The sequence below is a fragment of the Hetaerina americana genome, unplaced genomic scaffold, assembly GCF_022747635.1.
Source record: "Hetaerina americana unplaced genomic scaffold, ioHetAmer1.1.p SCAF_12, whole genome shotgun sequence".
NCBI classification, from domain to species: domain Eukaryota; kingdom Metazoa; phylum Arthropoda; class Insecta; order Odonata; family Calopterygidae; genus Hetaerina; species Hetaerina americana.
Genome location: NW_027286292.1, coordinates 8,576,416 through 8,631,209, shown reverse-complemented (window position 1 = coordinate 8,631,209; position 54,794 = coordinate 8,576,416). Strand labels below are relative to the sequence as shown.

The 54,794-nt window shown below is 38.0% G+C and overlaps 1 protein-coding gene across 1 annotated transcript; it reads left to right on the top strand.

The window, feature by feature from the left end:
- Positions 1–20,114: 20,114 nt before the first annotated feature.
- On the top strand, positions 20,115–36,426 carry TBC1d7 (TBC1 domain family member 7). The gene is made up of 6 exons (XM_071582645.1): positions 20,115–20,371; positions 20,712–20,896; positions 24,786–24,976; positions 26,692–26,787; positions 26,905–27,034; positions 33,503–36,426. Exons 1-6 carry the CDS (start codon positions 20,182–20,184, stop codon positions 33,650–33,652), a joined length of 942 nt encoding a protein of 313 aa, XP_071438746.1. The 5' UTR covers positions 20,115–20,181; the 3' UTR covers positions 33,653–36,426.
- The last annotated feature ends 18,368 nt before the right edge of the window (positions 36,427–54,794 follow it).

The following is a 54,794-nucleotide window of genomic DNA, read 5'->3' as shown; positions in this document are numbered from 1 at the left end:
AAGGGATGGCGTAATTACGCGGTGAATCCGTTTTGAATGACGCAGGCACATACCACCCGCATGGGCCGCCGCATCGGCAGTAATGACTACGGCGTTTTTTATGGATACTCTTACGGTCGTAGGTTTCGTATGTTTGTAGAGGATTGTCTAATTCGGTCAATCAAAGGACGAAGTTTTCAAGGCAATGCTCACATAAATTGAAATACCTCTTCCTGATTGAAGTAAAAACTTCGCATCATTCGCCTTCATAAAAACATAACCGTAAGGTGGGGATCATTTCGCGCAACTTTAACTCCCTCCGAGATAATTCGTCAGGTCTCAACAAAATGTGTCTCTCTGTGATCCGACTGTCGATTTTGCTTTGCAAGGATTTCTCGACTTGACGAATACGGAAGCATTTCCTCTCCCACTGCCTGCCCCGACACACGGCCTAGTCAGCTGCCTTGTAGTTGCAGTGACTCTTACTCAGATCTCTGTCCATCAAAATATCGAGGGAAAACTAATTTAGGTAGTTTTCCGTTTCTTGCCTTAATGGTGATTTTAACGTCGAACCGTCACTTTAATGGCCATTCCACCGAGATTAGAAGCCTTTGCAGCTGCCTCACCGAGAAACAGACGCTGCGTGGACTACCTTTCATTTGACTCCTACCCTTTGACCTATTTGGGTGCGTAATCCTACCTGGAGCAATTATCATGTCCCCACCAGTACCGTTCTTGGAGTATTCCGAACGCTCAAGCTCTTTCTTACGTCAAGGTCGTAATTCCATGAGAAAGGCTATTTCATAATTGTCGATGTCGATTTTAAACGACTCTATTCATTCGGGTAACGATGCAAAAATTTCGTTATTATGTACGCGTTAAAAATTCATTTTTCCCGCTCTTGTAATAAATGGGGTTGTTCATCTCTGGAAATAATTAGCATACTGTTGTAAAATATCATATATTGGTAGTGATTATGTCTATTACTTTCTTTTCATACATTTAAGCCTATAATATTCCATTTACTTCCAAAACAATAATCGTGAAATGCTATGAATAAGCTCCTGTGTATTGACAGATAACTCATTATTATATTGCAATAGGTAATATTTGCATCATTTTTAATTTGAATAAATTTTAAAAATAAATCTATATATTTCTATTAATCTTTGCCGTAGAAGGGCAGAAGTTTCAGATAATTATCAATATTCACGTAAATCATCATTAGAGATGGTTTAGGTCTGTGTTTCAACATATATATCCTCAAAATATATCCTCTGTGCTAGAATTGCTAATAGTTTGGCCCTGGAAAGTTGGGTCATTTCTTTACAGTTTTTCGCAAATATTTGTTTATTTTCATGCCGGTTGATCCGACTGGGAACCATTGTCAACAGGTGGTAGGTTGCTTTATGTAAATAAATTTGTTTCATCGTTTGCTCCCATATGGGAAGTTGATAAAGTAACGATGGGGTAAAGAGTCCTTCCTTTCATGAGACATCATACAATATAACTTAAAATACGTGATGCACATTGAAGTTCAATGCACCCCTCTTCCGTTCAGCAAAATTCAACTTACGCGTCATTTTGTAAGTACGGTTACAATAGAGTGGCCAGAAGTATTCCATTTACTTAATTACATTGACGGTATACCCTCTTATCAAATCTGACATGGGGTACGCAAAATTACCCTTTTTAATGTTGCGGTCATAAATAATTTCCTCGGTGTTCTGAATTAAATTAATAAACAATGAATATTCCCTTCACTGCAGCCAAAGTATGCCAATAAGGACAGGGCAGCAAGGTAAAGATCATGTGTGTTCAGAGATTTGAAAAAAGTTTCAAAACTCGCAAGTTGCATTAAATTTCATGAGTTAAATTATAATCGTTCGTTCTTTATATTTTATACTGTGATTTTCCTCAACCCCAACAATGAACGCCCTAAATATACCTAAAATATCTCGAAACCAAAGTTTTAATCTGGTCACCTCAGTTTTAATACACTAAATCCCAGTACAAATTGATGTTCCAGCATTTACCGTCATATAATGTTTTCCATCAATCCGTGATTTAAAATCCTTTATAATTTATTGTAACCAAGCGCTCGTCTTGTTGCTCTGTATTGCACTCGACAACACTTATATTTTTATATCACGGCGACGAATTTCTAATTTAAATTAATTTCTTCCGGGAAAAAATATTCGCTGGTCCAAACTGTTTAAAACAAGCCTTCACTCTTGAGGCAAGTTTAAGAGAAACTTTTGCGGCATTTCACATGGAATTTTCCAGTAATTATCTTGTTTGAGAGTAAAGGAACAGACTAGCCTACCACTGCGAGATCTTAGAGATTGCATTATTTTTTACCAGCTAGCTTGGATTGGATACCTTTCGATGGGGTGAATGTCCTTCCTTTGATCGCCTTAAGTTAAATTTCCGTGAATAGGTGTGCACATGAGGTAAGACGCGGAGCAATAAATACGAGCTAAATTACGGTTTAAAATAGCCTGTCCTTGAGGTGGCGTGGCCATCGGTCGAGAAGGGGTGGATGGAAGAGTTGTTGGTGATACACCGAGTAAGAGAGGAAAGGGGCAGGCCACACTGACCCTTGTTCCTTTGATTCCCGAAGGCGAAGATGGCCCATCTATGGCGCTCCTATTGCGGCATCTGTAATCAACTGGAAAAGCGATCGCACAAGACCTGTCTCGTGTACGCGATACATATCGTTCTTAGGTTCAATTAATTGTGAAGGAGTACAATATTCCTACCAACACGGTAGAACGATCACCATTGGGAGGTCGTGTTAGCCTTGGTGGTAAGAGCCTTCTTCTACTAACATTGATGGAGGATTGAAGTGGGGGGTTGGGGTGGGAGTGAAGACATCAAAGGCATCCCTAGCGTCACCGAAACTCTGTGAATTTTCTAGGGTAACGAACCTTCCTGGGGGACCAAGTCCGGCACGGAGTAGAGGCGGGCCCTGAGGGCAACTTTTGATGGGGGAGCTGTATCCCAACCACAATGTTGCACACGGGGGAGGGAAGAGAGGACAATGAAGCAAGCAAGAAAGTCAGTAAGACTTAGCAATTTTAAACATTTTATTGGAACTAAATAAAAGAAATGGGATATCATGGAAAATGTCTCGTGGACTTCCTCTTTCCCAGGATCCGCTACTAGCACAGGGAAAGGAATTAACCCACGTACCCCTGATACTGTACAGTACCCCTGTATGTGAATTTCACAGGAAGGAAGGACTTCGCAGGAAGTGAACCCTAAAAGCCTCTTATCCCTAAAACTGACCATTCTAGTTCAATTTTCTAGTTTCGAAAGCATGAATTCACTTTAAACATCGAGATTACTTATTCGACGATGATCAGGGATTGTAGAGAAATGAAGCGACTTGGGGCGTTAAATATTCGTCAGAACACCTGTATTGTAGTTATAACAGTTGCCTTACTTCTCGTTCAAACCTGGGCGGTGATGCGATTTAGGGGAGCTCTGGGATGATATTGAAATTGACTTCAGACCTTGAGATTACGTATGCCCAATATGAAATCATTAGAATACTAGTGTTTCTGTCACCTGATAATCATATTCATTGCGAAACTTCTAGTGCTTCAGAAATATGTGTGAGCTAACTTCGAGCTACCTTGACGGAGGACTCCTGAGTTAAAGGGTCCTTCATGTACACAAAAATTCCCTCGGTAAAGTTGGCTACCAGATATCCGAAATGCTAACATGTGAGTAAAATCGTTAAACATATTGACTTGGAGTTTGATGGATCATCTGCTGGCTGGTAGATGTAAGTCAACGACGGTGCGGGATTGTAAAATCGATCCTGGGAGTTTCACGAGAAATACCCTGCATCGTAACCACGACGTTTTTTAATTCAGTTCACACCTGTTAACAGTAGTGAACCGAAGAGCAAGATTGGCTGCCTCGCCCCCCTTTGAGGAATATTGTCACCTTTCATGTTGCAGGGTAGGATGTTGGGTTGTGTTTTGTTAGGAAAGACAAGAGGTAGTTTGTGTTCATTCAAAACCTAACTTAACTGGTAGATTACTTATGATAAAATAACAATAAAGTCGAAATTATTATTACTTATATACCCGACACTACTTTTGAATACCTGTTGCCCCCGAGCATAAAATTATCTACTGAAGGGAGAGTTGCGGTCTCTAAATGAGTGTGATTAATTTGAAATGTAATTGTTTTTTTTAACTTCTTTGTAGGAAAAATTATAATTCATTTTTTTATCCATTTCTGACTTTTTATTCCGCCTTTAAAGGTTTTCTAGATTCGCTATTTTATGAAGATAGTTGAGACCCTAACTATTCATGTAAAAATAAATTTCACCACCACGTCCTCGTTCCCGGATTGGAATGTATTTTGTGCAGTCGGTACCAATCCGCTGGCCAAATAACCCGTCAGAAATGACGAGAAAAATATCATTTCATTTCAAGTGTTGACGAGATTTTGGGAATGTAACTGTCGAATTTCACACAAATATAAATATATATATATATATATATATATATATATATATATATATATATATATATATATATATATATATATATTCACATGACTATAGTGGGAATCCATTTCCTGACAGAATTGATTTCAGTTCAATCAGATTTTACTTTCAATTCAGAAAATGATGACTAACTCGTATTGCTCCTAATTGCTCCTAAATCTTCTAAAAAAACGACTCAACTCTTACGTACACCCAAGGAATATTTTCCGTTTTTCAAATTAAAAATTGAAACACTGAAGATGCTGTTCTGACTTTTCTAAGTTAAAGCCCGCCTAAGTTCTCAGTATTAGAAAGGTAACGAAGGCCTACGCGTGAAAATATCTCTCGTGATTGATCGATAGCTGCATTTCAAAATTTTCATCCAACAACTTCACCCTCCTCGGGTGTATCCATAGTAGCTAAACGTGAGCTATACAGAAGCGCAAGGGAATGATTTTATTGCTACCAACTTCAAAATTATTTGTATCAAGATTGGCATTCACGTCGAGAATTGATTTAAAATATAAAGTTTGATGTTGCTATCTTTCCGTTAAGGCAAATCCTTGACATTGTGAAATGAAGACAAATAAATGACTTAATTGATTCATCGAAATAGGTAGTGGTCTAACTTAACGTTTAATGCATTAATGACAAAGCCTAGTGTGATTCTGTATTTCAGGCTTTACTGTATCTGAAGATTATTTAGGCCAAATTTAGACTTTATGAGTATGTTACGAGCTGTTTTTCTATTCTGTTATGCTGAAACAAATATGGTCCTTAAAAGTATTTGCAGAATTAAATAGATACTCTCTCGACAAAGTTTTTTCGAAACAACTGCTGTGAAAATTTAGATGGGCTCACTAATCAGTAAGTTAAAACAGTCGTAAATAATGTAACAGAACTCATAGGATACTCAGGTGCCGTAACATTCAGTATAATAGGAACAAATTGGTCTCAATTCTATACTAAAAGGTTAGTTCGGCTAATTAATATCCAACCAACCTGATCCCAGAGATAATTTGATAGGTGAGGGTTTAGCTCACCCAATACCAAGAATAACGGCGGGTGAAATTCACACAGAGTAAGTAGTCATTCTTCTCCCTGTACCACCTGTGGTTTTCCAGAAAAATCTGGTAGCCGAAAAATCACGCAGCTTCGATGAAGCCGAGGGTTCCCAGAGGAGTCCCCGAGTATTGAACCCGAGCTCTCAGGCCAGTTGTCCAGCGCTCTACCCACTGGGTTACCACGTCCCGATTAATTAATAGGCGCATAAATATTCGGGTATTTTAAGCCTAAATATATCTCTTCGCATTTCAAATGGAACCGCAATGAACTTGAAACCTACTAGTCCGCGAACGTAGAGAATTAGTCTTGCAAAAGATGGCGGATTATGGTACTAGCGATCCTTCTCTTTTCAAAATCCACGCTCCTGCCTAGCCCCACGGCGTACTCATCACACAAGTAAGCGCCCAAAGCCGAGTGTGCATCGTCAACCGAAAACCTTAAGCCGAGTGTGCATCGTCAACCGAAAACACTAACCAAGAGGGAGAGAGGTGGTAGAAGGAATATGAGTGCTCAAAAGAGTTCATGCACTAGATGTTGATACAACTTTCAAATCGTGTCCGAAATACTGATTTTCCTCCTCGTGCCTAATTCCTAGGATTATGCAAGACATAGAAATTGCTTCGAAATCTCTTCTCCAGCCTTCTAGTCGAGCCGTGTGGAGACAATCTATCAACAACACTAGACGCATTGACAGGATTCGCTAATTCTGATACAGTGGGGGATCTTTTTAAGTTCCTTAATGAATAACTAATTTTTATGTTGATATTGCATGCCCATGATTTATCAATCTCTGGGATAAAATTCCTACTGTAGTGCGACTCCTGCTATGGAAGTGATTCAAAATAAGAGGTCGTAAACATTTCAATCTTATTCTCACGCGTCATATGATAGAAATTATTAAAAAACTTTGTTTTATTTCTTTCATTCGACGCAAAAAAATGCATTCGTTCCCTTTTCGTATTTTTTAAAAATGTTTTTCATTTTATGAATAGCTGTTTAACTTGTTTTGTCACTTGTTCATCATTCCCTATTTTTTAATTCGTCACATCATCGGCGGCTCCCATCATAGTATTACCACTAATATATTTTTTCGATCAATAAGTGAATTGAACAATCCTTCTACTTTACCCTCTAATAATTTCCGAATTAGCTTAGTTTATTCGTGGCACTCGAAAGTTACGTACTGTTTCCCTTAAAATGGCAAAACAAACTACCTTTTAAGCCCTTAAGAGTTACGCATTTTACATATACCTCAGTTTGCACCCTCTAAAAGTAGAAAATAACGATGTATTTCACGGCTATCATATATTCGCTTACCAAGATGTAAAACATAATCTAGCCATTCCTCGGTTAAGGACACGAAGTCCGTCTGGTGGACATGTAAAATAAGAACATCTTAAAATTCAAAGACAATCATCTCTCAGTTATATTCTTAAGGGAAGTCTCCTGAAGCTTGAGTGAACGACTTACATGTGGGTGTCACATCACCCTACAGGAATTTTCTCTGATTTTCTATGTGATCCAGTGAAACATTAAGGAAAGTCACGAAACGTTTTCAACTAGGGTTTGGAGTTGTATCACCAATTCAATCGCTGAAGAACTCGAGGTTCTGTTGTAGCTCTCCCCCACATAAATACCTTTCTCTGAGGGTGGAGTGCTAGGCAATGGCGTCACATGCCAAGACTCAATTTTTCAAGAAATGATTTGTTTTTACTCGAGGAAAGGTTCTCTCAGGATGTATCGGAGTGGATAATGATAGGTAAATCACCATACATAATTATTTAGTCACTGGAGCCAGGGACTGTATTATTTGTTTATTCCACCACAATAATTGCATTACAATATTATATGATTCAGCATAAAATCGTAGTCTGTACTTACGGCACACTTGAGGACCAATTCCGAAAATTTCAACTGAATTTTACAGGAAACAGTTCGTTTTCTAAAACAATTTGATAAGAACGTCTCATTTTGTATATGCCCTTCACATCGTTCACTCAAATTCTAAGCGTGTAGCATATTTTTTGAGTGCACTGCTCAGGGAAAGAGGTGTGACAAAAAATATGGGATCATGAAGAAGTTTCATTTTGTAAGCAGAAATCTTTGCCATTCGAGGAAGGGAGGATTTAAGACCCCATTTTTTCCTGGTTATTGTGAAACGCGTGTCCTCGAAGCTAATAATACCAAATGGTCTCATTTCATTGCAACAATTCCTGATAGCGTTAGTTATATTGACTTAGGCGCGAACGTGGGTATGACAAGACTCCGCAGTAGGCTATATTGATATTAGGATCCAGCAGATTTGTGAACAAAACTTATCGTGGCGTCTTGCTTTAAAATTAATCCAAACGCGTAACTACACTTAAGAAAAAGAAAAGCCATCCAGTAAAAATCAAATGATTCTAATGAAAAAGGCTGAAAATGGATGCGTTTAAATTTTTCCTGGCGAGTTCTTGAACCAAAACCTATGTAACATACTTGTCACGGCGGTAGATTTTCATTCAATTGATGATAACCTAACGATGAATTTTCTTCATCTCTTCTGGTGTTGCTTTCTTCGCAAATTTTCAATCCCACCTTGCCAAATCAAACATAAAGTGGCGATGATACGCTTGGTTCGAGCTCAAAATGAACGGCTAGCAAATGGCATGGCTTAAATTTCTCCAGGCAAACATTTAAAGGGCAAAATTTTTGAGGAATGGGAAAAATATGATAAAAACATTAAAAGCGCAAATAGCACTAAATAGATGTCAGAGGTAGGTAGGTACACAGGCCAAACAAATATCTGTGTGGATAGGGAAAGATAAATCAGCAACTTGATAGGATAAAATATTTTTATCCACGTTGAATATTCTCCAAAAATGCTTCCCTTCCCCCCCCCACAACAATTCATCCCTGTCATCTCAGTACATCAATTTCCCACAATCGTGTATCCACGGATGGACACCCTTAGGACCAATAGGTCCATGAAGATATCGTCTCAAGAACTATCGTGTACCGGACTCACTGTATACATTTTTAGCGACCGCGAGTCCATTTTCGCACTTGAGGGAATTTCGATTTCTACCGCGCCGCGCTGCGTTGGACTGACGTTCCCTACCTCGGTGAGGCACGGAGGTGCTTTTGTCGTAAAAGAAGGAGCGGGCGTTGAATTGCCGAGTCTTCGGCGTGATTCACAAGATGATGATGGAACGAGTATCCTAAGGGACTCGAGAGAAAGAAAAGAAAGAAAAGCCGTGTGGGGGCTGACACATACCTCTCTGCGGGGCTTCATGGCTCCAAAATTTCCGTCAAAACTACCGCCTAAGTCCTAGAGTCTCCATGGAAGGTGAAAATGGATCTCGATGGATGCTCACTGGAGAGGAGGTCTTTCTCTCTCTCTCTCTGCTGGACACTGCGAATGGTCGAGAGACCAGCTGACGCGACTCGCGAGTGGCAAGGCGGGCGCCCGGAGTGCCGGTCATCGGCGGAAAGGCAGTCGGCCATGCGGCAATAATCTATTGTTGTTCGTTTCGGGGTGGGGTGGGGTTGAGGGTAGGAGGACGGGAGGCAGAAGAGAGAACATGGTTGGGTGCCACCCCACCCCCCGCCCGTCCTCCACCCCTCCGGTGGTTTGATACGGATGGCCAAGTGAACGGTATGGTTGCCCTCATGGGCGTGCGCACGGAAAGCAACGAGGAGGACGGGTGGTCCCGGCACTCCACCCATCCCCCTCTCCCCTTATTCTCCGCACTCAACTTTTGATCCCTTGATTTGCTTGTCCCCCACCTCTCCCCCTCCCGAGGGGGCACGGATTTCTTCGCACTCCCACGCGTAGCGAGTGACACGCCTCTGTCCATTTTGAGTGTGTTCGTTCGACCCGGCCGCGATGTGTCCCCTGGTGGGTTTTGTCGATTGTAGCCATTTCCGTGCTCCGCGTGTAAGGAGCAAGGCTTTCAGGGGTGCTGGCGACTCTCCATCACTCCTAGAGATAATCACGTATGCCAAAGCCAGGGCCGGATCCAGACTCTCAAATTGATGTGAGGTTCACGACCTTGTCGTGGTTTCAGAAAATGGTATTAGATTAACCAAATGTAAATCTAAACTTAAGTAATGCTAATCATAGTTTTTACTTATCTAGAGAAAAAAACTACGCATCTTGTGTTATTATTTGTAGCTTTATTGCTAATTGCTCCAGTATCGAGCTCCACTTGTCGTTCGAGTCATGAGGTTTTGGAATCGATAAATTTTAAAATGAGAAACTATAGCCTCGTAATTCGGCAGTATTGTTTTTAGACACGACCCAGGTTTCGACCTTCAACGCCTTCACTTGCGGATGAGGTTGAACGTCGAAACACGGGTCGTTTCCAAATAGAACACCGTGGAATCCTAAAGTTATAGTTTTTCATTATAAAATATCGAGCTCAATATCCTTATGGATGTGAACTTATCCTTTTGTAGTCCGGAGGGAGGCCAGTCATTGGTTATGAGTCCCCTATCTATATCTACCCCTTGTATCCAATACATTTTGTGAGTGAAATCTAGAGCTTTAATATCCATACCAATATAGATCTCCACGACACCTGGTGGGTTTAGTAATCGTAATTCAGCAGCCGAGAGTCCCGGGATCAAATCCAGGTGTCTCCTCTGGACACTTCCGCCTATATCGAGCTGTGTGATTTTCTTGGCCAAGAATTTTCTGATAAACCTTAGAAGCTATAGAAAACTGAACTGTCCGCCTACCATGAATTTTTGAATTTCACACACCAAAGGACTGAGTCTAATCTCTTCCTACAATGTCAAGCTAGCGTTCGGAGTTATGATTATAATTTTACTATAGATCATTATGTAAGAGTTCAAAGGATCGTCAGTGCAACTTGTTACACTTGTGGCATCATTACTTGTTTATATCTGGCTACTTACTTACACGAGGAGAGAATGCTTTGAGTCCTTTCCCTCCACTTCCTGCTCTTATCTTATATCATGAAGTTAAAAATTTTACGTTCAAATCATTGGGATAATAAATGTGCGTTCGTGCGTAGACAATGATGCTCAGGAACTGAGAATTCTTCAATTCAATCCTTGAGGAAAATCTGACTATCACGTGATCGTCCCCGTTGATCACATTTCGGGAAAAGCCAATGGGCAACCTGAGCGGGTAGACCTGACGACGCTATAATCGTATGTTCATCATGTAACATCAATATATTTTGCGTTAATTATTTATAAGCTGATAAACTACCTTCTTTTATATTTGGTCTCGCTACCAAGTGTTTAATTGAAAGTTAAAAAAAAATATTTTGTGTCGCAGACAAATTTATTTTTAAACTTTTTAAATTTTAATGAGCATTGGAGGGTTTCCCAATCCATGCATACGACTTACCCTAAGTACAGCTGCTGCTCTTGTAAGGAATATCCTGGAACCGACCGGGACTGACATTAATTCAACGAATTGTTATTTCGGATGGCACTATACCAATCCGTAAATCACTTAACTTAAGGGTGTGGTGTGTTACCCACGTTTTAATATTGGTGGATATGGTACTTGTTTTCTAAACCTTTTCGGGTACATCGGCGCTCCCTACATAGGAAAGGTCGAGGATAAAGAAAGAAGCTGATGTACGAGGGTGGTCTGAAAAGTTTCCGACCTCAGAAAATTCCAGAAAAAATGTCTTGTTAGGTTGGGTACTTTTCAGATCACCCTCGTTTCTGCACTTCGTGATGAGTAAGAATTACTAACATTAGCAGGGAGATTGGTGAACACGATAGCAAAACGGTTATAATCTCATCGAAATTGTGTCATTAGTGTTTAAGTGAAGGAAGATGCCCTCTCCGTATGCACTTCAAAATTGCACTTTGATTTGACCCGAATCAATACCAATTCCATTTGCCAACAAAGGATGATAACTTTTAGCAAGTATGTGGAGAGTCCAGTGAGTTCGTGCACTATGGCGGTTCGGGCGGCATCCATAAGTAATGATGCACAGCTTACGATTGGACTTAACGCAATATTCTACAAATCTCTATTCTGAGAAATTCTACCTTGGGAGTGCTGCAAGCTCCCAGAGATTTGCAGGTAGCACTCAAATGATAAATTTAACAAAATCAAAAAAGAACGCAATTTGTAGAATAGGATGAGGAGTAATACATATTTGATTACTGACCCAATGTCTCAACAGTTGTCGTGTCTGTTGCGAAGTAACGTCTTACAGAATTCCCGTACTGATGGATCATTTTTCCGTGGCATTACGATCCCTGTTACAGTTCCAAGTTGAACGCACCATGGGAGCAGTAAAGGAATTGTGATATCTAATAATACTAAATCAATTTAGATTGTGCTTTTCCACAAATTTTATTATAATGGTATAACGCGTTTCACCGACTTGCGGCATCATCAGGTACAAATTTTCCTCAGAAGCAGTGCAAGAATATATATGCTCAGGACAGAGTGGGGGTGGAAGGCCCTTGGAGGGGTGGAAGGGCCTGAGAGGGGTGGAAGGGCCTGAGAGGGGTGGAGGTGCGTTGAAGGGCTGGTTTTTTTCCATTTCCAGGCTAGTTTCTCGGAAAGGAGTGGGGAGGGGGATGGCAACAATTGCTCGTTACGAAGGGTCGTGTTGGGGTTTGCCAAGTGCCTTCATATCTCCATTTGCTCGAAAGCGTCCATTTTAAATCATTTCGGGAGTATATGTAATATTTCTGGGAAAAAATCACCTCTGTGGTCGAATTCTAGTAGGTGCTTAGCAGAAAGAAAGGTGGTATTCTTATTTTTGCGACACCTCGCGTGTTGCTTGGCTCGTAACTTGATATTTCTCCCTGTCTGACGATCAGTCGTGACCGATCAGCTTATCTACGAATTAACGATATACTGAAAAAGTGCACTACCTTGAAATTCAGTTTATTTCGTCAATTTAGTGGCATTATAAAGCAACAAGTAAAATCAAACAAACATTTCGTAACTTTCATTAGATTGATATAAGAACTTATTCTGAAGCAGTATTTTCGTCAGCGAATGCAAAATGTATTCTTTGGTGATCAGTTAAAAAAATTTTCCTCATAATTACAACCTGAAAAAATGCATTGATAATCCCTACGATAGATTTCTCTAGAACCCCCTCAACCTCTCTAAATAGGGGTAATGAAATGGCACAATCCTTGTCGCCTCAAAATCCTTGTAATAAAAGGAAAGGCTCCAAGGATGTGAATATTCAGGGACGAAAATTTGAGATTTTGATGAGATCGCAACAATATCTACCCTTTCTAGGCATGCCATTTCTTCTTAGTTTCCTAATACAATTTCTTAAAAATTGGTTTCAAACGCGACACGAATGTATTTGGTTAAGATATCCACGGCCTCTTAACCAAGGAAAAATAGGGGAAATGTGTCACGCGCAAATTATGCCCATACGCGTCAGCCACTCTTTGTGGGAACATCAAGGGGGATCTCTTGATATTCCCACAATTTTTCTATTACCAATGTTTTGGTAGCACCCAATTAAATATTCAGTATTTCTGATAGTGCTCTTAAGGCTGCCCGACAATATTTTTTCACAATAGAAGCAGCGGTGTTTATTCAGTAAGAGTGATGATTGGAGCTTGGGGTCCACCTTTCCCTTCCCACCGGGCCCATCACTATTAACCAGTAACATACTTCAGAACCTGTGAAAGAAGGAATTGCAAGGAACCACATGATATTTCTGGGATAGCCAAACAGGTTGCTCGAATGAGAGAGGTTATGAAAATAAGTTTTGTTTGAAAAATTGAAAATTTTCACAAGAAAAATTACCATTAATTTAACTGAATAATTTTCCATTAAATACCAACCGGCCATAAACTGAAGTAATTTCCTACCGAAGGGGTTTTAGATAAAAAATGCTCACGAATGGCAAAGAACGGAAAACCCGAACCAGTCTAAATGGATACTCACCGTTTGATGTATTCTTTCCGTCCTTCATGCATTCAGGTGCATCTCATTCTTTCAAGAAACGCTACGATGAATGATTTCCATCCTGTCTCTCCGGTTGGAACTTCCATTTTGCATGGATGTAATCATTAGATAATATTTCAATTCTGATTGATTACGGGTCCGATTATTCAGGCTTTAGCCGGTTTTGTCACGAGTGTAAACCACCTCTAGCAAATGTAACTACTCGTATGCATGTAAACACGCCACTTACATATAAAGTGTTTCCCCTGTCGATAAATTAACTAGTAAGTGCAATCTGCTGCATTTTCTTAAAGTATGTAATCGACTGATTCACGTTGCACCGGAAAGACCGGCATCGGTCAACATGTATCGTAGCAGGCTGTGTTCGCATGGCTGGTTTATTTCGTCGTTCCTATCCAACTTTTCGAAACCTATTCAAAGGACATTGCTTCCATTTAAAAGAGGAATTATCATTTTAACTGACGTTTAATGAATGAAATCAGAGATTAGCCATAGAATTGTAAGCAAAATGTATTAAAGTAAAATATAAGTTTGTAATTGACTAAAGTTATTGTATATGACTGTATTTTGCAGCAATATAGGCTGTATAACATTTTTGTTCAAATGGCTTAATGTGTGGATCCTATATACAATTAGGCCTATGGGTACTTACTATATTATTTACGTGTTGAAGACTTCTCGACTTGGGTGGGGAATTCGAACACCAACCTTTCAAAGACCTGCCAACCCTGTTGAAGTACCGAGGACTCTTCGATCGGACAATACCCTAGGAAAAAATCAGCTCTTATGCCACTTAATTTTCATGGTTAAAATTGTATTTTTTGCTGGAATTTTATAGCATGAACCATGATTAGCAGAGGAGGCTGTCGAAGGTCATTTCCATTTTCAAAAGTAGCATTGTGTTGACAGCGGAAGCCGAATTCTAGAAATCAGGGTTTTCAATAGTTCAGGGAACAAATGGTTTTCCCCGCCGTTAATAATTTCTACTGTAAACTAGTAATTATTGCCTGCGTAATGAAACATCATTTTTTTTATTTTAACTCTGTAAACTTATGAAATAAGAGTCATGCTTTGATAATGAATATCACAATTACAAGTTACGGTTACTTAGCACATAGAATCACATATTTGAAATGTTTTATATAATGTTCTTCCGTTCCAGAACTAAAAAGGGGTAGTAAAGTTATGCTGAGCCTGCAGAGAATATTATCAAAAACAACAGCCCTTAATTCTTGTGGTTTATTTCAGTTTTCTTCTAATGATCCATAAACTGTATTAAATTGCCAATCCAGAATTTTTTTAGCCAATGTTTTGAACAAGTTTACTCCATAAAGGTATTCGCCTACCTCTACGCAATACCCATTAGCCGCAGGAAGTGTGTCTGTTAGGATACGCCATAAAAATACCTGAAGTGAAAGAAACCCGTAAAATAGAGAATTATTTGATTTCATTTGCATTTTTTTCGATCTTTTTGTGCCATGGTCTTCAATTGAAAAAGGTAAAAATTAATCCATGAATCTTTCAACAGTATTTATCTCTTTAATTTTGCTAATTCCGTGAATTGCAAGGAATGAAGAATTCCATCGCGAATTAAGGTAAACATTATGATTAAAATAAATACGAACAGATGTTACCAACACACAGCTTAAAATAAGATACGCTTCATCATTTCCAATTGTACTCATAATTTTGCTCTGGGGAATTGTGTGTATCGCTCATTTCAATTCTTCTACATAATACCCTACCAGCCACAGGCAAGGCGTGCGTCAGGGTGTACATCCTGAATAGACATAAACAGTATGTACAGAGTTGTGGTCACGTGCGTACATGTAACACTGATATTTGCAAATCTTATTCTTGACTGTACTGGCAATAAACACTTGCTGTTCAGGAGAGCTTAAGATTTTTCTCATTCAATATTCCAGTATGAACCATTCCAAACTCAGTGATGGGGCACTTCGTCAAAAGACCAAAACATCGTGAATTAAAAGGGCGAGCTGTGCTATCCAAGTCTCCCGATTCGGAATCCATGCTGGTTTTTTTTCAACAAATGTTTGGGTCAATATGTCCCATAGCAAAAATGGCATTTATCTATTAAGAATTCATTAAATGGAAGTTGCAATACCTGTAGGTTGGAAGCTACTAGGTTCTTCCCTATCACCGCTCCTAAGAATTATCGCAATTATGGCCACTTTCCAACCTTTGAGTTCCTCGTGATAAGTTAATGACTTTTTAAAAATTGTTTCCAAATAAGGAACTAGTTCTGGCACTAGAGTCTTAAAGGCATTCGGAGGACAAGGATCAGGACAGGGATATTTATTCGGCCCAAGTGTTTCCCACTAGCGCACTAACACGATATACTAACTACGTTCATGGACCGCTGGTTTTGACAAGGCAGGTTGTTGGTAGTTTTCTCCTAACATTGCATCCATCCTGACTTGGATTAAATCGATTAAATGACACTTTGGAAGGGGCACATCAAGTTTTTTATGGTTGCTTTTTGTAGTCCGGATATAATTTCTTTGCGCTTTCCTGTTTACAGCGATATTTCCTTGAACACCTCTCACATGTGACCATAATGTTTTAGGATCTCCGTTCAATGATTTTCTTAAAATATGAAATCAGGCAGAGCTTTCAAAAGGCTGCCTTTTCCGGCCTCCTAGATTTTATTCGTACTTGGGTTTCTAATAACTTAGATAGCCCCCTACTTGGAAAATACTTAGAGGAAATTTTCAATTTTGCGTACGATCGCGGTCACACTGCTGCGGTGACTAGTTTGCTGGCTTCCCAACCGGAGGGTTTGGGCTTGCATCCCGGCAATGGCAGAGTTTTTCAGTAGCATCTCGATCACTAATTGTGGTACTATGTGGAGAGAACTTCAAGTGGATTTCGGATGGGACGTTAAACTGTGGATCCCTTGGCACCTTTCGTTAAGTGTAGGCTATTGCCAACGCCTGGTTTCTATCCACCTTTCTTCCTCCATTCCCTGAAAATCGTGCCTCAACCAAAGCACTCACTTCTCCGTAATGGTTCAAATGGTCATAGCTGTCGGTGCATAACCAGGTGCACTACTATTTGCTTGAGGAACAACCGTTTAATGCGTGCATCGTGTGTCTTTTCACGCCACTCGATCTATTTTATTACCTTTGGCATGTGAGAGATGGTATCTAAAATGTAACAAATGGACATACCAGGTATCTAAAAAGTAAAGTTTAATTCAATGCAATGCATGATATCATAAATTACTATATTTAAGAGAGAATCGACTCAAAAAGTGCCATCCTGCTCTCTTCAAAATAGTTTGTAGTAGTTGTGCAGCTGGAAAAATAGGCATCACAATAAGGAGTTAAAATTAGTGTTAACTTAAGGAGAACTTAGAGAGAACTATGGTGATTATAATCCGAGAAACTGTACATTTTTCAAAAAATTCACTAGCAGTATGAAAGTAAGACCTTATGGGGAAAAATTTGGGCTGAAAAGGGTTAATTCAACTGTCATGATATTAAATACCTTCCAGCAAAAATGCACCGTGCTCCATAGTTACTGCAATATGATGAAAGCTCTTTAAAAAAGTATTTAAATGCCCGCCCCTTTTATATCTCAGGATTTGAAGAGGGTAGTCGAATAATAATGGACTGTGCTTCCAGTTTTCGCTGTAATTAAAAGAGGACGAATCATAAGCGCTCTGAAGGAAGTGCTGTGTAGAAAAAGCCATGCACTTTGTAGCAATTGTTTCCGATAGCAACGACTATTATCTTGAATTATGTAGTCTTGTAGATATTTTCCTCTGTAATGAGAAATGCAACTGAAGTCATCCATTTTAATAGCCTATGGGTGTACTGTAGAATTTTTTTTGCAAAATGTACTCAACTCGAGGGCATTGTTTTTTCGGGCATTCGGTGACTCGTTTATTCGCACATACAACCTTCTTGCATTGTTGATCCAGGATGGAACACGAGGCATTGTTACCGACATGCGATTGCGATCAGTGAATAGGGGCGTTCAACGATATATATTCAACCTTAAGTTGACATGTGTTGTCCTTGAAATGTTTTCCACGCAACATTACAGTGGGAACCAGAAACGTCAAATGCGATACTTGTCACCGGAAATCGAACCAGTGACCGTGGGTGAAGGTGGCTTCACCACCGTAGCCCGCCCTAATGGGCAAATAATTGGGGACTGGCGGCTTTCCAATTTGTGCCTTTCTAATTACCTAAAGCTCTTGAAAATGTATTATTATCCCCATTGTGGTACGGTAGGATAGATCACGTAAATGAAATTAGAGATATTAAGTGTAGAAAAGATAGGTTTAAAATGTCATTTTTTCCATGTGGTCCGACCGCGCTAGGAGAGAAAAGTATTTTGGGTCAAAAGTAATCTGGTGTATAATCGTCTCCTGGCTGAAACCATAGCGGCGACTTGCAGGGTAATATGTAAAAAAATAAATGATCGGCAAGGAATTAGAATGACGTTGTCCGACCACGCTAGAGGGGAAAATATTTTGCGTCAAAAGCGGTTTGGTGTGTAATCGCCTCCTCCCACACACCCTAGCGGTGGCTTGCAGGGTATCAGGCATATACTGTATATACGTGTGCAGCTATGAATGAAATGTTTCCGGGGAACAATTCTTAAGTTTTACATCTTTTGGCCAGGCAAAAATTACAATATTTCAAAATTTAAAATTCTACAAATCAGCAGCTTGAAGGTGAGAAATAGGTACAAAGAGGACTTATTGCTCAGCGAGCCACCACGAAAACGCGTGGCAGGGGGGACAACAGCCATTATCTTAATTTCAGGGGGATGTGATTCGCTCATAACAACGAAAGCATTATATCAGGTTTTGTAGAACTACTGTTGCAGTATTTAACATTGTTCCAATCTTCGATTTCAAGGAAAATTGTAAGCGTATACATTGTATTAATGAAGAAATAAGGGTATCGGAATGGTGCAGTAGCCACCCAGAGGGCCCGGGTTCCAATCCCAGAGCCAGCCGATATTTTTCAGTGGTATCCCGATCCCTACTTGAAGTGGTTTATGGAGGGTACTTTGAGCGTGTACGCCGTCCGTCGGATGGGACGTTAAGCTGCGTACCCCTTAGCGTCTTTCGTTAAAGAGTAGGCTAACGCCGGGTTTCTCTCCACCCTCCATCCTTTCCTGTCCATCCCTAATGGCGCATGTGATCTCAGATGTCGACCTCCCCTAAAAATACTACTAATATGAAGAAATAAATGATATAGATATTACTAAATCCCAATTGTGCAACAATACCAGTCCGTTTAGAATATTGCTGGTGCCACTTGTAGAAAAATAATTGCACAATGCTCGCGTTGAGTACTTATCACGTGCAGTAATTCTTACAGGTATATTCACAAATTGATCTCAATAAACACAATATGTTGAGTTTTCAGAAACATGTATAGCCAATATTAGGTAACATGAATATTATTTAAAGGAAATACACACTAAAATTATACCCTCCGGACTACATTCCAAAAGAAAAACTTACATGGAAAAACTGATTCCATATGCGTAAGAGTCACATAATTTTACAGTAATTTCAATACCCCTATCTTGCATATGAATGTTACAATAATTTACATATCCTTTGACGGAAGAAATGTAAGCATAATGACATCAAAATGAGATATATACTAACGTAATTATCGTAAATCATAATAGACCATTACAAGGGTATTGCAAACTACACACAGCAATTAAAGAAATGACTGAAAAGGATTTGAAAGACTGAAAAGGAATAGGCGAGACCTTTAACCTTCGTTTAGAAAGCAATATTAATAAATCACAACCCAAAGTTTGACATAAGAACACAATTCTCTCTGTAGAAGAAGAATCAACATTGAACAAGCAATACGGCGACGATGGCAATAAGCAGTGTACACACAAATTCGGCATAACAGCAAGAAATTCAGCAACAGAAAAACTTACATGGAAATTGGATAGGTTTGGAGTAGGAAAGCAAAAATCACTCATCATATCCACCATTGAAAACATAGAAAAACTGTAAAAGCAGAAATTAAATAGTCAACGAACTCACCGAAATGCCTGAATTTGATTTACTTAGAAAAATATGGAACCTCCGACGTCCCGACAGACCACTTCAATCCTTCCCAGTCACTTTCATCAGCGAAATTTTCTCATATGGGATATTAATAAACAGCAATTATAATTAAAACGAGTTTCGTAAATACATTTGCAAAGCAATTTTAGAATTTGCGCGCGCAGAAAAACGAGTTGTTTTCGATTGAACCAGCGTGCTCTACTTCCCCTCAGTGTAGGGGAAGTATACACACTGAAATAACAAAAGAAAAATGAATACCTGGTTGCTATTCAACAGTAACGGACACCTAAGGGTCAAAGAACGAGTAATTTCGGTTACTAAGAATTACCTTGAAACCCTCCAGCTACTTGCGAAACTGCTCCCAGTGACTGTTGATTAAACAACTCTTTACGAGTCTTGTAACGGCCGTACACTCACAGCTCACTCAAAAGAACAGCTCTCTCAGAACGAATCTAAGAGTTGTTTTTCAGAACTGTTAGGTGGTGTAAGACTCACCCAAGAAGACTCATAAATCACATTCAATTTCTATAATGGCTCATTTGAAATGAACTGCTCACGAGTCACAGATCTATATTTAAGTAGGGAAGACATGGCATAATCTTTGAATTTAATGTTTAGCCAGGTATGGCAACTGATGAGAGGAACTTTAGGTCCTCCTATTATGAAAAGGTTGGCTTTAGAAGTGTCGAGGAAAGAAAGTCTCTTGAAATATTGCTGAAGGATATACCACTCGATAGAGCGAAGCTGACACAGTTTTGTTTACGTTTTACCGTTCCTGGTTTATATAGAAGTTTATTATGGAAAGTTTTGCTGGGTATGTTTTCCGTTTTAGCCACTTTCGATATGTACATTTCCATTTCGTCTGTCGGTCATTTGATCGGCGCTAATGAGTAAAGAGAGTATTTTTACCAATGTTGCAAGAGAGCATCAGCTGTTAAATTAGTGGAACTTGTAAAAGTTCTGCTTGTAGTCGACCCCATTTCATTTATTACGCGTATTTATTTTTGATATTTTATCTAATGTCATAGCGTATTTCCTATTCACAATTCTAGAATTTAACGATAGAGTTTCGTGGCGATTTGGATGGAAGTAACTTGATTTTAATAAAATTTCTGTGTGAATAGATGTTCTAGGCTAATCAAAATTCCTTTCAGGTGTTTTGCCAGTTCATGTACAGAGCCACAAATTTGTAATGTTGCAACGGAAGGAACAATACCGAGATCTGTATCAATCCCTAAACGTCATGCGAATAACATCGAAGAATACTCCTAATTCTCAGCTGTTCTTATTGATGTGGCTATTAGAAATTGGACAACTCAAGATTGATTGGCAGTCGCAGGTAATGTTTTTAGTTCATCGCACACTGCAAAGACACTGCATCGATATAAATATTTGTTTAAATACCGTGCTAGTAATAATTTTTAGTCTCCCACTATACCTTAGTATTGCAAGTTCATTCCGGTTAAACAGTAATGGATACTCAGGGAATTAATAAGTTTATTCGACCCAGCGTAAAAATGTGAATACTCTTCTGGGGTAACAGCTGTTCGCAATATTTATTTCGCTGGAGTTAAAAGAATTTTCAGAAAACAACTTATTGGTTTAGTCACTTAAGCTATCTATTATGATGATATTCAGCTCGTGTTTATATCCAATTGCCCCGACTTAATTAGGCCATTTGATTAAGAATATTCAAACTATCCAGGTAGGCATTGAATGGACCTACGGACTCGGCACTGCTACATTTTTAAGTTTTGCATAAGCAACTCTAACATCATAACACGACATTGCATTCATTCTATAATGCGCCATGCTATCAATCTTCTTTCATTCAACCTTTAATGTCTAATCTTTTCCTTCCCTTCTATTAGTCTTCATCATTATTGCCATTAAGTTTGCCCTGCATATAATGTGCCTACTCTCTTTGAATTTCTCTCCAGAAACTTCCCTCTTTCCATACCATGCCAAGTAATAATTAATATATTTTCTTTTTTTGTCCAATTTTCTTCTTCCATTTTTCTCCATGCATACACCTCAAAAGACTCCCATCTACGATTATCCTATAGTTTTAATAACCAAGTTTCCAAACCATACAAAACTAATATAGTTACCAATGAGTTTTCACTCATCTTTTCTTTTTTCCATACTTAAGGCCCACTTTGTAAAAGCTTCTGTACTTTCGGCAATTCTTCTTTTTATACACTTTCTACTATCTTCATCTATTACACTGCATATTTAATCTCGTTTATGTCTTCTATTACGTTTCATATAGCCTTCATATTCCTTGAAAACCTCATTGCCTTCATTTCCTTATGTCATGTATATATATCATGCCTATTTTCCTCAAAAATGCTACCAAAATATGTGAATACATCACATGATCTAGTTAATTCCCTCCTACTATGTTTGACTTAGTTTTCCTTAATTTCAAGGAACTCATTACTTTTGTTTTCTTGTGGTTACTTCTGATCCTCTTTATGTTGTTCCTGTAAAGCACACAAGAAAAACTGCAATTCCTTGTCTGTCGGACTCATGACTGCTTGATCATCTGCAAGACAGACTGATTTGATCATCCTGTTGCTCCCTTTAATTTGCAGCTCAGCTTCATTGTGTTTTATGATATCATCAGAACTCTAAGTGGCCACCCTACTAAGATGCCTTTTTAGCCACTTCACTGAGCAACAGACTGCCTTTCATCCACCTTCTACTTCCAATCAGTCTGGTATGGGTGACCCTACCAGCAGTAGTTGTCATAACTTACGCCACTGCAGCTTAATAGGAAAACAGAATAAGCAAGTCCTGCCACCTCATCAAGGTTATAGTCTACATGGAGGGAGATATAGATTGGCAGTGAAAGAAATATTTCGCCTGCCTGTAATATCAGCAAATAATACTGGTAGTTTAGGTTCAGCAGTAACAACCATTCTTGAATATTTTCTGAGACTACACATTTTAGTTAAAGTGTTTGAACAAAGTTTTCTGCATTGAAATTTTACAATTGGGTTTTGAGGTGAATTAGCCCTTTACCATCCCTTGACAGTCTATAGTTTTGAAACTATTGTCATATATTGTGTTATCCACATGAATTGGGACAAGGACTCTGTGAACATGCTATTCGTAAATGAAAACAGTATTTTTTTGCTATGAAAGTTTTTGCAGTGGTGTCCTGCTTTATTAAAGTATATTTAAAATTATTAAATTTCCCCAATTTTTTGCTTCATGGGCCTTTTGCAAAAAATGTTCTACGAGTGTATTTCAAAATGCAAAATTTGTATAAAATAGTCCTTCATAATTTACCCTCAACATATACCTCATACAGGGTTTGCTTACTGATATAATAACAAAGGAATGTCAAATGTTGAAGTAAACTAAAATTATAGTACATTACCATATATATCCTGAAGGGTAAACTATATGTGTGTGACAAGAGACACTAGAGTCGGCCTTCTCTGGTATTCTCTGACATGACCCAATTGTGGGCCCTACGTATATTCATAGGTCGGGTTCTTAACATGACATTGCATTTAAACTATGGTGAATCGGCCAATGTCAATTTGTGAGAAGAAGTGTCATGCTGCATAATCATCATTGTCATGGTGAAAAATTTCTTTCAAACATATTTTGCCATCTGGTTACAAATAGACCCACTATATACCATAAATATCAAACAATTGGGTGGACTAACAGTAATCATGTAAATGAAGCACTAATAATATGCTGTTGAGCATGCTAATAGTGAATAATTATTTGGTAATTCAACATTTTATGTTGGTTTTGAAGGACCAAGAGTGAACACCCTACATTTTGTAGTATGTCCTAACAAGACACAATCTGACTCCCTCTACTTCAGTAAACCCTTCTTCCATTCCACATATCACCCTTCATGTCATGTGTCATATGTGGGTCATTCAATAAGTCCTTAGGAAAAAATGGGGGAAACAAAATATTTTGAGTAATTTTTTCAATAAATCTCCTTTTAGCTAAATACTCTTTTCCTAGTGTTTAACATTTTTAAGCCATCCAAATGTAGGATTTTGGAATGTCCTCAAAATGGGCATCAGTATTGGCAAAGACCTTATTCTACATTTAGCTTTTCCCACCGAGCCATTTTACCAAGTTTGGAAATGAAAAAGAGTCATTGGGGGTCAAATCTGGTATTTAAGGTGGATGCTGGAATCATTGGAACTTTAATTCCATAATATACCCCAATATTTTGCCCTCCTATTTTAATATTTAACTTAACCTACCCGTTTTCAAAAACCTTTGTTTGGTTTACGTTGATTATCATCCCATACACATTAAACTGATTTTCTAATTTGCTCAACAAATACTGTAAATCCTTTGCTGACTGGCTAATTTAAGCTTGATATATGCTGAAGCTTAATATGCCAATCTAACTGATCTTATGGATTTTTCTCCTACTTGTCCTCTGAAACTCAATCTTGCCCTTTGTATGCCTCCCTTATGATTACATCTGCATGTATATTGGAAAGAAAAGGTGATGATGGGCTTCCCCATCTTACTCCAATACATAGTACTGCCCATTCCAATTCTCCATTAGTCACACAGTTGAGCAGTCTGGGACATGTACAGGTTGTGAATTTGCCTCCTATCCCTTCAAGCCATTCCTATCTTCTGCATACATTCATCAATTATACCCAGTTTACTCCAGCCATTCCTCTATTTAACAAACAAATAAATCTTGACTGTAAATTGTTCATTTCTATAGTGATCTCATTACCTATTTGGCATGATGCATACTTTCTTGAACCCAAAGTGAGCATCCTCTAAGTAAACCTATGTTTTCATCTCCAAACTTTTATTGATAATCATATGTACTTATGTATAAACTAATACTATTAGCAACCTTCCAACATCGTTTAGAATGCATAGCCATTGTGTAGATATTCTTGTCACACTCTTTGAAGCTGACATCTCCTTAATTTTGTCCCTGTTTTTGAGGGTAGTGCAAATTGGTGATGAAGACCAATTGTGTGTGTGTACTAGATCAGCCACACTCACACCTTGTTCTCCCTTTGCAAAGGTATTTCCTTTCATATCTACTTTAATTTTTATTCTCTTATGACTGTCTTCTATTTGTGTTGATTGAATTTTAAAAAGGAAAGTTTCATAATGCACAAGTTTTATAAATATATTTTTAATCATGTAGTTATGCAGTATATTTCATTCAAAGATTAATTGTGTTTTTTGTGATTTTCTATTAATAGGTAGAAGAGCCCTTAAATCAACATTTGATGGCAATAACAGAATCCATATTGCATTTGTTCCCTGATGCTATAGATGCTTATTGGATTTCAAAAGGCTTTTACCGTTGTGTAAACAAGTTTCAGAAGGGACTTCCCAGTCTGGTTAATTGCACAATGGCAATTCTTGAAAAAGAAGATGGAACTCTTTACAGGTAACATTTTATATCTTTATCTGTTGCTCAAATTCCTCCAGTAAATCTTTTCGATTATTAGAGCCAAAGTTCTCAGATGCAAGACCAACTTCTTCTGCAGAAGAAGGATATAAGAAGAAAGCTCATTGCCTCTGCTGACAAAGGTTCAACCGTTCTGGTTCTAAATACAATGGACTACATCAGGGAGGTTAACGCAGAGCTTTCCAATACCTCGTCATAGCGGCAATACCCAAAGATCCAAATCCCACATTTCAGGAGGAACTCATTCAATTTCTGTCATCCGACAGGCTCAATGAAGGTCTATCTCCTAAAGACATCTCCCTCCTTTCCCCACTCCACCTTTGCACCTCTCATTTCTAAATCCTCCCAAAGAACCATAAACCTGACAATCCTGGTTGTCCGATTTTATCCTCCCACTACTCCCCAGTGAAAAGAAACTGCATTTGGGAGCACTAACTTCAGCCGATAGTCCACTCCCCACCTTCATTCATTAAAGATTCATACCATTTCCAGGAAAGGATTAAATAAACTCAGAGAACCTACAAAAAGAAACTGCATAATGTTGATGGAATAAAGCTTTGAATCATCAATTAATGTTTTAACTGAATTTAGGAGCTTGTTTGTTTTAAATTAGATTCAGACAGTTAACTGAGGTGATTATGGAAGTGGGAACAAAACTGGGAAAAATTCTCATACAATATGCTTCATTTATTTATTTGTTTAATGATTTTCTTTGGGTGAGAATGAGACTTTATAGTCAGTTGTACCACCTACCCTCTAAACAATACATAAATCACAATTACTAACACCCATGCTCCAGATGGTGGAAGAAAACTCACCTAGGCAGGAATTGAACTGTTGGCCTCTGGGTCGGTAGGCGAGAAAGTTACCACACCGCCACTGGGTCCAACAAGATATTTAATATGTAGAGAACTAGAATTAACTTAAAGGAGCAAGATACAACCAGTATGCTGCAGATAGGCTAAAGTTTGAAAATAATTAGTCATCATTCATGTGAATAAAAGGGTCAGTATTTGAATAGACCTTTAAAAACTTGCAGCCGAACTCATGCTCAAGTGGTGCAGGGAAAAAGAGCATATAATAGGGGACATGAAAGGTATAGCGTATAGTATGATGAGGTAAGCATAATTTTAATAATAAGCATATTTTAATAAGCATAATTTAAGCTTTGGAGAAAACTACATTTTCAAGTGCAGAGGAGGTCTTTAAAATGTTGAATAGTTTTTCAAAATATGACCATCAATCATACATTATTTGTTTTAATTGAAAAATGTTAGTTTATAATGGCAATGAAAAATACTTGTTGGTTTGCACGTTAGTATTTAATAAAAATGGACCAGGATTTTTTCTGTGACTGGCATTGTTTCAGATATAATTTTCAAGCTCTACCATTCTGTATATTTTTTATGAAAGGTTTGTATTGAGTTTTTTATATGCTTACATTTTGAAATGAGAACTTTTGTGATACTCAGAACAGCCACAAATGTCTGTCCATTTCTTTTATATGTTTAGTAGGACAGCATTTAAATAATCTAAGTCAGTTAAAGATTAAAAGTACAGTGTAATATTATAGCATTTAATGTTTACTTTATATTAATAGGCCATGTTGATATGCTTGTTGGATGTATTAAGTTTATGTTTCACTTATAACATTCACAAATTTTAGTCTAATAATGCAGCATTTTGCATTTCAGCTACCTATTAGAAATAAGGGCATTTCAAGTCTTACCCTTGGAAAGTTGGTTTTATCGGTGCTTTGCTGGTGTTTTATATGATCAAGCATTAAGGAAGTGAGTAACAAGTGGGAAGTTGTATTTCATATCATTTTGATAAACTTTCATTTTTTTCTTAAACTAATGGTTTTATGAACTTAATCAAACCATTCTAATTTTGCTGTTTTTTTTCAGAATATGGGACAAACTTGCTGGGGGCTCATGTAAAATTCTGGTATATGTAGCTATAGTTTTGTTGATAACTCTGAGACGGGGTATATTCGGAAGCAAAACACGAGATGAAGTTTTAAATCACCTAAGTAATGTAAGTAAGATTTGAGTATTTGTTGTAGTTAATTTGATTAGCTCATGCATGAAATGCATATTTATGTGTGTTTTGTAGTTTGGCTTGATTGGTCAACTATAGAGACTGAATATGCATTCCAATATAGGTGATCATTTCCTTTTTCTCAACTCTTGGCAGGTGTTTGCCAAAGAGTGAGTATTCAATGAAAGGTGTTTTCAATTCCACTTCACTTTCTAGCTCTCACAAAATTCCTAGCAGCAGAGCAGAATTGACAAACAAACCTACCCTGACAAATCTCTGCAAACAAATAGTGTAAAATTTCCCATCTTTCCTTTTTGATCTGGGTTTTGGGTTGTTCCTAGTTAAGTTAAAAATATATAATGAATTTTATGCTTTTTTTGTATTTTTTAAAATTTCCCTCCCACCAACATGAAAATTGAAAAAAAAATGTTTGAAAGATAAAGTCATTAGCAACTGTCATAATATCATCTGCTTCAGGCTCATCAGAGAATGTGGAATCACTGCAATGACCTTGCAGACTAATTACATTATAAGTAACAGAATCCTTGCAAAGTTTGTCCTCTTGCAGTTTTTGAGCATATCTTATTGATCCCAGTTTTTTATTAATTTCACTTACCATCAATCGTTTCAAAACTTCATTATTTTTTCTATTTGAGTCAATTTAAATTTGGTCTTTCTTTTTGCTGCTTCATCTTTCACTTGTGACCAATGATTTCAAATACTTGTGTCATGGAGCAAGAGATTTTCTTCCTGCCATAGTATCCAATGAAACTGATGACAAATCCTTAAAGATCACGAGAAAACAAACCACCTGCAGGAACACAATTTAACTCACATGTAGTCAAATTGACAAATACAGACAACAGGAGACCAGAGTGCACTTTCAGATATTATGATTTTATGGAAAAATGAAAGCTGCACAGTTAATTTGAGGTCAGCCATCATAAGTTGAGAAAAAGGGGTAATGGAGCCTCAGTATTGGATATTCAGCTCCCTGCACCATTTCACACTTGTATAAGAAATAAAATGATTATTTTTTAAACTTTTGCTCATGTCATAATCAATTATTCTTAGCCAGGATTGGGTAATCTACAAAAAACGTAGTAATCATTTACATAGCAGGTATGTGGGTTGTTCAATAAGTTCTTAGGAAAAAATAGAAAACAAATTATTTTGGGTAAAATATTTTTATTGTTCAACATAATCTGTTTTAGCTTGATATATTTTTACAGACATTCGTCCAACTTTTTTAAGACGTCCAGAAAGTAAGATTTCAGAAGGTCCTCAAAATAGGTATCTATGTTGGCCATGGTGTTCCCATTCCACATTAATTGCTTTCCACCTAGCCATTTTTTCAAGTTTAGAAATAAAAAATCAATGGGGCCAAAAAATCACGGTTTATCGTGATAATTCTTACTTTAATTCCATAATTTTCTACATTGAAACTCCACAGGTGCCTAAAGCAGTATGTGCCCTGTGCATTGCAATGCACCTGTGCATTTTTTTGCTAAATGAGGACTTTTTTCATGATTTATTTGTTCAGCTGGTGCAGTAACGATGCATAATACTCTTATATCATTTAATGCATTCATCACATATCCTTTGTGCAATTAAATCAATGTAGATGATTCCTGATGCATCCGAAAAAACCGTGGCCATTGCCTTTTTGGTTGATTTCAGTCTTCACCTACTTTGGATCTGGATGCCCTTAAGAAACAGTGTTTTGACTCTTCTTTTGTCTCTGGAATGTAGTTGGTTATCCATACTTCATCCACAGTTATATATTGATCCATTAACTCATCAGTATTGCTATGGAAAAGTACCAAATGCCAACTCCTTAAAACCAACCTCCGAATCAACCACATGATTGTGTTAATTCTCCACTAGGAGCAAACGTGGTACCCATTTTGCCAAGATTTGATAACACTCCATTTTTGTGCAAAATTGAATACCATGTACCATGTGATATACCTGTGGTCTAAATTATTTCACAAACTTAGATTTATCAATCTCTCAAAACCATATAATGGATTTTGTCATAATTTCAGAGGAAGTCCCTTCCACCGGACTTGCTGAATGATGTTCATCATTTATGGATGCATCTATGGCCACATTTAAGCTCATTTACCCAATTGTAAAATTTACAAGCACAAGAGCAGATGTGCCGTGAACATCATCTAACTCGGCTTTGATATCTTTCAGTGCTAAGCCTTTTAAATAGACGTGTTTTATTATTGTGCAAAATTCCTTTATTTTCTATATTTATCTAAATAAACCAAAATGTTATGCTTCAATTGACTATAAAAAGAAACCACATGATGAGTATAGTTGAAACTTCAACAGCTGTCGATTGAGAAATGAGGCTTACTAAAGGCATACCTTTTCCCATAGTACAAGCACCATCTCTTGGATTTTCTAAGTACTTATTGAAGGACCCACATACTTGCTCAAAACATATAGCAGCTGTAACTTCACAAAGAATTTAATTGCTCATTGAAAACATGGCAGCTGATAGCTACTTGTAATTATAGCTTTAGGTACTTCATTATTTATAGCCCACAACCAAAATAGTAAGTTTATAATAGCTAACAATTTCAAGTTAACAATTGTACTGCCACAGAAGGTAATACAAGGTTTATATAAAAAGTATCGGGAAATTAATTATAGCTTTTGGCACTTCTTTATTTATGACCCACAAAAAAAATAGTAAGTTCAAAATAGCAAACATTTTTATGTAAATGATTGAACTGCCACAGAAGGTAATACAAGATTTGTCTAATAAGTATCAGGAAATCTTTTGAAAAAATAATTCTTCAAAGTACAGCCCTTTAGCATTGGCACACTTTTGCCAAGAGCTTTTCCACAACTCAAAGGCTCCCTGGTATGCAGATTCTGGAAGGTCCTGAAAGGTACACGTGCAAGCTTCTTTGACAGTGATTTATGTGAGGGAGGATTTCACTTTTGGGAATAGGAAAGAGTCTGCTAGGGCCAAGTGGAGACTTCAAGGGCATTGGAGTATCGACGGGATGCCATTGCAGAAAATCACTGCCACCAGGCAGTCAACTTCGCTCTTGGTCATCCCTCAAATCCTTCAGGACGAGTTTAGCACAGATCTTTTGCATCATCAAATTTTCAGTGATAATAGTGTGCACTGCCATCTTACCAATGCCAATACAGTCTGCGATCATGTACACACTTAACTGACCGTTTGAATTCTGCAACTCACGCACATGTTGCACGAGGTCGTTGGGTCTTGATACAAACAGCCATCCAGCATGGGGCTTGTCCTCCAGACCTCCTTGGCCATCTCAGTGCGAGAGCACTATGACTTACAGTCTCATCAGGAATAATGTGTTCCCAATACTTTTCATCCATACCATGTACAATGCTATAGGAAAATATTCACTGTATTCCAAATACTATTGTGCCACAGTTGAATTACCAATTACCGTTAATAATTAACCAATTATGATGAATCAACAATTATGACCAAGCATTTAATTTCATTCCTGTTATTATCTGCACATAAAATTCAGTATATAGTAACTATAAGTCAACTAAGTAAATGTATAATAACTATAATGTATAGTTTCTTGAAATTATCACTATAATACAGTGGAACCTCGCTCAATAAGGACTCTGCATAAGGAGTAATTCGTATGATGTTCAAATATTTTTACCGAATAATGACTTGCTTTTCACATAATGAGTCATGAGGAGAGAGGAATTCCCCGAATGATCAAGTGCCTGGTGCTTCACTTTGCATTTAATACTTGTTCTGCTAGAATCTTAGTGTCACTAGTGATCACACATTTTTCTAAACTTGCGTTCAGACATATTATTTAATTAATTGTGCATAGTTTTAAAAATGTCCCCGCAGAAAAAGCTGCAATAAGATGGCCTTTAGAGAATAAACAACAGTCGAAAGAACAGTAAAGTCATTGAAAAGCTATAATAAGTGTGAGTATGGCTAATCTTGCATGCACCTACAATCTGTGTACATAAACTAACTGCACTATCATCATGTACATCGACAAATTTAGGCAGATAGATGCCTCATAGGTAGTGGTAGGAATATCTACACAATGGTTATGTATTCTCAATGCTGTTGAAAGATTGCTTCTCAAATGGATAAATGAAAAGCAATTACAATTCGGCATTATTAACAAGAAGATCATTTGTGAGAAGGCAAAAGTGATATACACCAACCTCCTTAAGAAGATGCCACGATCATCAACAGTCGAAGAAGTATTTAAGGGAAACTGTGTGGTTCTCTAGAAGTTTAAGAAATGAACCAGCATCCACTGCATTAAAAGGCCTGGTGAAGAAGCAAGTTGCGACTCAAGGGCAGCAGAGAATTTCATCGGTGACTTCAAGATGTTTGTAGATTCTGTGGGTTACCTGCCACAGCAGATTTTTAATTATGACCAGACGGGTCCTTTTTTGGAAGAAGATGTCGAAGTGAACCTGTATATGTACACGTAACAGCAGAGGAAAATGCATTGCCTTGCCACAAGCCAAGGCTTGGCCATCTCACACTACTATTTTGTGCTAATGCAAGGGGCAATTTGAAGATTGAACCCCTGCTTGTTTACCATTCAGAAACTCCATGAGCCTTCAAGAGGAGTAGGCTAAATGTGATGTGGAGGTCATTGGAAACTGTTGAATCATAACATGCGTATGAAGAAGCATCGCCCTAAAAAGACAGTGGCTATGCATGCTAGATATTAATTGAATGATAATGTAGAGTGTGATTTTCACATAATTTCGACACATCAGCATAAACAAATGTCTCCAGGCAGCCTAGTAAAAAAGAATGAGGAATGTATTATAAAAAAGAAACTTATTATTTTTATTTTTTATTTTTATAAATCAAGTGTATGTTCCGGGTTGGTTTATTGAGCATTAGATGAAAAGATGAAATATGATCCATGGTCCTAAACCATGTATGTATAAGTTTCTTTGGATAAACTTTTGCATAATTTATTTTTTTCTGCATGAAATGCATTATTGTATTTTAATTTTATAATTTATGGAAAAAATTGTTTTACTAAATGAGGTTTTAGCTTTAAGAGAAAGATTACGGAATGAATTGTGCTAATTTTGCGAGGTTCCACTGTAGTTCTTTCATATTTGATTGTAAAAAACATCTGAATTTGTAATCTAGAGCTAAAGCTTACAAAATTTCTCAGTTAAGGATATTATATAGTCAAAATTGATAAAATAAATTTTCAAAAATAAATAAATGCATTTATACAATTTTCCGTGATTTTGGCTGCACAAAGTTGCAAATGCATTATAACTGGTTCACCTAACCATCCTCTTTGCATTAGGAAATTATCTTTTTTCAGTTAATCTCAGTGGCAGTAAGCCACACCTTTATGCTAATAAGTATGTATTTATTACCAAAATGTAGGATTTAAAATCCTACAACTGATATTTTGAGAATTATTCTGATGGCCATAAAATCAAAGAAGATCAGTTTCCTCCCTAGTGCATGCTACTTCCATCATATGCAAACAAAAATCTTGGCTTATATATTCAGTGTTATGTATGCATTGTAATCAACCTTAGTCTTTCTGGAAATGTATTTGCATTCAGTAGTCCTGCATTTAAGGTAGGTTTTGGATGGACACAGACTGAACACCGTTGTATTTTAAGCCTTGTCGAACAAGACAATACTTGATGAATAGAATGGTTTGAGGCATCACTTTGTGGAAGCGATTCATATAGGAAAAGATATGCTTAGTTATTCCACATATATTTTATTAAACACAATCTGGGTCTCAACTTACGAAGTCATCATCAGGTCTGATGATAATAAGACCAGGACCTAATGATGACTTTGTAAGTTGAAACCTAGGTTATGTTTGATAAAATATATGTGGAATAACTAAGTATTTCTTTTCCGAAGACAGTACTTGGTACCCTACCCAACAATGTAAACTTCCTCAATTTCTCATGCTTTCTACCCTCCTATATTTTTTCCAATCATCATCCCTTTTCGTTTCTTTCCTCTACTGCTCTTGCCTCAAGTTTCTCCCCCTATCACAGTCTTTGACATTCCAGCTCCAATAAAAATGTTCTGGGTCCACCTTTCCTGCCTCCTTTAGATTTCTCCTTACAATCTTCATGCGTCCCCACCTTGTCTAAAATTTCATTTTTTGTTTTCCTTATCATCCATTTTACCTTTTCCATCCTCCTCCATTCTTACACATTGAAAGCCTCCAATATGTGCTCCTCCTCTTTCTTTGGTGACCAAATTATAATGCTGAACAATATGACGTTTTATGACAAAGTTAGGAAATTTCAAAGACCAAATTTTGAGTAAAGTATATGAGGTAATTTATCTATTACTCCATTATTGCTCATTGAAAAATTAGTTGTCAAAGCATGAGCATTGTCCGGTATGAATCAAAACTTTTAACGCTTTCGCATATTTTAACATCTGCATTGCTGTTTCAGATAAATGAAGAAGCTGCTGATGTTATAGCTAACAAAGCCATTGAGATGTGGCAACAACATGGTAGTGCGTTGACACCTGGAGTAGGCCATGATTCGATGAAAAGCCACGCTTTGTTGCATCGTTCTAAAAATGCGTACACACCAATATAATGTAAAAGACTCTCCAAAAATGTCCATACCCATCTATATGGCCAAAGGAATTCTAAAAATGCATACACTCCAATATAAGTTAGGACAGTTCTAAAAAAACTTCATGTGCTTCAAAATGGCCGAAAAAATTCGAAAAATGCAGATACACATTTATAACTTAAGATGTCCAAAAAGACCATGCACATTTACCATAGTCCCCAAGATTGACAATTTTGGGGTTCCATAAAATTAAAACACATTAATTTTATTACTGTATACAATCCAAAATGTTGGTACCTTGATTTTTCTGTTTTTGTTCATAGTGCTCATGGTATTTGACACACCAATATAACTTGAGTCAGTGTCCAAAAGGTTGCTGTACTTTTGCAAGTTCGTAGTCTCAAAGATTGACAATTTAGGACTACCATAAAATTACAATATGTTCATTTTATTACTATATAAAAACCAAACTGCTGGTACCTTATTTTTTCTGTTTTTGTTTGTACTGCTAATGTTATTTGACACCAATATAAATTTAGACATTGTCCAGATTTTGTATTATGTTACATGTTGTACAAGTTACAAGTGCCCAATATTGACAAATTCTGAATCACTTAAATGTTAATATGTTAGTTTTATTACCTTATAAAATCCAAGGTGCTAGGGTATATAATTTTCTGTTATTATTTATACTGTTAATGGTGTTAAACTGACAAATATAAATTTTTTCACTGTCCAGGAATTGTGTTACGTTTACAAGTTACAAGTGCCCAATATTGACAAATTCTGAATCGCTCAATTGTTAATATTTAATTTTTATTACTTAGTAAAATCCTAGATGCTAGAGTATATATTTTTCAGTTATTTTTAGGCTGATATTGATATTCAGCACACCAATATGATTTAAATCAGTGCCCGAAATATGATGTAATTTTAAAAGTTCATAGTCCCCAGATTGACATTATCGTATTTCTCTAAAATTATAAGTTATTCATGTTATTTCTATTATAAAACCCAATATTCTCATTCATAGTCCCCAAAATTGAATATTCCTGAATGTACCTTAAATGTTAATATGTTCATTTAATGTTTTATATAATCAAATATTTTGGTAGATTTATTTTTCTAATTTTATTGGTGCCAATAATCAAATTCAATGTACCAATATGACAAATTAATGCCCAAAAATTGTATCAATCTTTCTAGCACATAGTTCCCAAAGTTGACAAATTTGAAGTTCCTTGAATGTTTATGTATTCGCATTAATGCTTTAAAAAAACCCAAACTAATTTGTCAGTAAATGCATTTTCTGGTTTTGTTTTTTACTGCTAATGGTGTTCATTACTTCAATATAAACTTATTGTGCAGAAATTGTATTACTTTTACAAGTTACAATTTCCGGAAAGATTGGTAATTTCCAAGTCCCTTACTTGTTAATATATTTGCTTTAATCCATGATGTTAGTATATGTGTGATTCTGTTTTTGTTTGTTCTCCTGATGGTGTTGAACCCACCAATAAAAATTTTGTCTTTGTTGAGAAATTGTGTTACTGTTAGAAGTTACCAACATTGACAAATTCTTGATCCCTTGAATGCTAATATGTTCGTTTTATTACTTTATAAAATCCTAGATGCTAGTATATATATATTTTTCAGTTATTTTTAGGCTGAGATTGATATTCAGCACACCAATATGATTTAAATCAGTGCCCGAAATATGATGTAATTTTAAAAGTTCATAGTCCTCAGATTGACATTTTCTTAGGTCTATATTTATACAATTTATACAATGTTGAATGTTTATTTTTATGTCACATGTGGGTCTGCTGGGAAACTTTATATGCATTGGACTAATGGGGATGCTCCCACTCTGCTGATTCATACTTCAAACTCAGTCTACAGGCATTCAACCTTAAGTAGAATGAGAGTGTTGTAAATGCATAGAAAATTGTTGCCCTTTATACAAATCTCGATAATATCCAAATAATAACAGAAACTAAGCGTCGAAAAAAAAGTAAAAATGATAATAGCCTCATGGGCTCTTAAGAGAGAAGATTGTCATACAATATATATATACACACACATGATATGCACTATTGGGAGTCATATGTAGAATGAGTTGATGATCAATGAAAGTTGTGTTGAAATTGTTACAATTATTTATTCCTGAAAATATTAATTATGATTTTGACAAGGTTCCATTTGCATTATGTAGGAGGCAAAATAAGTTTTTGTATGTTTAATGATTAAGCATAATAAGGTTCCTTTGTCCCAATTTGGCTGAAGGGGTCAGTGTTTCATTAAAAGGATATTGCTGTTATAGGGAATGTAATTTGCCCCATTCTAAAGAAGTGAGAAGATTATACAAGAAAGAAACCATGAAGCAAGATTTTAGCTGATGTTGAAATAATGACAAAATACTGCATTTCCCAGCCCAGAAGAGGCACTGTTATTTTTCTGGGTAGAATTTACAAAAAATAAATGGATCAGAAAGAAAAGATCCAAGTATATTGATTTCAACACTAAATATGAAGGAAATTGAGTTGTTACATTAAAAAGTTAGCAGCTGCACGTATACTATTCATCAATGAATTCCAGAAATTCGACATCACTGGGCCAAAACAGCTTTAAGCTGCATATTCTTCCATGTTCTGAAGTGTATTTCACTACTTCCAAGTTTAAATGCATTATTGTATGACAATCTTCTCTCTTAAGAGCCCATGAGGCTATTATCATTTTTACTTTTTTTTCAATGCTTAGTTTCTGTTATTATTTGGATATTATCGAGATTTGTATAAAGGGCAACAATTTTCTATGCATTTACAACACTCTCATTCTACTTAAGGTTGAATGCCCGTAGACTGAGTTTGAAGTATGAATCAGCAGAGTGGGAGCATCCCCATTAGTCCAATGCATATTAAGTTTCCCAGCAGACCCACATGTGACATGAAAATAAACATTCAACATTGTATAAATTTACATTTATTTGTGATTTTTTTAGGAAGATCTTTAGATGAATTATAAAAATTCAGTTTGCCACTGACTCAATATAGTGATATTATCAAAATTTGTAATCAAGGCAACCATTTTTATTCCTGATACAGGAAAAATATACTTCATAATAAGTATTTTAATTGGCAAATTGGCTTGTGCTTAAAGGCTGAAGTTACCTTTGTACCTCTGGGCCATATGATGCGGGTTGATTTGAGAGCATATTTCCGAGCAAATATATTGGGTCTAATGGGCTGGGAAATATGGATAATCAAAAAAGAATTCCCTTTCAATGTTTGCTCTGGAAGCATTGAAGCTGGTCTGGTTTGGTGGAATTCATGCCCATATACATTGTTTCATATTTCATACATAATGCTCTTGGCTAAAAGAATCTTCCAAAACTTATGATATAATTAGATTTATTTTTATGAAGAGATGTAATGGTGTTATGATTTTACTCTCCAAACATCAAATTGTGGAAAATTTCAAAATTCTATTATTTCAAACTGAGATACTTGGTAACTTTGTATAATGTGCACCTATTGTTGTAATGCTGTGAGATCTAAACTTGTGTCAAATAATAGAATTGCTGAAATAAGCATTTGCTTGTGACTGAATGAAAGCTGTGTTAAAGGGGTGTAACATATAATACAAGTTTCATTGTACTTGCCTTTATCTTTAAGATAAGAAGCTGATATAATTGTGGAAATTTCTGTCTGGCAACATTTGGAACCAGTCAATTTTTCCTTTAATTTATGAATTAATTCATTCTTAATGGCATTAATAAACATTTTGGTTTGTTTATTGATGCATTTTGTTTTTTATGAAACCTTTGATTCATACATTACTGAAATTTATTATTCCATTGATAACAAATTTGATGGTTAATGTGTTACCGGGGTCGAGATGGTGCAGTGACTAACGTACAGGCTTCCCTCAAAGAGAGCCTGGGTTCAAATCCTGGGGACAGCTATTTTTCAGTGGAATCCCAATCCCTATTTGAGGTGCTTTGTAGGAAGCACTTTGAGTGAGTGTCGGATGGGAGGTTAAATTGCGGACCCCTTGGCGCCTTTCAACAAGAGTAGGCTAATGTCGATGCTGGGTTTCTCTCCACACTTCCTTTCCCAACCATCCCTAATGGCGCAAATGACCTTAGCTGTTGGTCGCATCATATAAAAACTACTGCTACTAATGTGTCACCTTTATACTTATTGAACTACAGATGGCATGTATACTAGAACACATTGTAAATTGATGTTGTGTCTATACTGATGTGAATGTGGCCTCTCACATAAGTACTTATATATTTTTGTAAAATGCATATGTAACTTCATCAAGATGTAACGCCATTACTACTGTAGTGAACAGTGTTCCTCATCATTTTGGAGCACAAATGTAATGAATGAAAACCAACTAAATCAATGCTCAACACAATCCTTCATCAACTGTAATAATGATGTTTTAAGGGGAGACACTGCATTGTTTGATGTGGTTCGTGATGAAGAAAATTATAAAATGAAGATACTTCTCTCTAATTTACAGTTAATGCCATATATTATCTGTTTGTTTATCCTTTGTAACATATTACAAATCATCATCCACAAATGATACCAGACTAAACTATATGCCTGTAAACTTTCTTGCTATGTTTCTTAAGATACTTCTCTGTAATTGACAGTTAATGTCATGTATTAGCTGTTTGTTTATCGTTTATAGCAGATTACAATGCATCATCCGCAAATGATACCAGACTGTACTATATGCTTGTAAACTTTCAAATTATACTGATGTGATCTTCTTAAATTTTCAGAAAGGTTTCACTTAAGTTGCATATGCGATTTTATTATGCTATTTTCAAGGGTGTGGAATAAATAATATTTCTCTCAAAAACAATAAAAATGTAGTCATTGACTATATGAGAAGTACTATTTTTAATGGTTAACCTTAATTAAGCATAATAGAGATTTAACTTTACCTGTAGACTGCACCTTTAGTACCATAGATCAATTCAAACACCAAAATGGACCGAGTTCATAAGCTTTGTAATAACACACATAGATCAACATGAAGATTGATATGATAGGTGAGGGAAGAGCTCCATGTACTCAGCCCAGTGGCATTTGAATTTAAAGCATAGGATAGGAGGGGCAAATCCTTTCCCTGTGCTTCCTATGGTTTCCCAGGAAGATCTGGTACCCAAAAAATCACAGCTTGGATGAAACTGAGGGTAGCTGTAGGCATTCCCAGGAATCAAACCTGATTTGTATGGTCTGTATTACAGTGCTCTACTTGATAGACTACTGGGTACAAATTGATGTATACAAATATTTTGTGCCTCTTCCATTAATGGTCCAACCCTGGAAATTTTGGCATAAAAAAGAACCAAGTACAAGGAAAAATGATATGAAAGCAGATTCTGTAGAACGGGATTTATGAGAGCAAATTTCCCCAGATTCCCTGCCAGAGCCCTCCACTGGGTTCCCTTAATGCAAAATTCAAAAAACTGTCAAAAAATTAGTTAAACCCTGATTTGAAATTAATGTTTCCAGTGAAAGCCTATCATGGTAGAATGAAGCCTTGCTAGCAGAACAAAAATTTAACTTTGTTAACCTGCATTATGATTCCACCAAAATTGAATTGATTGTATGATACAAATATCACTGAAAATGAAAACATTAGGTTACCACTTTCACAAGAATGTCAGTTAAGATGGTTGACGCAGGGTGTATACAGGATCTGAGTTCACTGGTTGGAACAGTTGCCCACGATTAAGAGCCACTAAGATCTTAGTGGGATGGGGAAAAACTGCCATTGGGCCCCAAAAAATCTTTTTTTAAGGAATTGCTTGGCCAAATGTTTTTCCAGGAAAAATTCTTGCAAATTTTGTTTAAAAATTGAAATATACTGATAACAAAGAAGCCATATATGAAATCACCCTCCCCAAGGCCGGGCTACAGCTTTGACGTGATGGATGGACCTTGTGTATTTTGATGACCCTTAGAGCTGTGTTGGTGGGAGCAATAGTATTTGCTCTTTGGAGGATCACCCATGCCAGATAAGTTGAAGCGTAGGTGCCAGATGGAAGGTAGTCCATTCAGCATCCCAGCAAAGGTGTCTGAACACATTGAGTGATGATGTCATGTTAAGAACACTATTGAGGAAGGCAACAGGAAACAACTCTATTATAATCCCATGAACTGATGATGGGCAGGATTATTAGAATGAGTCCTGGCAACTACAGTACTCAGCCATGTATTGTGCCTGGCAGGGTAGAAGCAAGGCTTCCACAGTCGTGATCTTATGAAATCCATGCAAAGCAACAGTAGTAGTGCCAAACACCCAGAAAATGACCAAATTAATTAGAACAGGGACTTGGAATGTTAGAATGGTGTTAAGTCCTGGAAAAATATTAAGTGAGAGATTGGGAGGAGAAATATTAATATTTTAGGGCTGTGTGAGGTGGGGTGGAAGAATAGAGGGGATAATTGGAGTGATAGTTATGGTCTTATAGAGTAATAAATGGTGAAAGGGAAGAGCATCAACAAGGGGTGACAATAATATCAAAAAAAAAGGCCGGAAGAAGCATAGAGCAAGTGGCTCATAGAATGTTATAATTAGAAGTGAAAGAAAGCTGAACCAATAAAACCTGGTCATTGTTCAGTTCTACATGCCACCAGGCAATAATAAGGAGGAAGAAGTCGATAGGGTATGCAATAAGAGAATATAATTGCAGATGCTCCTGAAGGTGAATATCAGATAGCTATGGGGGATTGGAACACAACAGTAAGTAAAGGAAGAGATGGTTGTGGGGTAGGGGACTATGGCTTAAGGACAAGAAATGACCCCAGGGAGAAAGCAGTAGAGTTCTGCAGATTTAGGGTTTAATCAAAATGAACTCAAGTTTAGACAAATGAAAGGTGTAGGTATACATGAAAAATGCACAGGGATTCAGGGAGATATGACATAAGTAATATTGTGATTATACACAATATTAGGATCAAGGTGATTAATTCAGAGTTTCCTGGCCACGGATGCAAACTCAACCATAATGAAGTGTCATGTCTCATTCAAAAAGATAAAACAGGAAGACAGGTTAGGAAATGGAATTTGAAAACATTAGCAGGAAGGAGTATCAGCAGCTGTAGAGAAAATCATGAGTGAGGGAAAGGAGTTAAATGCTATCGAGGAAAAATGGGAATGTATCAAAAAAGAATTATCCAAAGCCACAAACTATAGGAACTGTTAATAGGAAAAGAACGAGGAAACCTTGGATTACAGATGAGATGACTGGAAAGATAAATGAGAGAAGAAAATGGAAGAATGTAAATACAGAGGTAGAAGGAACTGCAAAGAGTTAAATAATAAATTGAGATGGTAACAAATAGAACAAAAGAAGCATGGTGAAAGAATATGATAGTCTAAAATAACTGTTTCTGCTCCCAATTAGTTGAAAAATTGCATCAGAAAAATAGCTGTCACATCCATTTTCTAATCCATCCCAAGAAAAAGATATCGAAATGGAAAAGAATTCTTTCTGGGGAATTTATCTCGTAAGGTGACCAGAACCATTCCAGGGAACAGAATAAAACCAGCCTTCTATAATAAAGGCAACTTAGGGAACCTTTCATCAAATAGCAAGGGCTGAAGTCCCATCATGGAAAAGAGTGTATAAATTTCATTGTGAGTGCTCTGCTATTTACTTTGGACAAACCGGGAGGAAATTCCGTGAACATGTGAAAGAACATTACGCCTGTTTCAAAAGCAGAAATCCTTTCCATTTGGCCAAGCACCTACTGGGCAATAACTACACTAGTGAGTTTGTTCCTGAGATTTTACATTTTGAGAAGAAAGGTTTAAGATAAGATGGCTTGGAATGTTTGGAAAGGTCCAAGAACAGTCATTATAAGGGTATAGGGGTTAATGACCTGATTCATTACTCCTTCTCCCCCTCCTGGACCTCCCTCTGTTCCACAGTCCCTCCCCCCCTGATGCTATACCCAACCGCCCTCTCCCCCTCCTGCCCCTACGCACACACCAGTTTCTTTTCTCTTTCCCCTCCTCCAACTTTACCAGCACCTCCCTCCTCCTCTTCTCTGTCTAGTATATAAAGTTCTGTGTCCTCTCTACTTCACCTGATGATGACTTTGAACGTAGAAACCTAGGTCATGAATAATAAAATATATGTGGAAGAACAAAGTATTTTCTATTCTGATCAAAAGAAAAATATTGGAAACAATCAAAGAAGTCTAGATTAATTTTATTTAAGCTAGGGAAGACTCAAAGAGGAATGGAAGGAATATATAGAGGAACTAGATGGTAAAGACAATGAGAGCAAGCATAGGCATAGAAAGAGTGTGCTAGATGATTTGGGTGAGAAGAGCATAGAACCAGGCTTACTTCATGTCAAAATAGAAAGGGTGTTAAGAGAATTGAAATCAAATAAGGCTGTGATGGTAGGCAACATTCCTGTGGAATTACTTTGAGGTTAAATAAGACAAAGAGCGGTATTAGGCAATGAATCTTTCTCAAGGAAGAGGAAATTGATGACAGGGACATTAAGTTAGGATTTTAAGAAAATGCTCATTAAGAATTTGATATGGAGCACAGTTTTATGCAGTGTGGAAACATGGTCATTGAAACAGGAAGATTGGGATGTGGTTGAGGCTTTTGAAATTTGAGTATAGAAAAGGATGGAAAAGGTTAAGTGTAGAGAGAGGGAAATGAACAAGGAAGTCCTAGGTATGATTGGGGAGGATAGAGGATTTGCGGAAAAAAGCCAAAGGATGTGTTAAGATGGATGCAGTATTTGATAGGCAATTGAATGTTGAAATCTGTGTTAGAAAGAAGATAATTAGGAAAATGAGGAAGGGATACAAATAGGATAGGCATGTTGGATGAAATAAATGGCGGAAAGAATTTTGCAGGATTTACGAGGTACTTCTTGTAGTGTCAGGTGTCGCATTGTATTTTGTCAGGTGAGCCAAGTAAATGTATTGTTATACCATTGTATAGGCTGTGTTTCAATCCAAAATTTACCTTACCGGGTAGAATACCATTAAATAAATAAAAATTTGGAATTGCATGTTCCAGCCTACATATGTTGAGATTGACTGATGATAAAAATATTTATTCTCTTTTTCTTCTGTACTTGACCATTTTTAGCTAATTTGAGCTATTTGTTAGTTTGATCAGTCTTGAAAATTACCTATATATCTCATCTCCATCTCTAGCCCAATTTTTCATCATCGCAAGTATACTTTGAGAGAATAGTTAATGAGGCATTGAGCTAGTACATATGCATTAGTTCTCATAAATATGCAGAAGTGAGATGCTGATCTGGGCTCTACATTCTTAAAGTTAAAGAGATTTTAGGTATCTATTCTACCAAATGTTTTACCATGGAGCTTAGTTTTAGTTTTATATGCTTCGTAAATATGATATTTGAAGAAGTATGTGAACGGTGTGTTTTAGATGTCACAATTGAAAGTTTTAAAGCTCTGAGCTTCACAATGGAATAAATTAAGGGAAAAAATGTGGAGAAAATAGAACGTACGGAGAGCTAGAAAATATACGAAATAAAGGTAGGACAAGGAAGGAAGTTGGTGGGGGAAATTCCACAATGGTGGTGAAGGTGGATAAAGTATCAATTTTAGTGGGACCTTTAAGACTTATGGAAAACGAGAGAAAATATTGGCTGGTTTGGATTCAATTTATTGAAGACTATGAAAAGCTGTACAATTGAATCATTTAGAAAAAAAATTTTACTGTCCATAAAGACGAAATGTCATTATATTTTAATAGTATATGTAATAGGTACCGCAAAAAATGTGTATTGGTATTAGGGGCCTACCATTACCGCGTATACTGTGAATATCATCGATCATGCCACCCCCAGTTATGAGCCACGTGGAGGAGAGAACCGTCCGGAAAATTTTGGACGAACGGACTATTTATGGTTGTTCCCAAGAGTTCTGTATTTGCAAGGAAGAATTGATTGAACGTTCTGGATTGCCCAGGGTATAGCCCCAAGACTGAATGTCAGGCGTGACCCGCCCACACTTGCGAAAGATGCGGGGGGTGGGGAAACCTCGAAACGGTCAAGGTTTTGATCATCTTCCGCCGGGCATATTCCTCCTCCACTCTCTGAATACGAGCGCCACCCATTCCCCCATGTCCCCCTCCCTACTAACAGGTGTTCGATATGGTTTGTCTTGATGGAAGAGAAGGGCTGGGGACTCAACGGGGAGGTTGGGGAACGGGTGGGACCCATAACAAGGGGATGTATCGGCAGCGGGGCCTCATGCGCAGGTGGTCCGCATTCGATTCCCAACGTCGGCGTGAGGTTCCCAACCTCCCCCCTGCGCCCAATCGGAGTGGTACCTTCAGAAGAGAGCTTGGGGTGGGCTGCTCGATGAGCGATCCTTGCCAACGAGTGGGTGGGGGAATCAACCGTTTGCACATTTCGTCGAGAATGTTCCCTATGCCCCTGGGCCCCTTCACTGCCCCTCATCTCCCCTCCAGCCTCCCATTCCTACCCCGCACTCCCGCTACCCCCTCGCGCCCCAATTACTACCCAGCTGACCTCTCAGGGGTTCGAGAATGGCCTCGGCAGTCGAATCCTTCCCCAGGAATGGTTAATTTGTGGGGGCACAATTCTTTATTTTCGGTTCATTGTTCACGGTCCTCCAATCCGGCTCATAAAACGACAGAAATAACTCCCCTGACAGCGTATGCTGTCTCACCCCTCTAGAATCTGTAGTTACGAGCGCCCAAGAGATCGATAGCTAGGTGCGCTTCAATTCTTCGAAAATTGCGTCAGCGCACAATTCCGCACGGGGAAGTGAAAATACCCTCTCGGGGAAACTGCCGGGAGGCGACGTAGAGACGCATATTTTATGGAAAATTCCGGAGCGTTTGAAAACGCGTGGGCTGTTGCTCGAGGGTAAACGCGTCGTCCTTAGTCCTCCAAAAGCATTGGGGGATGTGATGATGTTAAATGGGGGAGTCAAACGATTAAGAGATAGGCCATGGATGCTCCCAGGCAATTATTACGTATTATTGTGACCTTAAGGAGCCTTCTCATTATTTGCGGGCAGGCAATTTATATCCCCGTCTTTCACCCTTCACACCTCCCAAAAAACTTCATGTAGTTTTAAATGTTTATTCTTCATCAACCCCCTTCCTCGCTTGCCTCACATTCTCCCTTCCATCACAGCTTTCAGCATTCCCCGACCGCTTCGTTTCTCCTTCGTCCAACTATGCTGCCTGCTTAGAATTCTCAGCATTAGTTTCTCTCTTTCCTCACATAATCTAACGCCTAACTTGTCCTTCTCTCTCTGTTGAGTTTACTTTCACTGTTTCTTTCTCGCGAAATTTACCAATTCGCCCTCATCATTTTTGCCCCTAAGACAAGGTTTCGGAACCATTCAGAGTTTCGTATAATGTTTTCGAATTCCATCCTAAATAGTATGTTATTCCCGCATTTAATTCATCAACACCGTCATTAATTCAAGCGTGGCGTGGTAGCCTAGTGGGTGGGGAGTCCGTTTGGCATTGCCCATGTACGATTCGCGGCTAATGGCGAAACTCCATATTCGTCCAAACCGTGTGATTTTACGGGTGTCATTTCCCTGGGAAAAACTACAGGTGTCACGTGGATAGGAACCGAGCCTTTCCCTTCCCCTCACCTCTGATGTGTAGGCTTCAAACGCCTGGGGGCTAAATAAGAGGAATGCAAACCTGTGGAACATTAGGTCGAGTACTAAGTTTCATTTCGTCATTAATATCCCTCCCTTGATTATCCTTCTTTTTTAGTACAAATCCTCCCCAAATGAAGATCTAAAACGTGATACTTTGGTTAGGAACACCATGATATGCAGACGTGGATGAATTTCGTGTGGGATGTCATCGTCGTTACGATACTCTGTGTGAGCAGGATTCGTGCAGGGACCTGTGAATTTACTTGTGCGTTTGAGAAAAGCAGCCCGGGTCGAGGCGCGTTTCCTCTCTTCGGCATTCGCTTCGGCTTGCCCCGCTCGGCTTGATAGTAATTGCGACAGATTAGGGAGGAAAAGTGATGGTGCTAAATGAGAGATAAACTGTCACCGGATGGGGTGGGGAGCAGAGGCTTCACACCGGAAAGAGGTGGTCTGGGATCCATTCTTTAAGAAAGGGGCGAGAGTCAGCGAGATAGATAGAAAAAGTGTTTGTGAAAATTTGCACTGTGTTGTCTAGAAGGTTCACTAGTGGGGTAATTCCATGGCTATATTAGGACTCGATCAGACATTAGAATTGCGGAACCACTCCTTCAATATTATTTATGAGAATATTGGCCGATATATCAGCCAAAAATGTTTTATTTTAAGGTTAAAATAAGTTGAAAATAATTAGCTCATAATGCCATTGATCGATAATGTAGATAAATGCCATGTCTCTCGCACCGTGGATGGTGTGCAATTATTTAGCATTTTGCCGAAATATAAAAGGGATGATGAGCGCTATCGATAGTTGTCAACACGATCCGTTTTGAAAAAGCAGAAAAAATATTATTCTTTGGCTACGCTCTTATTTTAGGCCGTGTACGTAGCATTTAGAGGCACGATTGCCAATTCGTTAAGTTATTTTGCTTTCTCGCTAACTACTGGTGCGTTTACCGATAGTCAGCGAGCGGATTAAAACAATCGTCGGTGCAACTACAAGGCCAAACAAGGCGTTATCCAGGATCCAACCTGAGACTTCGATATATGATCACATGGTACCTTTTTGGAGTGGATGGTATACTGTTTATTTTATGTTCATATTTTGTTTCTCCAAAGAATTCGATGGACCGCTATTGTTTCAATAAATATAAGAATATTTCAATTAAGCATATGGATTATCATTAATGTCTGTGTAGATGAAATAGGATGCATATTTTTATGAATTGACCGATTGAGTAGTAATGGGGTTTAATAGGAATTTAACAATCACCTAATTCTGGGGAGAAGGTAATTGCAATATATTCTGATCGCGGTATAAGATACTATACCCTTCCGAAAAATCGTAGAAAAAATGTCGTTGCTGAAACAGGCCATATTGTTTATTTTGAATCCTATATTGTTGTCGCTGTTGGAATGGACATATAACTGGGAGCAACAACAAACGAGTAAAACGAAAAGTTTTATTGATGGAGAAAGAGCTCTTATTCCATAAATGAAACAAAGAAACAGAATTTTTCGGAAGTGTATAGTATCCCCTCCTACGTATACCCTTTCAATCGATGACATACGTGCAAAAAACTAAGTAATAATTTAACTTTGGAGAACCCCTATTATGGTGGGATAAATTTTTGATGCATATTTTTTTTCGAATTATATTCCTATTATTTTATTTGAAGATAAAATTTACTACGTTCTCATGTCCAGAAATGGCCCTGAAGGTTCGCTGTAGTGGTCCAATGCTAGCAAGTGTGGTTTCCGGGAAATTTTCGCGGTCACCAAACTTCGGCACCAATTCTCAATCCCCTATCGGTGCTTGCACTATGTCATCTTAAAAAGAATAAAGAAAGGCATATATTCTTCTTTCTTTCAGAGACTCGTTTCCCAACACCATAGGTTAGTCTACAAGTCGTAATTTGTATATGCCTGAAACCCAATCTGATAACAGTTTATCCGTACAAAATTCATCAAACATTTTTTCACAGGACATGAATCAGGATAGATAATTTTACATTAACGGATGTTTGAAAAGGAATGTAAACCGGCTTTCAGTTCTTGAAGTTATGATGCTGAGGCTTCCAACTACAATAATTTCATTTGCATGATGATGGATTTTATTCTCCGAATAGGAATGTCAAGAGATATGCAAGTTGGCGCCCCGGCGATTTCTCTTGTTCACTCTTGCAGTTTTTCCTTGAAAAGCATAGTTCTGAAAGTTCAGTCTTCTAATTAATCTTCCGTTTGTATTTAGGGTTGCCAGTACTTGAGGATAGAGCGAGAAACTTAAGAGTTGTGGTAGTGGTGTTTTTATTTTCCAGACGACAGACTATGATAAATGCACCGTCAATTTCATACAAGAAAATCCGAAACAGAAAAACACAACGTCAATGACCGAGACATGATTAGAAGCCATAAACGTTGAACAAGCCAGTGAGCGAGTTAACCACCATACCAATCAGGTCGGCTTGGCAGCTCCAAGAACTAAGCTATATTACGAACAGCTGTGATAAATGAGCAAATAGGTTCTTTATATCTTCCAGAAAATCTTTGGTATACTTAAAAAACACATCCTGTCTCTTCTATCTACAATCGATTAGAAATCGAAGAGGAATAATGTTATTACGGAAATTTTACGGAGTTGAAACCACGGAGAATGAGTTATAATATACGAGGGTAGGCTGAAAAGTAATGTACTCATGCTTGTAGAGCGTAAAAAAATAAATAGCAAGATCGGGAAAAAAGTACATTAAAGTATAACTCTTAATTTTAAAAATAATATATTTATTTTTCATCATAGTCACCGTTAAGGCTAACACATTTCTCCCAACGTGTAGCAAGTTTATTCATTCCGTCACTGAAAAACTCTTCCGACTTTTCTCGAATCCAGCACTTAACAGCTGCCTTCACCTCATCGTCCGAGGTGTAATGATTACCTTTGAGGTGCCTCTTGAGTTGAGGAAAAAAATCGGGAGAATAAGGCGGGAGTGGAATCGGTTCAAATTTCAGGTTTAGCAGAGCGTCTCCAGTTGCGCGCGAAGTGTGTGGACGAGCGTTGTCATGTTGCAAGATTATTGGCGCCAGGCTGCCTTTTACACAACAAACTCAATCTCGGAGGTGTTTTTGAGTCTGTATGTACTGAAATGAATTTACCGCTGCCCCTCGTTCCAGAAAATCGGTCACATGAACTCGGCGAGCATCCCAAAACACAGAAAAAAGAAGTTTTTTTTGCGGATGGTAGTCTTTTGAACTTTTCCGCCTGAGCAGAAGACAAAAGTTTACTGCCCATCGATTTACAGTAGACCTACCGACAGCATCGCCACCATAAACAGCCTTTAAACGACGATGAATCTCAGTAGGAGAAACTTTTTCAGCAGTTCAAAATTCGATAACAGCACGCTGTTTAACTCGCGTGGACATAGTACTAGAACACGTCTCCATACTTCCGCTTCTCGAAATACACTGGATGAATGACACGACCTCAAATCTGCGCATGCATGTTGAGGGGGAATCTTACTTCCACATGCCACCAGGAGTGATTCTGAAAGTTATTTGGTTTGTGAGCTACAAGCATATGTGCATTAGGTTTCAGCCTACCCTCGTACTTTAACCAACAACTAATACATTATTAGTTGCTAGTTAAAAAATAATTCACTCGCCCAAGGCTGTTTTTAAATATTCTTCCAGCGTTATTTAAGTATGCGCTACCCTCAGACTATCCTTAAGGACATGAGGCGTTGCTTCCAATTTGGGAAGTACTTCTTTATGAATATATCAGAAGCGTATGGCCCTATAAAAATTTTTCGCTTCAAGTCCGATTTCCCTATTCTATCCAGTACAATCAATCACCGTCTGTCAATCAGGCTTAGTCATTTTACGTGTTTATATCATGTGGCTCAGTCAAACGTAATTGATTTCTCAAATATGTGTAGATTTCAAAATCTCACATGATGTTTTTCTTCTCGTATTACTTGATTGTTATATGATAGTTTTTTTTGTAATGGGATGTTTTGAGAAACGATGATTATCGGTATAGCTAATCCTGGAAAATATTAGCATGGTCAAGCGCCACCTTTCCACTTTCCTGTAAGGAAAGCTATTAAAAACATTATTTTAAACACTCAGTCGCGCGTGCTGTGCAGAAAAATAGATAAATCCGCAGCTTCTTGATACTAGTTACATCGTTAGAAAAACGAGCTAATTTTATGTAAAAATGTTGGGCCAAATAATTTTTTCTGCATGGGTAATTTGAGGAAGCATGAGTGTGACGAAATAAAGTGGATCAAAATTTTTTTCTCTTTCTGTATAAGTGGCATGCTTATCCATAATAATCGGAAATTTTACAAAAAACGATAGTATATTTGCTTATGTTAACGTTTTTGGCCCAGGAAGTAGCTACAGCCAGCACCTGATTAACTGTACCAAGCTTTTATTTCAAAATTCCCCATTTATTTACGCAGTTGCTCATTTAAATTGATCCCTTTAATTCCTTTAGCTTTGCACAAATTTTAGCCTCGGATACCAGTAAACCAAGAAACATCATCAGATTGTAGAAATAATGGATTTATGTGAGGCAACAAGAAGTAAACAATCATTTTTGTTGTAAAATAATAGCCTTAGTAATTCATTTTTATGGTTCAAAGAACACGTAATTACAATTCAATCAAGAACACGTAATTGCAATGTCGGTCACAGGACGAGTGAAGGCTATAGCCAAGGACGAGGAAAGACTACTTTCTACTGGTAAAGCCTCTTCTGCCCTCAACTGTTAGCCCATTTTAATATTTTCACAGCTTGACATTCAGGATACGAAAGAAATATTTAATGTTTCCGGGAGGTCATAAAATTTAAGGGCTGTGTTTTTTAATATGATGGGAACACTTGGTTGGCGCGATATACACGCGCTCTTATATGGTTAATCATACGGTCAGCAAAAGTTTCAGTGAGGCAGGCCCAAAGTATTTTCGCTTTCTCCAGACTGGCGTTATCTCAACGAGACAGTAGGTAGGAATCACTACCTTAGGAGGTAGAATTCAATATGAAAATAAATGAGGCCAATGAAAAGCCGCTAATAGTGTAAATAGTGGTATCGAAATAGCTCTGCCGTCTACTTCCTGTGGAAAATGTCTGTCATTTTATCGGAACTTTATTCTATCCAATTGAAGAGCAGTATCCTTTTTTACTGGTTATCCTCATCTATGATGGACTGGTGTTCAATAAATTACGAGCCATGAAAAGTAGTTTAGATTTTATGGTGACGTCGTTAGAAGTTACGCGACTTATTTTATTGAATGTTAAATTCAAAAGTTTCTGAGAACTCAAGCGGAGGTTTCCCCAGTTTAGTTGAGATTTTGAAAATATTTTAATTGCTTAGACGATCGAAGAAGAAGGCGTATGTGGCATCCGAGTCGAAAAAGGGCCGCACGTGTACTTCTGTATCTAACCTTCTCATCCTTGCTTATCACCGTTGAAGGTCAGTGAAGGACGGTGTTTTTTTTGTCTATAGGTTTCATGATATTCCGTCAAGATAAATGCATCGTTTATTACTGCTTTTGAATGTCAATAGTTTCATCAATGGAAGTGTCATCTTGAAAGATTTTAATGGACTTTCTTTTAAGTTGCAACTGATTGAATGCGATGGACTCATGGTTATGTTTGATTTATCCCTTTGAAATCTCTATAGGTTTACAGCTGTGAATTAAAATCGGAATACATTAAATCTTTGAAGGGCTCAGTTGAGTGTCAATCTGATTGGACACTGGACGGTTAATTGTAGGATTTAAGTTTGTTTGAAGCCGTAAAAGAGTGTGAGCATTTGCTTAATCTCTGATTTCGGCCGGGTAGGTTCATTTACTGACTTACCTCTAGCGGGTCCGAGCACCGCTGCGAACATTTCTATTTGGATTTTAAAGAGCAAGTAATGCTGACAGGTTTCTACTGTTCCAAAATAGATGATGATATGAATCTGGATAGGAAATCATCGTGAATGATCATTTATCTCTGGTTCCGCTTCTATATGCACCAAGAGGGAAGGGAAAAATTTTCCCAGTCGGTCTTCACCGGAGAAACAAATTTTTTTTTGATAAAATGAAAATTTGAAGCAAGAACCCTTCTTCCCGGGGAAGAGGGTTCTTTTTTCAAATTTAGAAGCAACTATCCCTCAAAATGGATGGCGCTGAAGCGTCGTGCCTATACCCGGCCGTCGCCGTAGGGCGGATTGGGCTCCGAGTCGAGTGCCGCTTGACGCGGCGACGAGTAGGAGGGTCGCGGCAGGGTGCGCAGAAGGGTCTTTGCTCGAGCTTGCTTGGAGCCGCCGTCGGCGCAGAGCTTGGTGGTAGTAGCAAAGCACTCATACTTTTTTTCAACTTTTCATTTCATCAAAAAAAGTCGTTTCTCCGGAGGAGACCGACGGGCCAAATGTTCCCTTCCTTCGCGATTGAGTCGGGCGTTGGCCTTTCAAAACCTGCTTTAAATCAACCGGACGCCCGACTCGTCGCTTCCGCTGTCTCTTTGCCTCTTTGTCAAATTCATTCTAAAGCTCCGATTGAATTTTTTCTTTCATGTGCCCTGAAACCGACAAAACTGGAACTTTTTGGACTCCACTTACGTAAAGTATCATATTCGGAAATAATTACAAACGGTGTTTTTGCGCAATTGACTTCATCCGGGGTTTACCACGCATCACTACTTCTAGTCATCTCTCGGCAGGCTCCATCCCTGAGTTGATTTTGAGAGATGAGATTAAATAACTTACTTAAACCTGTACGTATTTCTTCTACTATATGCCAGTATCTTCGCATTTAATGAAAAGGAAGGTCGGCTACGGAATCCATTTGATCCATTAAAAAGAAACGTACAAAAAAGGAGGGAAATAGGCAGAGAGAGTCTATAGTAAATATTTATGAGTTCGTTTGGTGAATTCCACGTTTGCTGATTTTTTGGATATCATATCTTCCTAGGATGCAACCGCAGATGGCACAGGGAAAGGAACCTCTACGTGTGACAAAAAAAATGCAAATTCCTCCCTACCCTGACGTGTGAATTGCATGCACCATAGATCTTAAAATACACAATATTTCAAACCGGTTAATGATTAATGGCCATATTTTTGTCTTCCGTGTTCGTCTTGAAAAATGAAGTGCATATTTTTTTTCTGGAAGCTAAAATGGTCGAATCACTTTCCGGAGGTTTATTTTGATCATTTTCAAATTTTCAGACGCCTTTGTAACCACGGAGTGTCACGACCCCTAGCAGTGAGAATGGTAGCCAGCGCTTGGTTCATAGCAAATCTCTTTACCTCATAATCGCGGTCAAGAGTACGTATTTTTCTCGATCCATCTGCATCCCCGGGGTGCCCTCAATCAAATCCCATTTTTAGGCATCGGGGTTGTCCCAGGGGGTGTATTTCGGGGGGGAAAGAGGGCCATGACCGAATAAAGATGCAAATCCATCCCGAGAAAGAAGCCTGGGTTAGGAGGCGGTATCTTGATTTGCGCGCCCTCCCCACCGGCCTACAATTCTGGAAAACTAGGCCGCCAGGGAATCGCCATTCGAGGGGTGCAAGAGAGAGAGAGAGTAGGATCCCGACGCCTGCCGAACCCCGCCCCACCCTATTCCCTGGCCCTCTGCTACGATTAAATGAGATACTAGGTATTTCACACGGTTCGGCGATGTTCTCCCTGACCACCTTGGGGCAAGGGTTACTGATCTCTTTCCACGGGCGCTTTCCTTCATCGTAAAAAGATTTCATGCGCTCTAAAAAGTAGGTTAAGGCGCTCCCATCTCCCGAGGGCCAGGGATTTCCTAATTCAACTCCCCATCCCTGCTGGCAACATATGAGGCGCCTGCTGCCGCCCTTGGGGACCGACGACGGCCGCATCGGATGAAATTGGCCCTCGCAAAGGCCAAACGGCGTTCGCGCCTAGCATAAAAAAATATTTAGTACATGTAAAAAAATACGACAGGAAAATGAAAAGAAAACGTTCGGGGAGCTGGTTTGCATTTGAAGTTCGACTATTTTTTACCATGTGGGCCTGCATTTCCATGCATAAAAATAGAAGACAAAGATTCCAGGAAGAATTGATTAAGAGTTTTCCTCTCCACAAATAGAACGTATCACTTAAAGCAAGATGCGCAGCAGCAACTTAAAGTCATTCGACTCTAATCCAAGCCTTGAATCCCCTTTCACTTCTTTGTTTTCCATTGGTGCTGGCACCCCATGCAGTAGACCTATGGATGGCTTTCCCAGAAACCATAATAAATGTTGCGTAGCAAGGGTCTCTGGAATCAGTTTCAACCATTTTCGTGTCCATACACTGAGGCATTATCACACTCACGGGATTAATGATTTTAATCGTTAATGGAACACTCTGCGATAGTACACGCAGAATTACATCAATTTTTGCACCGCTACTATCGATTTTTGTATCCTGAGTTGTTTCTCTTGTTTTCATCATGGAATAATATTGCCAGCATGTGAGTATTTTGTCGATATACCTATACATTTGCAAATATATTGTCAGCATTGGAGTTGTAATGGATCCCAGAGTAAAGTTTGTAATAATGTAGTTTTTAGCTAGTGATCATCCAAGGCATGGAAGTCCTCCCAAAGCATAACTAAGATCCAAACTGCGACGCCGTCCAGGGCGTACACATTTTTACCCTCGCTAAGTAAAATGCACTTTATTTTATCTACCTTGGCTTAGTTTCATGACATTTTGTGGCCTGATGACTAAAAGAATACAATACATAAAAGCTATTTTTTTTATTTTTTCAAAATCTTCATATTATTTAGCTACTTGTAAGATTGAATTTCGTTTTGAAACACCGTCTATGAGAGCAGCATGAAAGTGGGCTAGGATGCCAAGTGGGCAATTCAGTCGTTTTGACCACCTGGAGAATATGCAAATAGGTACTTGCCCTTTCCGCAAACAATTCACGAACACAAAAAAACCGTGTTTAAACTCTGTTAGTATTTCAGTCGAAACACTTTATTTTCATTTTCCATTCCGTATATGGACGTATTTATCCCTAGTTAGAGCTTAACGTTCCTACCACTATGCTACCGCACCCCCGGAAGCAGGCACACGACCGTAATTAATTAGTGCACTGCATTTGTGGTTAGGGCTAAATATTGTATTTATTTGAAGAACCAGTATTAATCTAGCACTTTCTGGGGAAAAAAGTGTATTTCAACAAGTTCAAGCACTTTCATGCAGGCCTTATGAATAGTTCCCCTCTGCGTCGTTCCGCTATCGTCAGTTTCTCTCCCTAACCCCAATTGGCAACTCTCTTTCAGTTCTTTGATATCTTCTATCGTTTAATTCTTCTTCCGCGTTTTCATGTGCACCTCTTTACGTCTTTTCAATTTAGTACTCAGCATTTCGTTTCTCAATGAGGGTACAGCCTACATAGCTCTTCTACCTTTCTCTCGCATAAAATCAAAGTTCAAAAAACACCTCTTACGATAATAGCGTGTG

Coding starts and splice junctions, on each gene's coding strand:
- TBC1d7 (XM_071582645.1), top strand. CDS start 20,182: ATGGCAACTGATGAGAGGAACTTTAGGTCCTCCTATTATGAAAAGGTT. Junction 20,372..20,711: donor ATTATGGAAAGTTTTGCTGG/GTATGTTTTCCG, acceptor AATTCCTTTCAG/GTGTTTTGCCAGTTCATGTA. Junction 26,788..26,904: donor TATGATCAAGCATTAAGGAA/GTGAGTAACAAG, acceptor GTTTTTTTTCAG/AATATGGGACAAACTTGCTG.